This window comes from Bombyx mandarina, chromosome 03 (genome assembly GCF_030267445.1).
Source record: "Bombyx mandarina strain Sakado chromosome 03, ASM3026744v2".
Lineage (NCBI taxonomy): Eukaryota > Metazoa > Arthropoda > Insecta > Lepidoptera > Bombycidae > Bombyx > Bombyx mandarina.
The window spans coordinates 15,005,160-15,077,248 of NC_143210.1; the positions used below are offsets into that span (position 1 = coordinate 15,005,160).

General features: G+C 42.7%; 2 protein-coding genes across 2 annotated transcripts; one reads left to right on the plus strand and one right to left on the minus strand.

The window, feature by feature from the left end:
* The first annotated feature begins 30,498 nt into the window (after positions 1-30,498).
* Positions 30,499-32,093, plus strand: LOC114247013 (uncharacterized). The gene has a single exon (XM_028179799.2). The coding sequence runs from the start codon at positions 30,801-30,803 to the stop codon at positions 31,647-31,649; it is 849 nt and encodes a 282-aa protein (XP_028035600.2). The 5' UTR covers positions 30,499-30,800; the 3' UTR covers positions 31,650-32,093.
* Positions 32,094-58,026: 25,933 nt separating this feature from the next.
* Positions 58,027-60,665, minus strand: LOC114251940 (membrane-bound alkaline phosphatase). Its single transcript, XM_028186389.2, has 5 exons — positions 60,294-60,665; positions 59,571-59,763; positions 59,302-59,474; positions 58,575-59,226; positions 58,027-58,498 (listed from the first exon to the last, which is right to left on the minus strand). The coding sequence occupies exons 1-5, from the start codon at positions 60,657-60,659 to the stop codon at positions 58,230-58,232; spliced, it is 1,653 nt and encodes a 550-aa protein (XP_028042190.2). The 5' UTR covers positions 60,660-60,665; the 3' UTR covers positions 58,027-58,229.
* Between the last annotated feature and the right edge of the window lie 11,424 nt (positions 60,666-72,089).

Below are 72,089 nucleotides of genomic sequence, written 5' to 3' on the forward strand. Positions count from 1 at the left end.
TTTTCAATTTGTAATGATATAATTATACTATTAAATTAATAAATTGATGTTCAATACGAAAATTACAGAAATAGCTTTGTTTAACAAGAAGCTTGTGTTGTCCAAGGACACCTAACGCTATCTATCACCTAGTTTATACGACCCATTTAATCAGTGCATCCGGAATCCAGCCACCCCATTCTGGACATACTGTGGATTAATTGCAATATTGGCACAACGCTCCGATGTGTGTTGTGCTAGTGAGGCTTGAAAATATCTCAAATAAAGAAATATAAAGATTGGTCTTGGTGCACGGCAACCTTGCATTCTTATTGCACTCTAGCGACGATTAAATTTAAATCGATACCGGCTGTGATGTGGTTGGGAAGCTCGAGGGCTAGTAATATTTGTGTCATAATACCCGTCAGCTAAAATTGGCAGATTTCGCGGGCGCTATAATAATAACAAACAATACATAAAAAACCACATAGGTACATACAACTAAGATAAGATAAAGCTCAACTGTGCACCGCTTTTTATATTTATCTCACATTTTTAGGGATATGTCGGAACAATTAATGGATTTTCTTTAACGCTCTCAATTAAGATGAGCGAAACTACACGTAAAATCAATGTACTAGAATCCATTAAATCCTTTACTTATATTGCAGTCAAACATCCATATATAATAATATGTGTTTATATATTATTACTTTCCTTGTGACATTCATAATTAAATGTATCCAAATACTTGGCCAGTTGGTTAAAATACAAAATAAATTGTCAACTTCACATTTTTACAATAGACCTAAAAGGCAGTCGTGATGATGACCCATCATCTGATGGTAAGCGGTTAGCGTTGCTTTAGGACATCAGTAACAGCTTTTGCTACCGTAACGACATTTTTCAAAGCTTTATGTTTCAAAAGTATATTTTTACATTTTGAATGTGGCGACGTTCCCACTGTAATATCTCTGGACTTCGATAACCACTTTACACTCAGTGGACCACTTGTTCACCCTATGCAATACATAAATTTAAATAAATAAAATACAGTAAGTACGTAGTATGAAACCCCATCTAAGCTTCCTAAGTCTCATAAATTAATTAAGCTTTTCAATAAATGTAACAGCTATAATTTGACAGCGGGAAAACAATAATTAACTAATTAATCAAGAAAGTCAATATGAAAATCTTAACAAGAGAGAAATGTTTGGATTAATGAATCTTCGCGCTGATATAAATCTTTACTGAAATGGATTTAGGATGTAGACCCTCGAACCCAGCGCAGGGGAACCGCTCGACCGGGCGTCTTACTTGCGATGCCACTGGAGATGCTTTTAGTACAAATTAACGATGGGACAGGCTCTGGTCCATCAGAAAGAGATAAGGCTGGGGTTGACGCGACAAAATCTCTTACGCCTATCCTAATAATAAATAAATTAGTGTAACTGCACCTAGTTGTGGTTCACATCCCTCAAATTATCAGCGACTCGATCACCCGTGACTAGTAGATAAGACCTACCCTCGCTTTGAGGTAACATTACAATATAACACACTCTAAATATTCCTTATTTTTACAAACTTCTATTTAACTTGCGATATTGCTTTGTTTGTTGAGGTCAAGCCCTGGAAGCTAAATTAAAACCGTTTCCTCTTATCCTACAAAATTCGATTTTTACATATTGTTTCAGTTCTGATAACAGCGCAGTTCTCAACTATTAAAAATTTTGTATCTACATTGTTTTATTTGTTAATTTATTTATTTATTATTATATTTTATTATGACAGTTGGCTTAAGTTTTATCTTGACACGATTGCTTCACTTTAAGTTAGATCATGACTAGAGAACACCCCAATGGTTAGCAGGATATGTCTGTCCTGTCCTAATAATATTTTAAACGCGTTTAATTATGAAAATCGTAATAACTGCACCATGACGTGGTTACTCACTTCAAAATTGAATTCCAAGTGACGATAGAAGCGCTCAACGACCAACAGCGCGAGTATGAGGTGACATATATGCATCCAACAATGAGAGCCGGTCCATAGCTTCACATGACGGATAATATGCCCCGGATATACCGAATACTAGAAACGTAAAACATTCAAAGACGGCATGACCATAACAATATCAATTTATTGTTTACAAGTATCGTTGACAGGTAAATACCATATTCTATCTATGTGGATGCGGGCCGCGTGAGCGAACACCACACTCGCGTAAGTCAGGTCTTATGCAAGTTTTGTAAAGTGTCACCTTGTTCTGAAGGGACATTCTACTCCGCTTAAAATCATGGGGTGCAAAAAAGTTCGAGCCCCACGTAAATATAGTGCAGCTTCTAAAATTAAATAACACGAATAGTTTCAGGTGCGGCACAACCGTGTGATAGTGGCCCACCATCTTTTTTATAGGTCTAGAAAACAAAAAAAGAACATAATTTGACAACGAATGGATTTTCAGTTAAGTTAATTTATCTTGACCACTAAGCCAATGAGGCGACGCGCCACCCGTACTTAACCAAGTTAAGTAAGATTAGGCAACTTTAATTAAATCGGCCAACTTACAACCGCAACTTATATTAACTTAATAGTTTCGCTTTGACTTTAATCGCAGTTAACTAATCCTTTAGTAGACAATGTGAGACGAATTATAATGAGCGCGCTCACCACGAGTCTAAATCAGTGCAGGAGTCTGGAGTGCGAGTTAGCTGGTTCAATACTGGGCAGTTATTCTTTTCACTTCCCACACTAAAGGGGTCCATAGTACGATTCTAATTTATTTATTTTGAAACATTTTTGTTTCTAACCCTAACTTTCAGTGGTGTGTGTTGTTTACAATTAAAAAGCTGTGGAATTTTTCTCATTAGCAAGAGTAAATAGTTTGTGTGCTGTGTGCTTTGTGACCCGGGCTCTAAATAATGACTTTCATCAGAATCGGAACAAAGATGAAGATCTTTTATATTTTTACTATCAATATCTACCATCCTGTTTGTGTTATGAGCGACGGTGAACACTTGTGATCAAAGGAGCACCATCATCTCTTCGTCCCAAAAAAGACAAAAGCTAAATTGAACATACAAACAAAATTGCAATAAATACTCACTTTTCACTAGTTATAGGCGGTCAATAGCTAATTAACATAAATTATTGTGGTGAATAATTTGTACTTGTATAATCAATAATGTCGGTGAGTGTCCGAGGACCCCAATTACGGAACTCGCGGACATTTTCATATAAATCGAAAAAATATATTATAATGATATATTGCACTGACAATATGTCAAGCTACTTAAAGGTGTTTGTTATATTGTTGCTATCAAAATCAGCAAACTACAAAATATAACACATTAATATCAAATTTAAAATAATTGGAATATGACATAATGAATGCATCGCAGTGCTTTTATTTTATTTCCAGTTCAAAAGACTATTCACGTTAGACACAACCCGAAGTCTCAATGGGAAATAGAATAACCTATGAAAGTCATAATCGACCGTGTGAGTTGAAACGTTAAAAAAGTTATTACTCATACTTGTTCATTATTACTTATAATCTAAGAAATTACTCTGTATGCGCCCTGATTATAACTAATCCGATAAAATAAATTGAATACTATCGTACGACATGCGACATTGAATTGACATTTTAATCGTATCGAAATAATATTTTCATGAGCTTACTGCAGAAATTGACAAATTGGGTACAATGAATCACTCGGCCTTGGCATTCGTCGAAAGTATGTACTCTGTAGATCAGTAGATATTTTACAAAATATCCAAGTATCTCCACATAGCATTGTCGCGATATATCCCACAAACATCCTGGCGCGACTCGCCCACAAGATTTTCATTCGATTCCGATACAATATTGCTGGAGCTATCTTTATTGTTTCACGTCAATATAATTGGGCGAGCGTGGTGTGGCGTCGTGTCCTCCCTGTCTACCCCTAATTGATCGTTGCTTTGCTTTCTGTTTGGGTTTTCGGAACGCTTGTTATTGTTTGTGAATGCGATGGAAAAAAACATTTTTTTGGTTCCAAATTAAATTATAGAACAATACTGTTTCGTAACGGAGTTCGAGAATGATGTTGTCGGTGTTCTTTATTTGGGCTAAAGGATTGAGCGGGTTTTTTAATTGTAGAAATTGAAATCATTTGTTCACAGCGCTAAATACGGCTAAGCTCTGATTTCCTATGTGACCGCGGTTTCACTCTCTTTTCGACTTCATTCTCAATAAGGAATGCAACGCCCACGCGACCATTGATGGCTTCAGGAACCACTGAATAGTGTTAAATAATATTTTATTAAAGCATTGACCATAATTCGCAATTGTCTAGGATTTTGTTTTGATTTTTAATTGTTTTTTGAGTGACAGGTAAGATAGTTAATTTAACGAAATCAAGATGGATCTAATAAAGTTTGGTGATGTGGTCTATGAATAGGTAACTCGTCAGAACATAATTAAAGTGAAAGTCGACGAGAGCTGCTCCACAATCTGTTAGCATTCTATTCAGGTTGTCCATAGCACGGGCTAGTGTTGCGTTTAGCGCCAAACCCCGAAGTCTGTAAAGGAATGAATTAGGCCCTGGTAACTATTTAACGTCAGATGGGTAGAGGCTGTTTTGCTATTAGAACCAATAAACAAAATTGATAAAAACTATAAGTTTCCCGGCTAATACATTTAGCGATCCTATAAGTCTCGAAGTCTTCCTTCCTTAGAAGTGTGATTTGAACACAAAAAGCTCGTAAGGCGTGTTATTTATTCGATAATGTGCTTGCTACTCGACCTTCGGAGGCGAGGGCTTGTGTCCTACGTATAAATAATATCAAAGTGCGATGTTTACTGATGGTAGGACATCTTGTGAGTCCGTGCGGGTAGTTGCACCACCCTGCCTATTTCTGCCGTGAAGCAGTAATGCGTTTCGGTTTGAAGGGTGGGGCAGTCGCTGTAACTAAACTTGAGACGCTAGAACTTATATCTCAAGGTGGGTGGCGCATTTACGTTGTGGATATCCATGGGCTCCAGTAACCACCTAATTTCAGGTGGGCTGTGAACTTGTCCACCCATCTAAGCAATAAAAATAAAAATAAAATTAAAAAAAGTCTCTCAAAGACGGCCTGACTCACATAGTGGCATGAGTAATCAAAGTTAGTTGCTTGTAGCTCTGCTGTAGTCAAGACACGAAGATGCTCTAAGCGATGAGGTTGAGGCTGCTCAAAGAAATACTTATTTGTCTCGGGTCCACTAACGAACTTAATTAAAAGATAGCAGGAGCTAATACGGCCCTTAGTCATAAACAAAAAGAAAATTCGGTCGAGTAGAATCCAACTACAAAGCAAAGCGCGGACTGATAATGAATGTACACAGAACGACTCACCATACTATTTATATTACAAGAAAATATTTTAATATACGTTACTTAAATGAATTGAATTGAATTTGAATTGAATACAATAAATGAATTGGGGACCACTCACCTTCGAACATTTGTTCTTCTGCCTACAGTGGCACTAAAAAAACTAGTCACGGTCGTCTCTTACCAAACTACGATTCCATTTGCAAGACCAAATACTGATCGTTTCATACATATATCTTCCCCCCTCGTAGGCCCCTCAGGCCGACTCGCGGCGTTCGATGATGACGAGAAAGCAGAGCTGCTGGCCGATACATTGCAAACCCAGTGCACGCCCAGCACACAATCCTTGGACCCTGTTCATGTAGAATTAGTAGACAGTGAGGTAGAACGCAGAGCCTCCTTGCCACCCTCGGATGCGTTACCACCCGTCACCCCGATGGAAGTTAAAGACTTCATCAAAGACCTACGTCCTCGCAAGGCTCCCGGTTCCGACGGTATATCGAACCGCGTTATTAAACTACTACCCGTCCAACTCATCGTGATGTTGGCATCTATTTTCAATGCCGCTATGGCGAACTGTATATTTCCCGCGGTGTGGAAAGAAGCGGACGTTATCGGCATACATAAACCCGGTAAACCAAAAAATCATCCGACGAGCTACCGCCCGATTAGCCTCCTCATGCCTCTAGGCAAACTGTATGAGCGTCTGCTCTACAAACGCCTCAGAGACTTCGTCTCATCCAAGGGCATTCTCATCGATGAACAATTCGGATTCTGTACAAATCACTCATGCGTTCAACAGGTGCACCGCCTCACGGAGCACATCCTTGTGGGGCTTAATCGACCAAAACCGTTATACACGGGAGCTGTCTTCTTCGACGTCGCAAAAGCGTTCGACAAAGTCTGGCACAACGGTTTGATTTTCAAACTATTCAACATGGGCGTGCCGGATAGTCTCGTGCTCATCATACGGGACTTCTTGTCGAACCGCTCTTTTCGATATCGAGTCGAGGGAACCCGCTCCTCCCCGCGACCTCTCACAGCTGGAGTCCCGCAAAGCTCTGTCCTCTCACCCCTCCTATTTAGCTTATTCGTTAACGATATTCCCCGGTCGCCGCCGACCTAGTTAGCTTTATTCGTCGACGACACGACTGTTTACTATTCCAGTAGAAAAAAGTCCCTAATCGCGAAGAAGCTTCAGAGCGCACCCCTAGCCCTAAGACAGTGGTTCCGAAAATGGCGCATAGACATCAATCCAGCGAAAAGTACTGCGGTGCTATTTCAGAGGGGAAGCTCCACACGGATTTCCTCCCGGATTAGGAGGAGGAATCTCACACCCCCGATTACTCTCTTTAGACAACCCATACCCTGGGCCAGGAAGGTCAAGTACGTGGGCGTTACCCTGGATGCATCGATGATATTCCGCCCGCATATAAAATCAGTCCGTGACCGTGCCGCGTTTATTCTCGGTAGACTCTACCCCATGATCTGTAAGCGGAGTAAAATGTCCCTTCAGAACAAGGTGACGCTTTACAAAACTTGCATAAGGCCCGTCATGACTTACGCGAGTGTGGTGTTCGCTCACGCGGCCCGCACACACATAGACACCCTCCAATCTCTACAATCCCGCTTTTGCAGGTTAGCCATCGGAGCTCCGTGGTTCGTGAGGAACGTTGACCTACACGACGACCTGGGCCTCGAATCTATCCGGAAATACATGAAGTCAGCGTCGGAACGGTACTTCGATAAGGCTATGCGTCATGATAATCGCCTTATCGTTGCCGCCGCTGACTACTACCCGAATCCTGATCACGCAGGAGCCAGTCACCGTCGACGCCCTAAACACGTCCTTACGGATCCATCAGATCCAATAACCTTTGCATTAGACGCCTTCAGATCTAACACTAGGAGCAGGCTTAGGGACCTCGGTAACCGTACTCGTCGAACTCGACAAAGAGTTCACCGTGCAACCTAACCCATGAATCAGCTCGCTGAGTTTCTCGCCGGATCTTCTCAGCGGGTCGCGATTCCGATCCGGTAGTAGATTCATTCGCGAAGCAGCTACTCTTGAGTTGTTAGGTCTCCTTCGGAGGCGCTCGGGTAGTTGTTAGCAAATCCCTTCCCCCCTGGCTGAGCCTTTGCTCGCCCACCTGTCCTGGTGAAACTGGAAAGGCCTCCGGGCCACCAGTAATCCTTCAATCATAAAAAAAAAAACGTAACGTAAATGTTTGTCCAATGTGGTTGTCGAACCCACGATGCTTGGGCCAGCTACGCGGGGCACAACTTACTGTATCACCAAACGTCAACCAAACTTATTGTCACGTCCAACGTACATCATAGCATCGCTTATCTTCCGTTCCGTGAGACGTAGTTAACGTGCCAGATCGTTAGGTGAAGCTTGAAAACAAGCATCTCATCTCAGACGCGGCGGTATAACCGCAATAATGTGACGTCATTATGGTTTCTGTTGAAAAACAAAACAATTTACTCAGATAGGTGGAACAGTAAAATGTTTCTTTTATAACTTAAGGAGTTTTTGTTGAAGAAAAATACGAGCGTTACATCCGTTACGTTACGTCAATACCGTTACGACAGCAAGGACGCCAATATGCTCCCTTGAAGGATCCCCGAATCACAGAGTGCCTGCGAACAATCTCTAAACTACACGATGCTATTAAGTGGAAATCATATGACGTAGAGGTCACGGCAAGGTCATAACGACATTAGCATCGGCTGCCAGTTGGACTGCGGATTCACAGTGACAATCCATGAAGCCCTAAAGGCTTAATCGATGTAACTTGAAATGACAAATACATTCGAAACAATAACATTTCGCGGAAGAAAGTCAGTTTAAGTGACAATAATAGTTGTAAGTAGATGTCTGCTTCGTAATCCGCGGCATTCATTATTCATTGTGAACCTTCGAATGGCGCCAGGCGCCCGCGACACAGCGCGACAGAATCACAGTCATTCAATTTTTGTCATTTATAACATACTAGCGACTCGCCCTCGCTTCACACTATAATTTATTATTGATTTATCCACTATTTAATGGATATTATTATACATATATAAACCTTCCTCTTCAATTACTCTATCTACTAAAAAAGCCGCATCAAAATCCGTTGCGTAGTTTTAAAGGTTTAAGCATACATAGGGACAGACAGATATAGGGACAGAGAAAGCGACTTTGTTTTATACTATGTAGTGATAAACCATTACGTGCATCCTGATCATATTTTCCGCGCTGCGTGAAACTTGGAAATGAACTCGTTTCTTCAACACTATAACATGATCTTCATCTGCGTCTTCAATAACTTCTGCAACATCGTTGTTGGCAGGGACACTTGGTTGTTTGTTGGCCTCTGAGTAAAAAACAAATAACGCCTCCAATAGCAGCGTTACTGTTACAGTAATTTTTGAACTTGTTAACACTGAACATCAGTTGGATTCAAACAATAACCACTATAATTTAAATTTTCCTTTGAGTTTCTATTGTCAGCTTGATATACGAGTATAATTACGAGCTTAAGCTCAAGGAACAAACAGTGATATAATAAATCGTGATAAGCTTGGATACATTGTGAGTCCGCACGTGTAGGTACTATCACCCTGCCTACTTCAGAGACGAATCAGTCGTATATTCCAGTTTGAAACACAGGACAGTCGTGACACATTGCAACTGAGACTTCGGGCGAATGTGTCAAAGTAGGGGGACGACACCTCTTAAAATCTTGCGAGTCGTAAACTAATCAAAAAGCGCTATACAAAAAGGTTTAACATTCTGGAGGCACTGGTAATGCTGGTAACTATTAAATTGTGTTGCTAACGAATTCCGAGTATGCAAGAATTTAAGCTTCCAAATACAAAAAATATATTGAAATACTTTTAATTATGTAAAAAATTAAAATTCACCAAGTCGTCAAGAGAAATTACGTCTACTTTAAGATGTACACTCTGTGTCAAAGAGCATTAAGGATGAACAATAAACATTTTATTAATGCGTTTCGAGGCTACGAGTACAACTAAGCAGTTCCGTGACGCGTCGCGACGTTATTAATGAGATTTTACAAATTCGTTTGACTCGTGTATTGTACTCAAAATAAATTGTACTTGTTTGTTCTTTAAATTATTTGTGGCGTTGCAGCGAAGCAATTATATTTGGAGTAGCTACCAATTAATGTAATCAGTGCAAACACAAAGGAACCCGTTAGAATTCAATAACAGCACCAGAAATCAACCAACCAATCTATCCATTACGTGAATCTTCACATTCCATTTAAAGATAAAGGAATTTATATTTAGTTTAAGCCAAATAAGGTATTTTTTATTCGTGCGAAGGCGCGGGGAGGGCTTTACATTTAACTGAATGTCACAGTTGGCCCAAATTGAAAATAAACATATCCTGAGTTTTCCCTTTGAAGGGATTAAATAAATTCGGTAAAGTTTCTCGCGGAGGTCGGCGATGCTTCACTCGGTGAAACGATGACGGGAGTCCGTAGTACACTTTCATTCAGAAGCTTAAGAATTTCAAAATGTGAAAACGTTGACCTGCAGATAAATTAACGGGTCTGGTTGTCATCGTGATTCCGTTATTATATAATTACTACTACTTCCAACTACTGCTACTTACTTGAATTTGATTTAATCAATTGGTAAAAATATAAATTATATAATAAATACTAGAAATTAGTACAGCAACCGATGATTACATTGGAGAGTTCCTAAAAATTATATAACGGGATAATAAGTGACTAACTTGACAAAAGATGCACACGCTGGGATCAGGCCGCTTTAAGTGGTCAAATTAGAAATCATACAAAGAGAAAGTCTCTCAGCAGCAAAATACATACGTCCGTTCACTACGACGATACTGATGATGATGATACAAAATATTTGACTTCTCTTTGAGTGACTGCCTCGTCTCGACTGGTTTACAAGGCAAGGAGTTTGTGTGGAGTTAGGAGAGCGTTCGGTAACGAATACCTCAGAATGTACACAAGCCGAAATAATTCTGTTCCGGGCTACTGCACGTCCATAGTCTCCACCGGCCCTTCACCCTTCATTTAACGTTAACTTTTGTATTACACCGAAACATTTCACCTTTCAGTGGGTATTACCTTTTTCAATTTGATGTCACCGCAAATATTTTTTAATGATTCTGCTCTGCTAATTTTTTGTAAAATAATTAAAACTAAATTTTTTTGCCCTTGAAGACGTACGAACATACGGCCTACCTGATGGTGAGTATTTACTGTCGCCTGCCACGGGCAAAGCCAAGCCGCTGCCTACCAAAACCTACCAACACATACCTTTTATGGCGTGAGAGCAGAACTCACGCTGTCCCTACTTAGATATTTTCGATTGTGCACATCTTAGTGATTAACTGGTGATTAATATAAAAATTAAAATGTTAACATGAAATTTCACCCTAATAACAAAAAATAAGTAATAACAACCAGTAAGTTCTAGTAAAAAACACAAATACCTAGTCTAAATTTTAATGGTCGACTATCAAGGAAAATAATCACAATCATTAAGTCATAAACGTTTCTTCACTAACAGTAAAAATTTTTACTCAAGAATTCGACAGAGACTATTTGTCTTTAAGCTCAAGATAGTTAATGTTATATTTCTGACAGACGGAGCCTAAAAATTTTCTGACCCGAAAGGAGACCAATGAAGACCTGTGGGTTCCTTGTCATTAATAATCGATCATCAGATCAAGCGTGTGTGCCTTCAGAAAAGTTCCTAAAGCTTTGGGATGGACTCTACAAAGGTAGGGGAACCGTGGTTATCTCAAGCATAGCTGTGGGCGCTTGGTGGTAACAACTCTGAAGACGGCCAGGGCGAATCTACCCCAACTAGGGGCTAAATGACAGTAAATGAATAACGGGGGGAAATTCTAACACGGGTGAGATACGCTCAGGTGCCCGTCCTCAAATGTTCTCTGTTAGAGTGAACCAATAAAAATACATTCGAACACCTCTGTAATGGTAATTAACTAATTAATTAACTGTAGGTGCCTGTTTTTAATGAAAATTATTACTGTTCGCAAAAATGAAAAATTAAAACCGTCCATTACCCTCAGAGAAAAACATCACAACAAGTACTTGGCAAGTTGCAAAGGGTAGAATGGCTAAAGTATTTCTGCTTCCCACTGCGCGGGCCGGAAGTGGCACATAACTCAGCGGGCGCCGGGCTGCGTGTACTGAAGTTTGGCATTCGACTCCGGATTTGGATTATGGTTTTATAGTTGACTTATTTAAAATCTGTTTTGTAGCGAGAAAACGATAGTAGAAAACATGTTGCTAGAGTATGTTGGTTTCTATCAGAGCCCTGATTTTATTAATTACAAAATAAGAATTACTGGTGGCAGGACCTCTTGTGAGCCCACACGGGTAGGTACCACCACCCTGTCTATTTCTGCCGTGAAGCAGTAATGCGTTTCGGTTTGAAGGGCAGGGCAGCCGTTGTAACTATACTGAGACCTTAGAACTTATGTCTCAAGGTGGGTGGCGCATTTAAGTTGTAGATGTCTATGGGCTCCAGTAACCACTTAACTCCAGGTGGGCTGTGAGCTCGTCCACCCATCTAAGCAATAAAAAAAAAGAAATTAAAAGACATCGAAGTCCGATAATAAGCCCTGAGGCCTGTTTTGTCTGCAGTGGATTGATTGTATAATTACAGGGTGCCTCGCAGAAAACTCACCTTCGCCCATGGACACCAGCAATAATATCTGATATTGTAGTCTAATACGATAGTTAATAAGAAATAATTTTCAAAATTCTTGAAAAACTATTGTCCAAACTACAAATTATACACAACCTACACTCGGAGAGTCTCGTATATAATTTCAATTGTCAGGCTGGGATGCGGCGCGCTTGTCGATGCGGAAGAGACAGCGAACAACACAATAAAACTTAGCGCCGTCGAATTGAAAAGCTTTCGTACTTGTAAGCTCGTGTTGTGGTTTTCCAAGAGCATACAACAAAACTACTAGTATGCTTAAAGTTTTCTAGCAGCTGTAGACAATTGTAGGTTTTTCTTTAAGTTTTGATTGTCAACAGTTGTAGTCACATTTTACTGGGGTTGGTAGTAGAATGTACCTCGTTTGAGCCCTAGTTGATACGGATACCATATTGGCACCGCAAAACAAATAAACAAACAAACGTTCCACAATCAAGCCCTAAGCGAACTGTATAAGTACCTACACCCAGTCCCTTAAGACACTGGACCCTACCCGGTATTTGAACACGAACAAAATTGAAAAGACAATGCTGAAATGAAATATGTAAACAAATGAACTTATTTTGTACATTTGATTTTGAAATTCACAGCAACAGAGTCACCCGGCAGTAATGAATGGTAATCCGCTCCTTTATGAATACCTCCAAAAAACTCAATTGAAATCTCAGCGCGGGCGGCGGGCCGTAATCCACTTACCGGAATAGAAAACCAACTAGATAACAAGTCAATAATAATGATATCCTTTGAAATATTCATGCCGAGGGTACGAGTTGGCATTTGGATTACAATGCGCGAGATACGATTGAGTTTTTTGCCACCCTGACGAGGGTACGTACAGCAGAGGGCTGAGGACTGAGGGGCTAGATTGAAAAATTACAATGAATAGAGCCCGTGTGTTAAAAGTCGTTGCTAGATTAATGGGAGTAGGTATGTGGTTTGTTTGGAAGTGGAGGCGGAATCATTCAATGTGTCTACTTTTAAATTAAAAAAAAGTGTGTGTGTCCGCTCCGACGCACGACTGGAGTTTACTGGATATAAAAAATTAAACGAAACAATACGAGAAATAGTTCTATATTACGACAACACGATACACTACAGATTATTAACAAATTAACGAGACACAAAACAAACGACTAACAAATATATGAAAATACAATAATGAGAGAAACGCGCGATCAGTACGAGGCTTTGTGGCGGACTGCCGGCGCAGCAGCCCGGCGTCACCTGCGATAACGCGGCCGCGCGTTGGCTCCTGATTGGCGCGCGCACGCATCACGCAATCAGGAGCCAATCAGGCGCATAACGCATTTCGTGTGACATGCTAGTACGATTTTGATTGGCGCGCGCACGCATCACGCAATCAGGAGCCAATCAGGCGCATAACGCATTTCGTGTGACATGCTAGTACGATTTTGATTGGCGCGCGCACGCATCACGCAATCAGGAGCCAATCAGGCGCATAACGCATTTCGTGTGACATGCTAGTACGATTTTGATTGGCGCGCGCACGCATCACGCAATCAGGAGCCAATCAGGCGCATAACGCATTTCGTGTGACATGCTAGTACGATTTTGGTCCCCATAATTTTCATACCCCGGGCCTATATATGTAAATCGATTCTAAAGGAGTAAACTCCAAAAAGTTTGAGTTCAATTTGAATACAGGGGTTGCTCAGAAGCGACACATGCGTCTTTGGATCCACGGCACACTGCTTATGCACAAAGAACCCTAGTAATTTTTAAATGTGAAAATATTATTCACCAGTATTTCTTGTCACGTTTTACTCGAACGAAATAAACGGGATCTTATTACAAAAGAGTTTTTTTAAATTATATTTAAAAGGTACTTCAATCGAAATTTTATGCTATGAGTTGATATAAAATAGAAAATAATATTTTTCAGAGCTTCAAACCCTTATCATAGATTTAAAACATTTTAATTATTGTTCTCTTTGTTCTATTTTTAAATATGGTTGTTTCTAGAAAAAATAGCGGGATACCTATTAATAAGTTGAGTATTGTTTTATGTCTCGAGCCACAATCCCTTATTACATTTCCACTGGAATCAAAACACAGCAGGATTTCGATTTCACGGCGACGCGTTCCGGTCCCATGGGAGAGCGTTATGCAAAAACTGTCGGCCTCCGTCACGCGACGTGACTTGCAATGGAGACCTGCCACGTAAAAATGACCAGTCGGATGGATTTGATGCTTGGTTGAATCCTGCGTCAAACATTTATTAGGAACATAAATTCTGTATAACCCAATTATCTTGTTGATACATTACTTCTTTTATTCGTTGTTGTATATTGGTAATTGATCGGTAATATCGTCTGTCGACTGACGTTAACAAATCGAAACAATTTCAAAATACGTATCATCGCTGAACAAATTGATTCAACAGCTAAGGGACAAAGAATATTCGGAAGATTCAGTGTAATAGTGACTTTAAGCGTTGACCAAATGACCGTGGGCGGCGTGAGCGCGGCGGGTGTCAGGCGACCTGTGCTCTCGGAGCGGTCGGCTCATTTGAATAAACACTTTGTCGGCTTAACTTTAATGTACGTCCAACGAATAACGCGCCAGAGAAAAATACATTTGTGAGATATAAATAACATTTAGCTTCTATTACAGCTAACTATTCCTTAGAAAAAGGACTAAAACTTTCTTTGTGCCAGTAAATAGAATCTGACTTCTTTTTTTCACGAATTGAAATCAACGTGGCCCAAAGGACACTTATATTCGTATTCGACTGTGCTGTTGTTCGAATCCCGCAGACATATACCAAATACCGGATAAAAATGCGGGTAATTAAAATGAAACCCGCAAAAAAGCTATTTCCGTAATTACTGGTAGCAGGACACATAGGACATTGAAACAAGAGGTTGAAAACTCATTTGAAATGTGCAGTGACTGTCCCATTAAAACAAACCGTCATGTGATCACAGCACAAGGCGTGAAGATAACGAGCTAGAAATAAACTTCAAAGTGTCATTTGAAACTCTTGAAATGATTGATAATGATAAGTAAAATTATTATATTACAAATTTGTAAGCGTAGTAGCTGTTGAAGAGCCTCGTATGCCACAAGTTACTCGTTAAGCATCGGCACAATAAATAGCAATAATAAAAAGTGTGTGTGTCCGCTCCGACGCACGACTGGAGTTTACTGGATATAAAAAATTAAACGAAACAATACGAGAAATAGTTCTATATTACGACAACACGATACACTACAGATTATTAACAAATTAACGAGACACAAAACAAACGACTAACAAATATATGAAAATACAATAATGAGAGAAACGCGCGATCAGTACGAGGCTTTGTGGCGGACTGCCGGCGCAGCAGCCCGGCGTCACCTGCGATAACGCGGCCGCGCGTTGGCTCCTGATTGGCGCGCGCACGCATCACGCAATCAGGAGCCAATCAGGCGCATAACGCATTTCGTGTGACATGCTAGTACGATTTTGATTGGCGCGCGCACGCATCACGCAATCAGGAGCCAATCAGGCGCATAACGCATTTCGTGTGACATGCTAGTACGATTTTGATTGGCGCGCGCACGCATCACGCAATCAGGAGCCAATCAGGCACATAACGCATTTCGTGTGACATGCTAGTACGATTTTGGTCCCCATAATTTTCATACCCCGGGCCTATATATGTAAATCGATTCTAAAGGAGTAAACTCCAATAATAATAAAAAGTGTGTGTGTCCGCTCCGTCGCACGACTGGAGTTTACTGGATATAAAAAATTAAACGAAACAATACGAGAAATAGTTCTATATTACGACAACACGATACACTACAGATTATTAACAAATTAACGAGACACAAAACAAACGACTAACAAATATATGAAAATACAATAATGAGAGAAACGCGCGATCAGTACGAGGCTTTGTGGCGGACTGCCGGCGCAGCAGCCCGGCGTCACCTGCGATAACGCGGCCGCGCGTTGGCTCCTGATTGGCGCGCGCACGCATCACGCAATCAGGAGCCAATCAGGCGCATAACGCATTTCGTGTGACATGCTAGTACGATTTTGATTGGCGCGCGCACGCATCACGCAATCAGGAGCCAATCAGGCGCATAACGCATTTCGTGTGACATGCTAGTACGATTTTGATTGGCGCGCGCACGCATCACGCAATCAGGAGCCAATCAGGCGCATAACGCATTTCGTGTGACATGCTAGTACGATTTTGATTGGCGCGCGCACGCATCACGCAATCAGGAGCCAATCAGGCGCATAACGCATTTCGTGTGACATGCTAGTACGATTTTGGTCCCCATAATTTTCATACCCCGGGCCTATATATGTAAATCGATTCTAAAGGAGTAAACTCCAATAATAGCAATAGGATAGAGATAATCTTGGTAAATAGTATTTAAAATCAATACTGTGTGTACGTGTAATTGTCAGTCCTATCAGAGCAGACGTGTATCGCTCAAAAATATGTGTGGTTTCGTGGGACACCGGATAGGAACGTAGTTCCTTATTATAAAAATATTAATTATTATTGGAGTTTACTCCTTTAGAATCGATTTACATATATAGGCCCGGGGTATGAAAATTATGGGGACCAAAATCGTACTAGCATGTCACACGAAATGCGTTATGCGCCTGATTGGCTCCTGATTGCGTGATGCGTGCGCGCGCCAATCAAAATCGTACTAGCATGTCACACGAAATGCGTTATGCGCCTGATTGGCTCCTGATTGCGTGATGCGTGCGCGCGCCAATCAAAATCGTACTAGCATGTCACACGAAATGCGTTATGCGCCTGATTGGCTCCTGATTGCGTGATGCGTGCGCGCGCCAATCAGGAGCCAACGCGCGGCCGCGTTATCGCAGGTGACGCCGGGCTGCTGCGCCGGCAGTCCGCCACAAAGCCTCGTACTGATCGCGCGTTTCTCTCATTATTGTATTTTCATATATTTGTTAGTCGTTTGTTTTGTGTCTCGTTAATTTGTTAATAATCTGTAGTGTATCGTGTTGTCGTAATATAGAACTATTTCTCGTATTGTTTCGTTTAATTTTTTATATCCAGTAAACTCCAGTCGTGCGTCGGAGCGGACACACACACTTTTTTATTATTTTAAGTTCTATTCGAGGTATAAAGAAAATAATTATTCGGGTATACATTTTTTATTATGATTTTTTGGAGTTTACTCCTTTAGAATCGATTTACATATATAGGCCCGGGGTATGAAAATTATGGGGACCAAAATCGTACTAGCATGTCACACGAAATGCGTTATGCGCCTGATTGGCTCCTGATTGCGTGATGCGTGCGCGCGCCAATCAAAATCGTACTAGCATGTCACACGAAATGCGTTATGCGCCTGATTGGCTCCTGATTGCGTGATGCGTGCGCGCGCCAATCAGGAGCCAACGCGCGGCCGCGTTATCGCAGGTGACGCCGGGCTGCTGCGCCGGCAGTCCGCCACAAAGCCTCGTACTGATCGCGCGTTTCTCTCATTATTGTATTTTCATATATTTGTTAGTCGTTTGTTTTGTGTCTCGTTAATTTGTTAATAATCTGTAGTGTATCGTGTTGTCGTAATATAGAACTATTTCTCGTATTGTTTCGTTTAATTTTTTATATCCAGTAAACTCCAGTCGTGCGTCGGAGCGGACACACACACTTTTTCGTTTAATTTTTGGAGTTTACTCCTTTAGAATCGATTTACATATATAGGCCCGGGGTATGAAAATTATGGGGACCAAAATCGTACTAGCATGTCACACGAAATGCGTTATGCGCCTGATTGGCTCCTGATTGCGTGATGCGTGCGCGCGCCAATCAAAATCGTACTAGCATGTCACACGAAATGCGTTATGCGCCTGATTGGCTCCTGATTGCGTGATGCGTGCGCGCGCCAATCAAAATCGTACTAGCATGTCACACGAAATGCGTTATGCGCCTGATTGGCTCCTGATTGCGTGATGCGTGCGCGCGCCAATCAAAATCGTACTAGCATGTCACACGAAATGCGTTATGCGCCTGATTGGCTCCTGATTGCGTGATGCGTGCGCGCGCCAATCAGGAGCCAACGCGCGGCCGCGTTATCGCAGGTGACGCCGGGCTGCTGCGCCGGCAGTCCGCCACAAAGCCTCGTACTGATCGCGCGTTTCTCTCATTATTGTATTTTCATATATTTGTTAGTCGTTTGTTTTGTGTCTCGTTAATTTGTTAATAATCTGTAGTGTATCGTGTTGTCGTAATATAGAACTATTTCTCGTATTGTTTCGTTTAATTTTTTATATCCAGTAAACTCCAGTCGTGCGTCGGAGCGGACACACACACTTTTTCGTTTAATTTTTGGAGTTTACTCCTTTAGAATCGATTTACATATATAGGCCCGGGGTATGAAAATTATGGGGACCAAAATCGTACTAGCATGTCACACGAAATGCGTTATGCGCCTGATTGGCTCCTGATTGCGTGATGCGTGCGCGCGCCAATCAAAATCGTACTAGCATGTCACACGAAATGCGTTATGCGCCTGATTGGCTCCTGATTGCGTGATGCGTGCGCGCGCCAATCAAAATCGTACTAGCATGTCACACGAAATGCGTTATGCGCCTGATTGGCTCCTGATTGCGTGATGCGTGCGCGCGCCAATCAAAATCGTACTAGCATGTCACACGAAATGCGTTATGCGCCTGATTGGCTCCTGATTGCGTGATGCGTGCGCGCGCCAATCAGGAGCCAACGCGCGGCCGCGTTATCGCAGGTGACGCCGGGCTGCTGCGCCGGCAGTCCGCCACAAAGCCTCGTACTGATCGCGCGTTTCTCTCATTATTGTATTTTCATATATTTGTTAGTCGTTTGTTTTGTGTCTCGTTAATTTGTTAATAATCTGTAGTGTATCGTGTTGTCGTAATATAGAACTATTTCTCGTATTGTTTCGTTTAATTTTTTATATCCAGTAAACTCCAGTCGTGCGTCGGAGCGGACACACACACTTTTTTTATATCCAGTAAACTCCAGTCGTGCGTCGGAGCGGACACACACACTTTTTTTTATTGAAAAAAAAGCTACTTTACAAAGTTATCAACGTTATTTTATACACAATGATTTATAAAAATATATAATTAAAAAATATGTTAGTTTTTGTACGTTATTACAAAGTTAAGTTGTACACTGTGTGCATTACTAATAAAAATCTTACGTTACGGACGTTTTTCCCGGTTAGCATAGTCCCATAAGGAACTTCGTTCCAAAAGCCATGTTTCATTAATTAAAATTCCTGTACACAGATTAAATGAAGGTGTAAAATAGACCAGATCTTTTAGTCTCGTTGCATCGCTAAGAAATAGTGTTGTGCGATGTACCGGGTCTTCACGTGAGGACTGCAATGCCGCAAATGTTCGCCACCCACCCCTCCCTAAGGGCACTTTTATATTAGCGGGTGATATGTTTGTATTTGATAAGAGGTTGTCACCGTAAAGGAATACAATATTTTTCAGCCGAAACCACTGTGGAATCTTCACACAACAATTTCTGGATCATTTTTACCTTTATTTCAAAAGGGATTGCATAAGTACCAAGGAGCGAACTCGATTCTTCAGTAGTTCCTCCTCATGGTGTCTGAACAAGGCTTAAAGTAAGTTTTAAGAGCTTGGCAGCTTCTCGTTGGATCAGCTGTCGCCTTATTCTTAGTGATATCTTTACGCCACGATAGACGATAGATTTTTCGTCTTCAATACGTGCGTATAGAAATGTATTTTTACGAAAATGTACCCCAGCCCTAAGTATGGGTTTATCACGTTCAGGACGCAGATGGAATATGAAATTTCAGTTTTATCTTCAGTTTATCCCGAGCCGCTCGGGAACCAATCCAAACGCTGATTGACACAACGTAAACGTGCTTCCCACCATTATACACATTTTGTGTTTCTGTTCATATAAAAACTGTGTTTGTGAAGAGAATTATTCAGGATTTAGTTTTGAAAGCTGATTCAGTGATCAAAGAAAATGAATTAAATAACGACGTGGCATCGGAAAAGTGGTCACACAGCTCGGCATATGAGTTTTGTCTTTCTCTCGATCAGACAACGTGCTTTTAAAGTTGAAGTCTAATCACAGTGAGCCAGCGACAAAATGTTGGCGACGAGCCACTCTAACGATCTACTCAGGCGACTTGCTCTGAATCTGATCAGCACTACTGATGCAGTGTGGAGCTATTCACAGAAAACTACCGTAAAGAAATATATTGTTAGATTATACTTTTATGTTTCATCAACCGCACCCCCGGGACTATAATCTAATACCCTGGGACCTAAAATGTAACATAGTCCAGCGCCGATGAGCACCCACGTTCCACAAAAAGGCTAGCTTAGTATTGGGTCCAATGATTTCCATTTTGCATTTATTTGCTTTCCTTCTTATAATTTTATATTTCCTTATTATATTATATTATATCACTCGATTACATCAACGCAAAGAGTATTTGATTATTGATTACAGTTAACAACAGCGTTGAGACCGATAACCTGCCCAACGGAGCTTACATGCAATTAGGCCTAATAGGTAATAACTAAGACTAACCGATACAACTGATCGTGACATAAAGACTGTTCAAAGTGGAGGTTGGCATCTACCAATATCATGTCAAATGCTTTGATTGTGCTCTGCAGGCCCTAATTTAATCTGGACACAAAGCCCGCGTTCATGTAGAGCCGCATGTTATGTGAGACATCTTGGATGTCCGAGTGGTGACAAGCCAATCGTCTAATATTGCACACTCAATTAGTCGTTGCAATATTCATGATAATCTTCACATGAAATTCACATAGATAATTCACCACACGGTATTATGAATTAGGTATGCCATGTTTTGCCAAGCCTACAAGGATATAAGAAATCACGACCTGGTATGGTGCCACTACGGGAGCTCATTGACATGGCCATGTACGTACCGCTGTCCAATTCGAAATGTGAGGACGATGTATAAATTGCATTAAATGCGGTTATTCGAACCGAATTCGCAGAACGTTTTTTTTATTGCTTGGATGGGTGGACGAGCTCACAGCCCACCTGGTGTTAAGTAGTTACTGAAGCCCATAGCGACATCTATAACGAAAATGCGCCACCCACCTTGAGATATAAGTTCTAATAAGGTCTCAGTTTAGTTACACCGGCTGCCCCACCCTTCAAACCGAAACGCACTACTGCTTCACGGTAGAAATAGGCAGGGCGGTGATACCTACCCGTGCAGACTCACAAGAGGTCCTACCAGCAGTAATTACGCAAATTATAGATTTACAGGTTTGATTTTTTATTACACGATGTTATTCCTTCACCGTGGAAGTCAATCGTGAACATTTGCTGAATACGCATTTTAGTAGAAAAATTGGTACCCGCCTGAGATTCGAACACTAGTGCATCGCTCAACACGAATGCACTGGACGTCTAATCCTTTAGGCCACGACATAATGCTACTATGTAAAGAAAAAAAGGAGAAGATACGTCAATAGTATAATACGTCGATAAAGCTTTATAAATTAATTCAGACAGATTAACAAAACCAATATTTCTCGTTTAAACTTAGCAAGCACCGTGTGACTTCTTCAAAGATTCGGAAGAGCTATAGTCTGTGCGAGATAGCTATCGGGATATAATTAGTGCCGACGAACGCTCTGTCCTTTGTACAAGACTTACGTGACTCGGCTTGCATTTACGTATATACACGCTACTAGTATTATGAAGAATAACTTCATTATGTTTCAGGGTATATCGGCGTGAAACAATTGTAAAAGCTACAGTATTAGATCATATATCCTGTCATTAGTCAAAAGAAACGTGATTCTGACTTAGGTATTGGAGATATTTCCAGTATTTCTTCAGAATTTTCCTGCATTCTCGCTTCCTAGCTTGACTACATAATAGCGGCTAGACGTACCATGATTACATTCATATTTTTATAAGTCAATGGTCTCGGCACATTACAGCGGCCTTTACCCTGTGCGTGGGGTCGGTCGGCGGTCGGGGCGGATTGTTTACGCGCACAATGCCCGCTAATGTAACTAACCTGCCGCATTCATATTTAACTGTACAACAACCCGCTGGGAACGTAACCTGATTACAAACAACTTTATGCAGATGGTGCAGGATTTAATGAGAATTCTGCCTGATATGCTCGTGATGCGCAAATGTTATACGAGCCGTAGCTCACTGGCATTTCCCATATGAGTGCTGCTCTATATTTATTCTAATATCTATTCTAAAAAGATTTTCCCTAAAATTTAAATGACTTGACTCTAAATTGTTAATGCTGTTCGAAACATTTAAAATAAATATGTTTTTGGCAGCAAATTTTTGAAAGTTTTGGTAATAATTTCGGCTATAATTTTATGTTTCAAGACACGCGCAGTATACTTTTTTTTACGGTCAGTGGCCCAATATATACCTATTATTAGATTTCTGAGTGTAATGGGCACAGGGTCTAACAGTGAGTGAGTGCAACTGCAACTAGATGTATTGTAGCTTAACTGAATCACAGAAAAAACATTGGACTCAACAAGTAACCCTTCTTTAGAATTGATTCTGTAATTTGGAGTGAAGTTGCGGACCCTCGCGGCTCGGCTCCGAGTAAACGACGGTATAATGTCGACGGAGATTTAATAACAATGCCGCTTTACAACTAAATGCCCGGGTTTTTGTTCATGCATTATGCGGCTGCTGAAGAATGCGTTGCAACTTGCGTTCAAACATGAGCTCTTTAATGCATTTCAATTATAGATCTGGGGAGCATCTAGTGTGCCTCTTCGTTTGTGAACACTAGAGCAAAGTGCACAAATTTACACTGGTGGAATGGGAGGGATAGTGGTTCAAACTACAATTTCCTAGCCTAGCATATAAATGCAATAATACAATGTAATTGCTTGTCAATCTAGATATAGAAAAAAATAAAACCAGAATTTCCTTACCTTTTAATATTATCTTAATAACTGTGTACAGTGAAATCGATCAAAGAATACTAATTAGGAACAGAAAGTATTCTCAATTGAGAACGTTATAGTATTCTCAATTGAGTGGTCTACTACATAAATTATCGGAGGTGCAGTTCAGATCCATTTCCTTCAGTTTTATCAAAAGATTGCACTACATTTTTCTTTGAGTTTCAAACTTTAATGAGAACGGGATTTAATCATTTCTCCTGGTTTTTATAATTTTCATTTTATAGAGGGAAAAAGAATTGAACAACGTTTTTTTTTGGATTGTGTTAGTGGAAAGAGATACCAGATCATATTATTTGATACAAAAAATGTATGATGTCTTATGTTAATTTTCTCTTGATTTTTATTTAAATTGACACAATAGGTAGTCGAGGATATTTGATGGTAACTGGCCATCCGTCTGTACAATAGAGGAAACCATTTTTTAACACTTATTATTCGTATTTTATATGTCCATTTATATTAGATATTGTACACATTGAGTAACTCAGCGGAAAAAAATGATTAAATTGGCTATCCTCTTAACTTTTTTGTTTTCAATAAATTGATGGATATGAGACGGTTACTGATATTAGGACCAAGCCACCAACGGCTGTGCATAAAGCGTAACTTTAAGAACAAAAATCTGAAAACATTTACAGTCGTTCCCTGCCCGAGCTAGGTACGGAACACCATCGCCCGATCACTCTCCTTGATTACACCCTGAGCTGCGAAGATCATGTACCTAAAAGTCACCCTCGATAAAGGGATGACATACCGACACCACATAAAATCAGTCCGTGACCGAGTCGCTTTCATATTCGGTAGACTCTATCCTGTGTAGAAGCGAAGTAAATTGTCCCTTCGTAATGAGGTGACACTCTACAAAACTTGCATACATACAATATTGTATTATGCAACTGTACCTAGTGTTCGATCACGCGGCTCGCACCCACATTAACGTCTTCCAAGTAATACAGTCCCGCTTTTGCATGATAGTCATAGAAGCATCGTGATATGTGAGGAATGTAGAGTTAGACGGGGCAATGAACAACCGCCATCGCCTAGATTTGTACTTTAAATCCTTTCGATGGATTATCGGTATTTTTTGGGACTTCAAGCACCGATCAATGGTCTCGTCGACGAGTTGGACGTGTCACTTAATCCACAGAAACAGCCCACTGAGTTTCTCGTCGAATCTTCTCAGTGGGTCGCAATTGAACCCGTGGGAGATTCAGTGAAGCACTGCTCTTGCTCTCTTAGGCAGAAAAAAGACCTATGCGTTTTGGCAGCTCGACCTCCAGAGGGCTGTGAGAAGCTGTACTCAGTTGTATTAATCAGTTCATCCAGTTACAAGGCAAGATAAACAACAGACAAATAAATCCCAAGAAACATAATTACCGCACATTCGTCCATCCAGAGTACCCGGTGCTTAGCACGCAGTAAGTACACAGTAGTGGAGATGAGTCGACGAAATTGGCGGTGCCCAAACCCTCGCTGAATATATATTTAATGCGAGCCATCAAGCAGGGACCCGTGTCTATTACCTCATACACAGTATATTAGCGCATGCAGTCACACTACATACACCTATCTGTTGCAATACTTTTGCAGTTTATTTCAAATAAAACTTATTTATTAAATAATGAAAGACTATGAAGAAATTAAAGTAAAATATTTTCTTCAACAATGGTTCAGCAATTGATATATATATGTTTACATTAATCTGAAATTGTAACGAAAATAAAAACGAAGGATATTTAAAGTATAGCGCTTAAAAAGATATCGAATATAGAACCTTCTCATTGTGGACAGAACGATTTGAACAGACTGTTTCATTCATTTTAGACTGTAACACAGTAATGTTCATTACAGAGCTACAAAATATGTATTTTTCATGCGACCGTCGCGCCGGAAGCCTGAGATTCCGACGATTTTTGACAACACCCTAATTGCACTGATTCATCGTTGCGAAATAAAATATGGATGCTTTTTTTATTTGAGCTTCTATTAATTAGCTTCTATTATTACCAAAATATAGTATTTTAGAGGTTATTTAGACTTTTATTCATGGGAACGTATACAATTACTTCCACAAATAAAATTGTGATCTTAGCGCGGTTTTTTTTTTCCTACCTTATCTGTTAGCCTTGAGAGGCTATATCAGTGGAACCTTAACTAGTAGGTGAGCTAACGGGGCTCAAACCTGACGACGTTGCTAACACGAACCCTAGCAAGAGCCGTGCTTCGCAGAATCTACTACCGATCGGAAACGCGACCCACTGAGAAGATCCGGCGAGAAACTCAGTGGGCTGTATCTGAGGATTAATTTACTTGTCGAGCCCTTCATCGTCGATGGGTTCGACGAGAACGATGACCGGGGTAGCGTGGACTAAGGTCAGCACAACTTCTTGTAGGAGTATCTAACGTAGTACAAGTCTCCTTTTTATCTCGTTCGGGGCTCGAACGTGTGGGGTAGACAATTCAACACGTAGACCAAAATTTCGCAAATTTTCTTGACCCAAAAAAGTGAACACGTATGTAAACATTGTAGGAAGCAGCATTCCAGCGCTCGTCGCGGTAAGGTACCGAGCCAGTCGGCGTCCGCGCAACGTTCGCCGCCTACACTTGTGATGGCAGTCAGACATCAACTATCGCGATTCAAATTTTCGCAAGATTTCTTCTAAAATAATGCGGAGCCGTTACTGATTTAGAGACAGGATGTTTTGTGGCGGAGATGTTCTCTGGATACGAAAAGTGGTGTTAGTGTCGGTCGAGGGGCGTGTGATGAGCTCTGTTCTTCTGTCGAGTGCTGTGATGGTAAACATAAGTAACTTCAATTCACCATAGGACAAATCACTGCAAATAATATTCCAGGTTTTTCTGCTGATTTATTACAGAATATTTGCACTAATAATGAACTTAATGGGATATTTTAAATTTATCAGTAAATACAGGGGGTATTTACGTTTCAAGGAACAATGAATTTAATACTACGCTCATGTGACTATCGTACAAACTTATGCGTGATTATGAAATCACGTCTTGCAGACGTCCTTAATAATAAAATAATGCTAAATACAGAACGATTGCAGCGCCATCTGTTTCTTATAATCGTAAAGGCTATTTTGTGACATAATTAATTTGTTTTTGATGGGGCGAGCGTTGGTGTCAGGTTAGTGAATAGAGCACAAAACTTACTAATCACTTTGTTTCCGAGCTTTGAACAGTAGAGCACCTTGTAAATAAAGTATATGACAGTTTCATTGAAGGTTGCTTGATTCACTCTGGATCTTGTGACTGTGTTTTGGCATCCAGCTGTAAATCAATCCGCAATCGTCAAACAAAAATTAAAACATCAAAAACTCTTTGCTTAAATAAAAGTCGTGCACTCAATATAACCGAGTCTTTATTCTTGGGCCATTAAACCTATCGCCGAGAGAGTAAAGCCTCCAAACGACAGACATAACAGTCTCCGTTAATACGGTTGGCTATATTAATAAGAACGCGTATTATCCAGAGTCCGCTTAATAAGACGACGCAATAACTCGGTTATTAAGTTGCGGGCCGCTTGTGACGATTGCGGACAGCTTTGTGTATTAATTACTAACCGGATTTAGTTTCATTTATGACGTACATGTGTTTGATTTGTAATATTGTTGAGTATCCTGTGTGCGGGCCGCGCTCGTGTGCTGCTGATGGGTCCACGGTCTACCGCAACACGGTTACTGGGGTTGTTGGAATCAATCACAACGTTAATGACATCACCCCTTATGAATTTCACTGTGTAACCGCTATGTTTCGAATCAAGTCGGAACCCGTGACTGCTTCATCGCAGAAATCTGTAAAATAGTAGTACCCTTAAGGGCTGGCTTGCAATACGCGCTACCAGTAATAAATTCACTGTTAAAGGCTGTCAACTAACCTAACATTTCTAATGACAAATTATTTTTGATGTGAAACATCTATAGCCGCACGTAAAACCGATTTCTGGCGTGGCGACGCATGCCGTGGCGACGCATCGCCACGATGATGATGGTATATATATACAGTTTATATGCAGTAGTGTGTACGGTGTGGCGACGCGCCGCCATGCGCAATCGACTGTGCGATTCTCTCCCACTCGATCCGGCGTTAAGCCATCTCTCTCGCTACACTGAGCTCGGATACCTATAGTGTATACTCCGTAGTGTATACAGTGTTGTTTACTACAGTACACATAACCTGTGCTTTACTTGAAAACAAATAATTTTTTCGTAATATTTTATTTTATCATTATGACATATTTAGTTCCTATCACAATCTGTTCTTTTCTGCATATTACTTTTACAAAATAATGTCGATGTTTCACATCTGCCAGGCGTCCCATGACGGCTCACATTTTTTTTTCCTACCTAAGCTTGAATGACTATGCCAACGTAAACGAGCCAGTAGGTGAACTCACGGGGCTCTAATCTGAGGAAGTCGCTAACAATAGCTCTACCAAGAGTAGTGCTTCGCAGAATCCACCACCGGATCGGAAACGCGACCCGCTGAAAAGATCCAGCGAGACACTCAGTGGGCTGTCTCTGTGGGTTAATTTACTTGCCGAACCCTTCGTCGCAAGCAACGGGTTCGACGAGGATGGGGACCGGTGCTTGAGGTAACTAAAAGCACCGTTAGTGGACCAAGAGGATCCGAAATGATGTGCTTCGGGCGACGTTGACTGCTTAATAAAGATACTGATAACTGAAAACATACATATCGACGCTTGAAAGGCAAACGAGACTAAGCGACAATAACTGCCTTGTACATATAAATGATAGGCAATAACCATATTCGATGCGGAAAAAATATATATTTCTAGTTCTATTAAAATCATTTCAATCCTACAGCTAGATTCGTTAAAACAGATTTTTTTTCAGGTATTTCAACTTAAAATTACCTAGTCTACTGTAAAGTTCACGCATTGCCGCTTAGTCACGTTTGCCTTTCAAGCGTCTAAATGTAGTTTGGTACATGACTTGTTGTTGGACACGAGCACGTTGCTTGCTAAGGAAACACAGAATAGCAACTAGATTAAACTTATCTTTAGCTACTGATGTTGTTAATGAACATTGACAGAAGAACATGCCGGGCGGAGGGCGGTGTGCAGTTGCTCTGTAGACGCGCCACTGTCGCCAAGACTCGCCGCAGATTGTTCAGCCGGCTATTCTAAGAACCTTACGTATTCTTGGAACTTACAGTTCGGAAACGAGAATACTTAAATAGTACACTTTATTTAATTGACGGTGTTGTATTATTTCCACGTTTGCTAGAATTTCCGGTGGGTTTTATTAATTACGTAGAGTAAAATAATATAAACAAATAAAAGCCTTATCGCTATCAACCGTCCGATGGATAGTGTGCTAAATACCAACTTTTTTTTTTTTTTTTTACAACTTATATGGGTGGACCCCGGACCGTTGGTTACCGGAGCCCATAGACATCTACAACGTAAATGCTACCATCCAGTTTGAGTCATGAGTTGTAAGGTCTCACTTTTAACAGTAAAACGGCCGCCCCACCCTTCAAACCGAAACGCATTACTGTTCCACGGCGGAAATATGCAGGGCGGTGGTACCTACCCGCTCGAACTCACAAGAGTAATTCACCTATCACCAGTAATTATGCAAATTATAATTTTACAGGTTTGAATTTTATTAAACGACGTTATTCCTTCACCGTGGAAGTCAATCGTGAACATTTCTTGAGTACGTATTGCATTAGAAAAATTGGTATCCGCCTGCGGGATTCGAACACCGATGCATCGCTAGATACGAATGCACCGGTCTTATCCTTTAGGTCCGATGACCGTAAGCTCGTTTCAATTTCTAAGTCTTACGACAAGCTTTCTCCAAACGAGGCCTTGCGATTATGTTTCATGGGACTTAGACTGACAGCTAAGACTTAGGCTATGCAGCTCATGGCTTATCATGAGAATAGTTGATATTATCAGCTTTCTGTTTCAATAAGATCATTGGCCGGCATTACAGACTTAAGAACAAAAAATCCTTTCAGTTATAAACATTGTTTTGAAAATTAGATTGTACGTTATATGGGTGTAGCCACACGCACACACACGCACACACACACAGACAGGTCACGTGTACGTACGTCACGCACACGTTACAAGTTAACCTTAACGCTCCATTTACGAAACACATCTCATAAATATCATTTACGATTCCAATTGATTCTGAATCAACCCTCCGCCGCTATCCGGGTACTTTGGACCGAGACGCCCGTGAGACCTTGCTAAATAATTCTCTGTGTCGCTTTTGTACAACGACTTCATATACAATATGGGAGCGATTTCGATTCTTATTATTTATTTTAATTTCAACTACGGTTTTTGTATCAATATACGTCACAGATTACCTGTCATCGGAAAAATTACAATATTTCATCTTATATTGAGGTTTTGAAAAAAAAAACTTGTATCAAAACAAAATGATTAGTTTAAAAAAAAAATAACCTTAAGGGCATAAACAAAAACCAGACAACTTTACAGACAGTTTAACTTTGTTGTGTCGATGGAAAGCGATTTTAGGTATCGACGATATTTTTGGCAATTTCAATGGGTCCACGTGTAATAACGAACACTACGAGTCACGTACCATGCTCACTGAATAAGCATCTACCTCACGCATACTCACAAATGCACTACACGAAAAGCATACATTCTATTTATTTTAAAATCTCATTTAGGTATTCATCTCATCTCTATCTTGTGAGTCCGCGCGGGTAGTTGCCCACTACCTTGCCTATTTCTGCCGTGAAGCAGTAATGCGTTTCGGTTTGAAGGGTGGGGCAGCCGTTGTAACTATACTGAGACCATAGAACTCATATCTTATGGTGCGTGGCGGCATTTACTTTGTAGATGTCTATCGGCTGCGGTAACCACTTAACACCAGGTGGGCTGTGAGCTCATTCACCCATTTATGCAATAAAAATAAGAATCATAAACACGAGCAGTCTCAGATGAAAACTACTATGACGGTTCAATGTCGCGTTTGTATTGTCATCATAATATCAGTATCGCCGCGTCACACACTGTATGTACGTACGGTTGTCATGTCCCTGAGGACAGTCGGAGTGTCGTCTGCAGTCACCTACTGAGTTTCTCGTCGGATCTTCTCAGCGCGTTGCGTTTCCGATCCGGTGGTAGATTCTGCGAAGCACTGTTCTTGGTAGGGCTAGTGTTAGCGACGTTGTCAGGTTTGAGCCCCGTGAGCTCACCTACTCATCCAGAGAATTTAGTATAATCTATCGAAGTTACTAGGTTACTAGAATAGGTAGGAAAAAAATCCATACTCTTAACTGTATCTGCAAATCGCACTAACACTAAACAATACTATAGTGGTACATACTAGTATGTAGTATATAGTATGTAGCATTAATAGTAGCTATTGAGTAAATTAAGCCTGTGGCGGCACATCACTAGTCGTGTGTACGGCCACCACTAGCACAAAACCCGTCCAGGCGACAGCGATGTGCGGGGACGAGAGCGGGTAACGCGCAGAGGAACCTGCTCCCAATCGGCCGCTGAGAGCGCAGTGCGCTACGAAACTACTCCAAGATTGAACCTACGCAGCTCTGCTCGCACGCGCATACCAATATTATATTTCTCGTCTCACCGAATAAAACGCATTAAAGTCAGTTAAGTTCTCATTGCTACGACGCCTTCCCGCTCACACAAGTAGGTACCATAGTGGTGACACCGACGTGATACAATGGCACAAGGAAGTAAGGATAACGCCGCCGCGGCCGCCGCTGAAACTTTATTAAACGTCGAATCGGATCCGGTCGTAAGCCATGTAGCTGTGCGCTTACCGCCATTTTGGCCAGAAGACCCCGAAGTTTGGTTCGTGCAGGCGGAGGCACAATTCCAAATATCCGGTATCAAGGAAGATACTACAAAGTTTTACCACATTATCTCGCAGCTGGAACAGAGGTACATCCGCGAAATTAAAGATATCATAAAAAATCCACCCGCTACCGGCAAATACGAAAAATTAAAACAAGAACTTATTAAGCGTTTGTCAATTTCACGAGAGCACCAAATCACCCAGTTGCTTTCCCATGAAGAACTGGGTGATAGGAAGCCGTCGCAATTTTTACGGCATTTAAAAACTCTCGCCGCCAACGAAGTTTCAGACGAATTTTTACGTAGTATGTGGTCGAGCCGCTTGCCACCTCACGTACAAGCTATAATGGTTTCGCATACTATCGGCACCTTGGAAGATGTTGCGGAGCTAGCAGACAAGATATACGAGGTCGTGACGCCGGCGCCGTTACAACAAGTTGCGAGTGCGGCCGCCGGTTCCAGTAGCTTCGATGGCTTAGTGAAGCGCCTCGACGAGATGATTGCGTCACGAGTTAAGACAGAGTTGCAACAGCAGATCGCTCAAATAAACTTGAATCGTCGCAGCCGTTCTGTATCGCGTGACGGCTACCGCGCGAGGAGAAGGAGCCGAAGCCGGACGCCAGGCGTGTGCTGGTACCACAACACTTTCGGAGACAAGGCCAGGAAGTGCACAACTCCCTGCAACTATAAGGGAAACTTACAAGGCAGTTCGTAGAAGCGACGGACGACTGCCAGAGTGTTACTAGTTGCGTTTTTGTCACTGACAGGAAGACAAAGGTGCAGTACTTAATCGACACCGGCTCGGATCTTTGCGTACTGCCACGTCGGTTTCTGCGTCAGTCACGGGAACCCGCGGACTACAAGCTCACCGCTGCTAATGGAAGCGTTATCAACACCTACGGAACCTTATCTATACATTTGGACCTAGGGTTGCGACGCGACTTCACCTGGAATTTTGTAGTTGCCAACGTGAACGGACCAATCATCGGAGCTGATTTTATTTCACATTATGGTTTACTCGTAGATTGCAAGAACGGACGGTTGCTTGACAACGTGACTACCCTTTCAACAACCGGCATCGTTCGTGGGTGTGAACAACATAGCATCAAGGCGATATCAGGTACTACAGAATTTCATAAACTTTTATCTAAATACCCTGACTTAACTAAGCCTTCTGGAATATTCCGAGAGATCAAGCACTCGACTATAATACACTACATACATACAACACCTGGCCCTCCAGTATTTTGCAGACCGCGACGCCTGGCTCCTGACCGTCTCAAGATTGCGAAAGAGCAGTTCGACGATATGATTCGGGATGGTACAGCGCGACCTTCAGACTCACCTTGGGCATCGGCGTTACACCTGGCACCTAAGAAGAATGGATGAAGACCCTGTGGGGATTATCGCGCACTCAACGCACGCACAATACCTGACAGGTACCCCATCAGGCACATAGAGGACTATGCACACAGGCTGGCGGGTAGCTCAATATTTACAAAAATTGACCTCGTTCGGGCCTATGATCAAATTCCCGTGGCTCCCGAAGACATCGCGAAGACCGCTATCACAACCCCATTCGGATTGATAGAATTCCCATTTATGTCTTTTGGAGTTAGGAACGCAGCTCAAACTTTCCAGAGGTTCCTTGAAGAAGTTTTAAGAGGCCTGGACTGCTGTTTCTCGTATATTGACGACATTTTAGTCTTTTCTAGAAGCAGATCCGAACACCTGGAACACCTGGAAAAAGTTTTCAAGCGCCTGCAAGACTATGTCCTCGTTATCAACGAAGGAAAGTGCAAGTTCGGCCAAAGCGAGATGGATTTTCGCGGATTCCACATTTTCGCAGACGGTACACGCCCATTGGAAGACAAGGTAGCCATTATAAAGGAATTTTCTCCTCCAAAAACCGTTAGCAGTTTACGTAGATTCCTTGAAATGTTAAACTTCTATCGGCGTTTCATTCCAAACACTGCTGCGGATCAAGCACCTCTCCATGGCATGCTGTCGGGATCAAAGGTCAAAGGATCACACCCATTTACTGGACGCCGGAATTTCTCGAAGCTTTCAACACCTGTAAAGCAAGTATAGCTAGAAGTACTCTCCTCGCTCACCCAGCCATGAACGCGCCGCTCGCTCTCGTGACAGATGTCTCAAATTCTGCCTTGGGCGCGGTGCTATAGCAGTCAGTGGAAGGACAATGGCAACCACTCGCCTTCTTCTCGAAGAAACTTAAAAAAGCTCAGCAGCTGTACAGCGCCTATGACCGAGAGTGGCTCGCTATATACGAGAGCGTTAAACATTTCCGTTTTATGGTTGAGGGCAGACACTTCGTCATTTATACGGATCATAAACCTATCACATACGCCTTTAATCAGGATAGCCAGAAGTGCTCGCCCAGACAGTTTAACCACCTCGATTTCGTGTCTCAATCACCACAGACATAAGGTTTATATCGGGGAAAGATAATATACCTGCGGACACTTTGACGCGCATTGAAGCCGTATCATCGCCACCGGACTTACAACAGCTCGCTCGTTCACAGGAGAATGACGACGAACTCCAGGAACTCCTCTCAAAGCGCTCATCTTCTTCGTTAAAGATGGAACAGATACCTATACCTGGAACGAACGTTACTTTATACTGTGACGTCACTCTGTCGAGGCCTCGTCCTTTTGGAACAAAGGAGTTGCGTCGGCAGGTCTTCAACTCAATTCATACCATGAGTCACCCTGGTACGAAAGCGACAACCAAGATGGTAACGAGTAGGTTTATTTGGCCTTCAGCTCGACGAGATTGTCGCACTTGGACTCAGGCCTGCGAAGCCTGTCAGAAATCGAAGATCCACAGGCATATTTCATCTCCGTTGGGTGATTTCCAGTTACCGCAATCACGTTTCAGCCACGTACACATTGATTTGATTGGACCGCTACCATCTTCGAATGACTACAAGTACTGTCTTACAGCAGTAGACAGGTTCACAAGATGGCCAGAGGTAATGCCACTATATGATATCACGACTGAAACGGTAGCAAAAGCTTTTTATGATATGTGGATCTCACGATTCGGTTCTCTGGAAAGAGTAACCACGGATTTGGGTCGCCAGTACACATCCCATTTGTTCAAAGCTCTCACAAACCTATGCGGGATGCAGCTATGCCACACAACCGCATATCACCCATCTGCGAATGGAATGGTGGAGAGATTCCATCGTACCCTAAAGACCGCGATCATGGCACATGGCGAGCGGAGATGGACGAGCATTTTACCTGTTGTTTTGCTTGGAATAAGAACGGCTGGGAAGGAAGATCTTCGTTGCTCCGTTGCTGAATTGGTTTACGGCGAGCCTCTGCGGATACCTGGCGAGTTTCTACACACACCCAAAGCTGATCAGTTGACACCATCATACTTCGTCTCACAACTCAGGAAGCACATGGCATTACTGAGACCTCAGGCAGCATCGCGACACTCTTCAACATCTATATTCGTACACGATGATCTAAAGACGTGCAAGAACGTTTTCATAAGAAAAGACGCTTTACGAGCTTCGCTAGATCCGCCGTACACTGGCCCATATCGTGTGCTTGCCAGGTCCGATAAGACCCTCACTGTTTTAATTAGATTTAGATTAGAGAATTAAATAGAGGACCAATGAAGGTCTCTATTGATCGCGTAAAGCCTGCCTACATCACAACGGACTCAACCAGCACCATGGTAATAGCACCGGAGCCGGCGATTAAAAACCCTGATGGTCAACGCCCTGTTAGAACAACAAGGTCAGGGCGCATAATCAAATTCCAAAGTTTTCCAGGTCTTCCAGACTCCAAGGAGGGTCGTGTGGCGGCACATCATTAGTCGTGTGTGCGGCCACCACTAGCACAAAACCCGTCCAGGCGACAGCGGTTTGCGGGGACGAGAGCGGGTAACGCGCAGAGGAACCTGCTCCCAGTCGGCCGCTGAGAGCGCAGTGCGCTACGAAACTACTCCAAGATTGAACCTACGCAGCTCTGCTCGCACGCGCATACAAATATTATATTTCTCGTCTCACCGAATAAAACGCATTAAAGTCAGTTAAGTTCTCATTGCTACGACGCCTTCCCGCTCACACAAGTACCATAAGCCTATAGTAGAAAGTATTAATATACATGCAAATCGACTACGCATTAATATTTACACATAAATGTGCTCCTATAATCGAACAAATTGTACGTCCATGCTACGCCGCCCCCCACTGCCTCGTCCCCCCCTCGCCCAAGGCGATCGTCCTGCGAAGAGCCGCCGCCGCGCCGCAACCCAGCCTCGTGTAATTGCGCTAACTACAGACGGATTGAACAAGACTGAGGATAACCCGCCAGAACAAAGATATAAATACAAAACTCGAGGGCTCGTTTTATCTGAAACCTGAAATGATTCGTTAATTTAAAGTTTATTTGGCGAGAACGGAGAGGGATAAGTTTGGAGACAGCATCCGTTAACATTATTTTACAGATAAGCTTGCTTTCCATAACAAAATTTGACTTAAGGGTATTTTTGAGGTTAAATTTTTGGGTACCAGCTATAGCCACGGAAAATTTTAATATATTTTAATTAAACGATAGTCTTAAAGTTGATGATCTCATATTGATAACAGTGTCTGAGCTATCGTCACGGCACAGTAACTTATAGTCATATTCCCTTGATTCATTTGTAGTAGCTGTCCGTTCTCCTCAGTTCCCTCAGTCACCGTCCTCGCCGAACTCGTCTGGACTGGACGAGTAAATTAACCTATAAACATAGCCCACTGATTTTCTCGCCGGATCTTCTCAGAGGGTCGCGTTTACGATCAGGTGGTAGATTCTGCGAAGCACTGCTTTTGCTAGGGCCAGTGTTAGAACACTCCCGGTTTGAGCCTCATGAGCTCACCTATAAGTCAAGGCGAAGTTGAAATAGCCTCTCAAGGCTATCAGCATAGGTACGAAAAAAAAAACAGTTTACGTGAACAGCCCGCGCGTTCACCTCGAACTACGAATCTGCTTGTTCCTCGAAGTATTTCTGAAATAATGAGATCGAGTTTTAATTTTAAGAGAGAGATTCTTAAGTTAGAGGTCTCACCCGCACTGCGATGCCTACGTAGAACCAGCTGAACGGTGAAACCGCCCGTCCATCTATTTCAAAAAAAATATACATTCTCTTTGATAAAAATAAGACCATTATTTTGAATTTAGTTTGTATGAGCTAGAGCTTCGATTTAGAGTGTTCGGATTAAAGGCGCTTAGTACTACGTACATTATTTAGCTCAGAACATCACGAGTGAGATACGCGAATCTCAAGAATTGGCTAACAGCTCGTAATAATGTACGACCGCGCGGATTGACGTACATCCGATGCTCCACGCGGATTTAGATCTTAAATCAATATGTTTAAGATCGTTAATTCCTTGGTTTAATTTATATGTGAATTTATCATTTACAAAGATATCTTGGGCAGCTTTCTACGATTGTTGAAATGTATTTCGACTGTGTGGAGTTTATTCGTAAATGATGTGTATCACGCGGTATCTTTCTCGAATTAGTAATAGATAATAGTAACAGTTGTAGTATATAAGGTACTATAACGTTACTTATTTACGAAGAAACTTGCAGAAAATATATCTCATGAAGTTTAATTTCTGACTTATTTTCTACCAATCAATGCAGTTGCAGCACCGTACGAATGCAAACTACAAATGTAATAAACCATTTGAAGTGATGTTATTTGTTCATGGATTTGGCGAAGGCGTCAACATTATAGGTCACTAAAGAATTAAAACAGATAAAAATCTATAACGGGCAAGGGCAGACGAAAGTAAAGTATCGCTGTGTTTAGCTAAAGACGATACATGCCACTCCCCTCCACGAAATTTCCTGAACGCTATGATATGACTTTCTTCGAACGAGGTTTGCAATAATTCCTAAGTAAACCGGAACGAACTAGGTATATTCTTGGCATTGATAATGCCAATACCCGTCTGTCTTCAAACAAATAAAAGTACAATATTTATCAATATTATCAAAAGTCCTTCAGACAATCATTAAAATAATTAACAAACAAGAACTCCACTCAATCAATGACAAAATTACTAATTTAAAACGGTTTTTCAATTAAAAACTCCGAGAAAGTTATTTGTAGAAGACGCGGCGACATCACAAGGAGGACGCCGGCTCTTTGAACTTTGATAATTTAATCAAGTTAAGTGTGTCATTTGAATCACATCGAAGGAGATACCTCACCACCTGACTACTTCTTGGTAGCCTTGTCGCATTGACGTTGTAGTGCCAAACAGGAATGCGCATCTTTCTAACCCCTTAATATATAAAATAGCGATATATTTTCTAATAAATTGATAGACTACTTAAAGGCGTAGATTCGAGGTACAATCTCATTTTATTTTATTTATTGGGTACCAACATGTTATACATCATCACAGAACATTGCAGGTAACATATACATTGATCTCACACTAAATGCTAACACAATTACAGGCACCGACTGCATACATTGAAAAAAAGCGGTTCCGTTGTATAAAAAAACAAAAAAAACAATATATTATAACATTACATGAAGACCTTACATTATTACACATTTACCTCCAAATACTTACTTAATTTAAAAAACTCATTGAGCAAGACTGTAGACTTCTCGTCTAAAACTGTCAACAGTGCCAGCAAAAACGTCCAGAGAATACTTGTTATGCAAATTATTTAATTCCCCAACCAGTCTGCTGAGAGGCGCGTTCTTACCAAGGCTGGTGTAGTATCTGGGAACCCTGAACACCATCAACTTCGAAGCCCTTGTCGACGTCAGCGGCACATTAAAGTTCAGAAGAGATAAGAGATCAGGGGCATCGTATTCTCCGTTAACAAGTTTATGCAGGAACAATAGATCGAGAGTGCGTCTCCGCTCCGAAAGAGAGCTCATGTGGAAATACTTCAATCTCGCCGGATAACTCTGAATGGTTTTAGCAACATTGCAGGAGAAAGCAAGGGGCCACAGAAAACGCTTTTGGAAAACTTCTTTTTGTACACGTCGTAAAAAGGGTTCCAAGTGACACGCAGTATTCCAGGGTGTTACGAACGTAAGAGTTGTAAAGTATTTTTTTTGTTTCCGGTCTGCTAAAGTCCTTGCTGTTCCGCAAACAAAGCCGAGGGACTTGAAAGCCTTCGAGCAGATCTTCTCAATATGGACGTGAAATCTTAATTCTCTGTCGACTTCTACACCGAGATCCCTAATACTATCGACCTCTTTTATGATGCTATGGTTTATAGTGTAGTTGTAGTAGGTTTTAGTTTTTCTTCTGGAAAAATTAATTGAATAGCATTTGGCCGGATTGAGGTCCATATTGTTGCGTGAACACCATGAAACCAGGCGGTCAATGTCGTTCTGCAGGAATATCATATCCGACGCACAATTTACAACCCTGAAAATCTTCAAATCATCCGCAAACTGATAATGTCTGCAGTGGTGAAAGCAATCACCAATGTCATTTATGAATATATTAAAAAATAGAGGACCGAGATGGGATCCCTGTGGCACGCCAGAGGGTGTCGAGAAAGGGTCAAAAAAAAACCCGACGCTACGACCATTGATTGCCGGGCCGAAAGATACGATGCACACCAGCTCAGCAATGGCTCAGCGATGCCGTTATCAGAGAGCTTCTGCAAAAGGATTCTGTGATTCACGCGATCAAACGCTTTGCTAAAATCGGTGTACACAGCATCAACAGCCGAGCGCCCGTCGACCTCAACAGCAATTTCGTTAATGAAAGATGTCAAGTTTGTTGACGTAGATCTAGACTTCGTGAAACCATGTTGATGAGGGCTAATTAGATTTTTGAAACGCCAAGCCAAAATCGGGTGGAGAAATTGCTCAAAAACTTCGCAAATACAACAAGAATTTAATTAGGTTGGTAGTTCCTGATAAGATCCTTCGGGCCGCCCTTATGCAAAGGAACAATCAACGCCAGCTTGCAATCGCTTGGGAAAACACCGGTTATTAACGATTTGTTGTATATAAGACGCAACGGGCAAGCAAGTACTGTAGTGCATCTAGAAACAAATACTGCAGGAAGGCCATCCGAACCAGCTCCCTTATTCAGATCAAGTTTTTTTAAAGCTTTAAGTACATGTGCGTCATCAAATTGGATAACCGACAAGTAATTATTTAATAATTTTGCAGCGTGAAGGGCCGAGGAGGGCAAAGAACTACTATTGTATACGGAAGAGAAGCTATGGGCAAAGAGATTGCAAATATCCTTGCCGTTCGAGGCACTCCTGTCCTCCAGAGTCATCCGTGCAGGGAAGAGGCTTCCGCTTCTTCTTTTGTTTTTGATAAAAGACTTAAACAGTTTGGGGCTGTATCGTAAGCTTGATTCGAGAGGAGCAATGTAGTCTTTGTAGCATGTAACCAAAGGCGTTGGGCTTGCTTTTTGGCCAACTCGAAAGATAATTTATCCAAAGGGTTTTTATTTAATTTCTTAGCTCGTCAGTTTTTCCTTAAGAAGTTTAATTAAGTCGCAAGAAAACCACGGAGGGTACTTCTTACTTCTTGGTGAACGCTTCGGCACATGTTTCTTGATAAACATGCGAATCCAACACAGTATTGGCCGGATTGAGTTGTCCTTTTTCTTAACGATCTGACATCTCACTTTCTTATTTAACTTATGTTTAAAGTGATGTACTGAAATAATTACAAATACGGAAGCATGCCGCCCATTATTGCCGTGAAACAATTATGCGTATCGCCATTCCGTACTCTGTACATTGTATACAAACTTCAACTGTGAGAAACATCACATTACATATTACAGTCGCTATCACTACTCGAACTGGAAATTATAGATGAAGTAAAACTGAACTGGAGGCTCAGCCGCACACAATAATAGGTTGAACCTATGACGTTGCAACTTCAAGTAAAACAAACCGTCATTCGATTGGTTGGTCGTCTTTGTGTGTCATTACTGTTGTTGATTGTCACATTTGCACTCGTCATTTTGCAAAATACTCAATAAATACATTCCTTACCTCAAATGAGCTTAGCGGATTTTTTTCTCAGATTTATAATGTTTTATCTCCAAAGAGGACTGACGAACCTACGGCGAACCTATTTTGAAGTGGTTACGACTGTCCACGGACAACACTAGGACCAAGGCCACCGAATAAAGCCGAGGTTATTTGGCGCGTCTTATAATAAATTAATCTTCGATCCTTCTGTTAAGCAGATTGTATTATATTTACATCATATCTGATAATTATTTGCGTTATATGTTACTAATATCCTAAAAATTGTACAATTTTCCATCTTTTTTTCTTCAGCGTCCTCTTGTCATTGACGTAACCGTAAAGCTGGTACTTCAGTAATTGTTTAATTGTAGTACAAATTGGTAAGGACGCGTCAAGTAGCGAGGACTCCAGACACTGTCGCTCACTTCACTTCCAATTAGAGGACACTAATGAGTCGTGATAGCCGTTCTAGTTAAAAATAGTTAGTTACAATTCTTTTATAGTTAACTTTGTTCGGTTCTTCTATTTGTAGCTGCGTTGCTGTTTATTTCTTGAGCCTTAACTGCGTCAGAGGCTCGTAACGTCAACAGTCTGTCTGGCTACCGATATCATGATACAAGGACATGTACATATGCGATCCGGACCTTCTCAACTACGAATACCCGTAATTAGTTCGTCTTTCTGCTTTCCTTAGATTTCGTCTTATTTATAATCCCTTATTTCCCACTTTAAGTTCGGGCTGAATTTTTTTACAGGCAGGAGCAATTTTCCATTAACCCAGCTCTGCTCTGGTATTTCTGCCGCGTACAACTGCATTCCTGCCTGTGGAGTACGGATAATTTTAAAGAGTCCCAGCCTTATTTTTTTATTGCTTACACTGGTGAACGAGACCTCGGCCCATCTGGTGTTAAGTGATTACAAAAGCCCATAAACATCAACAATCTAAGTGCCACCTACCTTGACAGTTCTAAGGTCTACAGTTCTAAGGTTTTACAGTACAACGGCTGCCCCGCCCTTCAAACTGAAACGCATTACTGCTTCACGGCAGAAATAGGCAGGGCGGTGGTACCTACCCGTGCGGAATCACAAGACGTCCCACTACCAATAATTACGCATTATATTCCGCATACGATATTATTCTTTCACCGTGGAAGTCATTCGTGAATATTTGTGAAATGCGTATTTCCTTTGGCATTAGGACACCGGCACAGCGACACTGCTCGATAGGAATTCAACTGGCATCTTATACTTTAGGCCACGACGACTTCTTGTGTGAAAATTGTCGGAGGCAACCACTTTGTAGTAGTGGTAGTAGTAGTAGTAGTAGTAGTAGTAGTAGTCGATGGGCTCTAGTGGTTCTTAATATCACGTGTCCTTAGAACTCGTCTGCATATCTACCGTACATAACCAGTCTCGAACCGACAGCCAACCGCCCTACATGCACACATAACCTCATCCGGTTCTTCCGTTTCACGGCTCTGGACTCTGCTAAGTAGTGGTGGATGGTCTTGGCTCTTGATGGTCATTCAACGCCCATGAACTACTTAGAGAGAAGTTAGACTAAATAAACGAAAAGCGTCACGCCTTCTGACTTGTAGTTAAGTTGCTCTACACTCACACAAACGTTATCAAAAGAACCCTAAATGCACTGAGGCGATATTGTGAACATGCGAACTGGCCACAGCATTACTAAGCAGAGAAAGCTTAATTTGAATTAGTGCAAAGTGCACGAGCGACTCATTAAATTGAACCGCCCTGTCTATTTCTGCTGTGAAGCAGTAATGCGTTTCGGTTTAAAGTGTGGGGCAGCCGTTGCACTGTTAAAAGTGAGACCTTACAACTCATGTCTCGAGGTGGGTGGCGGCATTTATGTGATGGCTCCAGTAACGACTTAACATCAGGTGGGCCGTGAGATCATTCACTTATGAAAGCAATAAAAAATCGGTTGTCTGTAAAGTCGGTTTACTGACGATAGTTGAACGTGACAACGTCATAAGAAAATACAGATGGAATGGTTTCATTTTTCAATTATCGCAATTATCGTTGCTATAAACAATTAACACCACATTAACTTTTCACTGAACTTCATACTTGACGAAAACATGTAAATGTATTATTGTATAGCAGCTGTCCACGCGGATGCATCGCTCACTCAAGTAGGAGAGAGACAGATGTCGAACGCTGCCGAACGCTGAGGCTGATTATACCTCTTTGTCGCTCGTTGCGCGCTCTCGCTTGCACTGCAAGCCTTAAATGGAACGCCTCAGAGCGAGGTAACGCCGCATGAGTCATGTTTTTTCGTGCGTGCAGCCGGCTCCATCGGATTATAAGACGTTGTCACGTCAAAAAAAATCAACACTTCGTTGTGAGTCCAAGATGCTTTCTTTAATTAATAGATGCACCGCCAACATAAGTAATTGCATTTGCTATAACTGACCGTTAATTGTATATTTATATATGCTTTTGGTGGCTAGACCGTACGGCTATGTTCAACCTGTATCTCTGTTTACTTGTAATAAGCAAAGAAAAATAGTGTTTCTTTAATAAATTCTACCTAAATTACTCAAACCAATATTTATGAAATCCTTCTGAGTACGTCGTGCTGTGTCACGGTAATCGTATACCGAAAATTTTTAACAACCCTCTCTCCGGGAGCAACTCGTGAGAGGTTCATTAGTGAGCCCCCGCACCGGCCGACGCATCGCGTACGTTTGTGCAATTACTCCCACGGAAATGTACGGAAATGAGGGTAGATCGTTTTATGCGCACGGAGCTATTGTGGTGCTCGCGGCTGGATGTATTGTCTGCCGGTGCGCTGAGGTGTGCACGCGTGTACTGGGGTGTGTTCATTTTTATCGAAGCCTCCTGGGATCTTCGCTCCACCTTCTAATTTTTTAAAGCCGGCCCAAGTCTACTAAGCGATATTTTGAAACCCATTTATCTAATTTGAATGATCTTTATACATATGTACTATATTTTATGTACTATATGTACTTCACATTCCATCTATATAATAACAAATTCTCATTAAAATACTATTTGACCCACGTGACAGATGGAATTGTCACTGAATTGCCACTGCCTACTGGTGGTAGGACCTCCTGTGAGTCCGCGCGGGTGGGTACCACCACCCTGCCTATTTTTGCAGTGAAGCAGTAATGCGTTTCGGTTTCAAGGGTGGGGCAGCCGTTGTAATTATATTTGAGACCTTAGAACTTATGTCTCAAGGTGGGTGGCGCATTTTCGTTGTGGATGTCTATGGGCTCCAGTAACCACTTAACACCAGGTGAGCTGTGAGCTCGTCCACCCACCTAAGCAATAAAAAATAGCTCATGTAAAAACATGTTTGAAATATTTCGGTCTAAAGAGACACGATACATAATCTATATATACATAATCTACCTGAACACATTATCTGTGCATCTAACGCGTACAGCTTTCTCTTAAGCTTATGTGTTATTAAATAGAATCCAAACAATACAAACTTTTGAAAAGTTCTATTAGAGCCTAACTCAATACCTGGGTCATGTGTGTACCAGACTAGAGTGTAAAGCTGGACCGACAGTGTGCGTCGCCGGCTCGCGACCCATTGGTTTTTAGGTCATCTAGCAAACGAACTTTATGAGACGAATGCGCTTTGACATTTTTATGTTAATGCATTTTAACTAAATACATATGTAATGGCAAAATGCCAAGACACTCATTTATCGTGTATTTCTAGTCTAGACTTCGACACTCTCTTCTCTCGGCGCTCGACGCTATGGACACTTCATCATCCTTAGTTCACATTTTCAAAAAGCTGTTCATGAGTGCTACGGCTCGATTGAACAGTTCCTACTCCTGCCGGGGCTCACGTTTTGGACACAATCAATTAAAACAAAACTGCAAGCCTCTGTCGAGCTAGAGCTCCAGTCTATTCAAGCGCATCCCATTTCATATTCCATACGCGTATCGCTTTGACATGCTAATATCGAAGCTACGAAATATATTTTTTTCTCGTCGTCATGTTTGTTCAGCCGGTTTATTGCTTGAGGTGGCGGGCGCGGGGCGAGGAGGCGGAGCGTCAAAGCGGAAACCTAAAGTATTTTGAATTTAACGAGGACTCGTGCATAAATCGAAAAGCGCTACAAATGCTCCTCGATACCAACAATTAGTTTTGCTTAGACCCCGCGTGTGTGCGTCGCGCACCTGCGTGTTGAGCCGTGGACACCTACGTACGTAGCTCGTCCTGTCACTGCGAGATCATCATTTAAAACCAGTTACTGGTATGTCGCTATCCACTGCGCGGAGAACAGGAATGAATGGAGGAACATAGTCTTAACAAAAGTCCTCCGTAAAGGTCACCACCCTCAGCACTTAGAAATACGGTATGCACGGAGGAAGATTGGTATAGAAGACAAGGCTTACAAATGAAATGACCGACTGAACTGAAACTGAAATAAAGTCTGAACGTCCGTAGACCACGTCACTGTCTTTGCCATACTCGCGTCCCACCAGAGATGTACAGTGCGTGTCGTCTGGGAGCACACAACAAAGCAATTCGCGTTACGCACTCAATATCCATTGCATAAAGTAAGACAAGAGCACCCACACCTCAGATAATTGTCAATAGCGATTTAAATAATTTGTGTAATTGTGGGTCGACTAGTGTAGCTCGACAGAAATAAAGCTTTGTTTGTTAAAATTACATAATCTGATTTAAAAGAGCTGGTTTACCCGCATTCGGTACACTAATAGCGGGGATATTGTTCGCGAGCCGCGTCTGTCTAGTACACCTACATATATGGTATCATTGGTAAAGTAAGTTCCTACAACCAAATCAATCCTGTTAAACATAAACATGCCGAGGAGTAACCTTCTCATGTCTAGTTTCGTTATATAATATTGTCTAAAAGTCTATTTCAGGCTACTTAGAACAAAAGCAGTAGTAATTGTTGAGATGCAGGTCAGGTTTTAAACGGGCTCACTTGTTTATTATATTCAGCAAAGAAAGTATTCTAGCTGTGTACAACTAATGAACTATTATCTTATCAAATAAGATATAGTTTACCTAAATGACAAATGAATTCACATAACAAATATGTACATACATTTTAAAAGCTTTTAAAAAAATACATACGTGAACATCAAAAATATTGTAATAATTATTTGATACGTATTATCCAGTAGGTATCCCAATTAATTATGTGATTTTCGTGTTACAGATGTCTTGTACATTTTCATATGAAAGTGTATATATGTCTGCCAGGCATTCACAAGCCTGACTACCATCTAACATCAAGCAAGTAACAATTTAAATACAACAAAAACGTAAAGCTAATGGAAAGTTCGTATAGCAACTTTCAACTTAATGTTTTATATAGTTAATATAAAGTATTTTATAAAATTTTCCGGAAGACACCGTTTTGTTTTGCTTAAAACAAAGGTTATTAGTTTAGGGGTTCATTGTTAGAGAGAGCGATAAATGATCGTCGATAGGTCGACGCGCCGCCAGTGCGATGGGAGCCGTCGCCGGGATAATGGACCCCACCACTCCGAGTCGCTACAACGATCCGCCTTACGTGGAAGAGGACAACCAATATCATGACATTTATCTTGGTGTGTTCTATGCAATTTGTTCAAAAACATATTGTGGTTAGGTGTTCCCGGATCGATCGCTCGCTGCGTACTGCAACCGCGGTCTGCTGTGTCGATAGCTACACTTGCTACGGTGTAGCAAGCATTAGTACTGTCAGGGTCTATCTCAATGATCATATAAATCAAATGGTAGATCCCACCATCTTCTTAAAGCTTTTGCTTAATGCCACTCTTGAAGTTTTCTTATTCAATTCTGATGTTAAGCACATTACTGGGATATCAGTTTCAAAGCTTCAAGTGGCTGTGGACGAGCCTCTGTTCCTTTTGCCTTCCTTCATTGGTAATCTCCGTCGAGCTATACGATCTTTATATCCACACATTGTAAGTCCAAAGTACATTTACTCTGTACAATGATCGCGACTCTTATCTTCGATAATAAAGTGGTATACTTGTACAATACTGATTTTGAAGTGAATTAACCAGTCCACTAGGAAGGAGCGTATGATATCGGTGTGCGTTTTGTACACAATGTACACAATAACAATGGACACAGAGCATCCAGTAGGTCGGCACGTCTGTACGCCGACGTCGGACGCCGGTATAAAATAAAGCCCTAATTTCGCAGCGGACGGACACGCTATTTCTTTCACAACACTTTCGCCGATTTATTGCTCAACTTGACTATATTGTTACATGTAATGTTCGTTGGGTAATAGAAAATAAAATTCGTTAAATTCTGCGCGTTTCGTGCTTTATTCTTGTTTATGTTGCCTACTGTTTGAAGCTGGAGATGTGTTTTTGGAGGCTGTAATACTTGGATTAACATTGCCTGCGAGAGTTCTCTGTTCTATTATTCTTAATTTTGATATTAGTATCCTATAAATAATAATTAGTCCCTGTCTAGCCATTTGATAATTACAGTATGACACATAACTTCATTTACTTATTTCTCATTGTTTTAGATCGTTAGATTAGTTACAAGATCTCAGAGAGGACCGAACGTCGAGGCTGCCCTTCGCTCTGGGACATTACGTCACAAGGGCTTCAACCTTCAGACCTACTACATGAGAGAATGTGATGTGATGTGATATGTGACCGATCATGCAGCTAAAAATACTGCGTCTGTTAAGTAACGCAAGACATACCGTAACGGGTTTGTGGCGCTGGCGATCGTTCAATTCGTACGTTCCTTTTTTTTCCTTTTTTGTTTGATCGAGGTGCTGAACTATATACGAGGTTTCCGCGCTTAGGGGGAGTGGGTTTGTGGGTCTTGACGGTCTTCAGATGTAGAGAGTAGAACGCAGCATCAAGGATATTTTTAGAGTCCTACTCACCAAACGACTCCCCTTGCACTTTACTACCAATAGAAGTTCGATCTTCACTCGAGGTTAGAACCCAAGAAAAGTGGTTCCCGTGGTCAGCAGTACAACCAGACTGGCGGCGCCACCCCGAGGACACCTGACCGACGTATCGTCGAAGCTATCTAAGACGACCAACGACGTGGGTTTTGCCGTTATGACAGCCCGTCAGACCGCCGGGGCAATGTCGTTGTTATCCTAAGATACCCCGCTTGGTTACAACTAGCCTGCGGAGTCCGACACCATGCACCGCCGACCGCGTTGCTTCTACAGCGACGACAGCGCGGACCGCAGCCGTCGTCGTGTCGACCCATCCTCCGTCACCATTACCGCGAGGAGACTACTTCCCCACAGAGACCGAAGCTGGACGAACGCTCTCAACAATGAAGTTGTTTGGCCCCCAAGATGCTGTTTAGATAGGACACTGCTCCAGTGTGCGACCGGTAAGCACATGGCTCGTTCCGTGTAGGAGGCGACACGCTCTACCAGCTGCGAGGAGTTGGGGTTCCCTCGAGCACAATGCAATCGTAAATGTTTGAGACGATAACTCAACACTAATGTGCGGTATTTGTTCATTGTAATTAATTACAGAGCACAATCGTCATACTAATATGTATGCATTGGTTGGGAATGTTAGCATTCCGGCCGTGTGTTGTGTACGTTACATGATTGTGGCGCTAACAATTGCTACCGAGATTATGTGGAGTATTCGCAATATTATATAATAATATAATATAATACGTTGTCAGTATTGTTGCGATTGATATTAAAGAAGGATAGTATTGTAGTTTGTAAATGAAGCCGCGAATTTGTAAATGTGCTTGTTCAGAGCGACGGGGCGCGTCGTGCCCTCGCATGTTCTGCCACGAAACTCTCACCCGGTCGGGTTTGAAGAACAGAACAGGACAATCGTTTTATTACTACAATTGAAACGACGCAACACAACGCAACGCAACGCACGGATGTGTCATAATGAGGTAGTATTCATTCCTACTCCACACTAACCTCCTTCAACTTTCTTGCGGACCGACGTGTTGCTTGTGCAGCATCGCTCTAACTCACAATTTAAAAGCATAAATATACAAAAACTAATTATTGAATATTTTAACTAGATATAATTATAGACTAACCTAAATTCGAAACATCCAAGATATGAACCGTGAGCTCGTCTATCAGATTGCATTTTCACAGAGTATAAATAGATGGTGTACATAACATTCGAGCCGTGGATGAGTTTGTGAAAATGTCAAAGGAATTGTTTGAGATGAATCTATCATCTCTTTTTTACTATTGCACCGCCCGCCATCGGAGTAAAATTCATCCATACTACCTGGAGCCACTGGACTGCGTTCATGCACAGTGCGTTTCCAGAGATCTTTTTTGCCACGTACCATCCGGCTTTGGAATGAGCTCCCCTCCACGGTGTTTCCCGAGCGCTATGACATGTCCTTCTTCAAACGAGGCTTGTGGAGAGTATTCAACGGTAGGCAGCGCTTTGGCTCTGCCCCTGGCATTGCTGAAGTCCATGGGCGACGGTAACCACTCACCATCAGGTGGGCCGTATGGTCGTCTGCCTATAAGGGCAATATAAAATAAAAACAAAAGTTTAAGAACAAAACACCAGAACTGCTGCCCGCTTGTCATGGTGATTATAAAAAACAGTCCCGGCCGAATTGTAAAACTTAATCATTTTTATTTATTTGGAAGTTCGAAAGTGGAGTAAGTGCCGTTCTGCGTCCAAGCTGAGGGCTGAGTCCAGGTCGCCAGTGCCCTCACCGCGGATGTGTTCACAAACTTGTACTGCTCGTCAAGGCAATGCTGTTTTCACATATGTACCTACAGCACCACTGTTTATAGGGACTTTATTTATGTATTTTAAGGATAGCTATTATTTCCCTGGACTCCAAGCCTCTGAAAGCAGCTCGATCTTCCGTCTTCGCATCAAAGTAGTCCGTGACCTTCGGAGCGCTACTTGCATACAATGATGTATAAACACGATACTGCACTTATCGCGACCGGCACGAGCCACGCCCTGGTTCGGATCGAAACAAAGCCTGATACTGATAGTAATTATTTTTATTTAAAAAGAACTTGAAAACATTATTAACCTTAGGGTGTTATTATACAGTTAACGATTTTTTAAATGATAAATCATATGTTAATTTTAAATTCGCTTCTTTCTGATTTTTGCTTTCGTTTTATGACATAAATAACTAATTCTTATTCAATTTATTTATTTTATTGCTTGATATTTTAATTAATTCATATATTTACTGACTGCATTTAATGTAAATAATTTTGAATAATATTTGCACGCCGACCTGGTAGAAACACGCTGATCTATAAAATAACTATCAATAACTTTGTAAGCCGTGTTTTAGCTAATAAGGTTTGATTTGATTTAAGCCATATTACAAGCCCACACAGGGTGACACCACTTACATATCTGCCTGTTTCTGGCACGAAGTAATCATCCGTACAAGTTTTAAGGTTGGAACAGACGTATGAGATGTATGAGACCTCATATGTCAAGATGAGAAAATAAAAAAACTATATTGCAAATTGCCTGACATGATAAAATATTAATGCAGTCTATCCTGCAGTATTGCTAAGCCAAAGATATGTAGTTGGGTGGTTTCAGATCTGAATATTTCAGTAAGTTTGAAAAGCTGAAACATGACATAGAAACATTGCCGATACCGAACATTCAACCAGAGTTAGTTAGAGAATTATTGATCTAAATAAAAAATTGGCAGAAAAACTGTGCATAATCCATACATTTATTTATTTATTGGATACCAACGTGCAACCAAACAACATACAGTATGATGCATTACAAGTAACACATCACTAAACTCAGACCAAACGTTAACACAATCGCAGGTACCGGCCGCACGTAATGGCGTAGTTCGATCGAACACGGAGCGAGAGATAATATACTGGTGCTCAGTAATACATTAAATATGTTCGCTTCCACTACGAGTACACAATGAAACGTGTAAGTGATAAGTATTGGTATGTGCGATACGATCGACCGACGCGCGCCCCGCAGAGATGCTAATTAATTGGGAAACAATGTGTTTCCGCGCCGCGACAGGCGCAGCGTCGCAGCGTCGTGCTGCCGATCGTCATATGACTCGATGATAACGTGGAGTGCGGGATTATTCTAATCGCTCATTGTTATTTAGTAGATCCGAGGCTAATTCCGAATAGGTTTTGTGTTACAAATTTTGCCTTTAGTTTTATACTTTAATTAGTTTTAGATAAGATAATCTGGGCGTAAGAGCTCAATGTGCTGATTTTAAATATTTACTGTAATTCAAAAATAATACGACGTGAATCAATAGAACGGAACTTCCGATAGTGGCTGTCAGAGATGTAGCGCGATTGAAACATGCAAATTATCAGTACATGAGCGACAGTCACTAACAATCAGATGGGCCGTGTGACCATCTGACCAAAGACAAAAAATAACTTTCTGTAGAAACTAGCGAGCTTAAAGCGACAATAATCATGACGGAGAAAAGAGTACTCAGGAGTATGCAGCTGCTTGGCTCTGCCCCTGGGCGACGGTAACCACGCACCATCAGGCGCACCTTACGCTGGTTAGCAAACGAGGGTAATAATAATAATAAAGATTTGTGGTGTCGTGGGACACCGGATAGGAACGCAGTTCCTTATTATAAAAATATTAATTTTAAGTTCTATTCGAAGTGTAGAGAAAGTTCGGGTATACCTACATTTCTTATTATGATTTTTTATTGATAAAAAAAAACTACTTTACAAAGTTATCAACTTTAGTTTATTCATAATGATTTATAAAAAATATATAATAATATACAAAGAAAGCTATTTATATGAATAATAATAATAACCGTCATCACGTAGACTATACATTAGACACACTGTATAGCCATCATACTAAGACTATACAAATATAATCAAAATCTTACGTTACGGACGTTTTTTCCCGGTTAGGGTACCCCTCCGCATTGTCCTTAAGGAACTTTGTTCCAAAAAAGCGATTACTGTCCGATCTGAATTCCGATGTTAATTGTATTTTGTTTTTTCTTCGCAATTTTATGTTTTATGCATGTGACTAGGAGATGTATGGAAATGGTAGCAAGGTAGAGGGGGAAGAGGTCGACCGAAGAAGACATGGATGGAGTGTGTGAATGACGATATGAGAGAGAGAGGAGTGAGTGTTGAGATGACGGCTGATAGAAGAGAATGGAAGAGAAAAATTATCTGTGCCGACCCCACCTAGTGGGATAAGGTGGAGAAAAAGAAGAAGAATTTTATGTTCAAAATTGTGCATGTTTTATTATCAATTGTTTTAATATAAAATAGCTTCTTACTTATCTATCTTCTGTAATCTCCATATGTATTTATATCCGTGTTGAAGTGAGTGATACTCGTACTGATATGGTGAACATACTTTAAGATATAAAATAGTGACAACAACAACTCACCATCAAGTTGGTCGTGCACTTGTCTGCCTACAGACGGAGTAGCTGGAGCTGTGATGAGTACCAGGGAACAGATTGATTTTAACTGCGATGCTCTTCCATAAACTGCCTCAGACCATTATATCATCCACTAGTTCTTATCTTTGGCGTTTCCAGCAACTATATCGCTGTAACACAGAAGAGAATCGTAGCAAGAGTCCGATGAATATGTTTCACTTGCTAGAGAGTTACGTTCTTCATTATTTCAGAAAACTACTAAGGCTAACAAATAGTGAGAATTTGTCTAATTTCATTATCCGACAATGACGTCATAAATTCAAACAACTTAAACAGCCATCAATCCAAATATGAAAAATTCCTTCCGGTACTTCGAGATGAATGGACGCCGGTGACTAATGGCTGAAATAATTGTACCTGTCAGTTGAAACAAAGAGGTTTTATCTGGTTTTTGAATGAATAGGGGGTTGAGAACGAAGAGGAACATGACGTACCAGGACTGGTGAGACCCTCTCCTCGAGCTGCTGTTGCCGCTTCCTTATATCACCTTTCCGTACTAAGACCATATTTTTCTATGTTGTGAACTTCCTATCGCTAGAATTATGAAAGCCCAAGCTTCCTAATATACTACTGATATAATAAAAAAAGACGTGTGGCACTCGGAGACTGCTGCGGTAAAGCTATTGCAAAGTATTTTTTATCAACTTATGCAATTACAATTAGACAATAATAATTTAATATTAAAACAATAATAAAAATAAGACCACGCTATATTTATAAACATTAACAAAAGCAAAACAATAACTGTCCCCTTCACACTCATAAGCTAGACCGCGTGAGAGAGAGATGGGCAGACTTTTCATGATGCTCATGCAGTGCGACGTCACGCCGCGCGCTTATTCACAAACACTACACCAGCGCAACGTGTGAATGTGTTGAACGCGAGCTACATAGTAGGCGTAGTGGAGGTGTCAGGTTCTTTTCGTTACGGAATTTCTTGATTCAGTCGCCGCGCTCAAGGCCCGCGATAGAAGTTATGCAATAGCTTAAAAAGCTTTTTTTCTTCACGTAGGCCTTTACCGACGTCCTCAAACGATCATAGCTTTACGACGGTGTGGCATATCGCTTTTCCGTGCATTTTCTGTGAAGATGTCAGGTGTTCCAGTTTGAACAGATGAATGAGGCAGCACTGGGACAGCTGTCACGTAGCTATTATCATCAAGTAAGAGAGCCTCTGAAATAAACCAAATATATTCGTGCGGTAACTTATCACACTAAATTACATTCTGTAACAAATTAATTATCCACACATACATATGTATGTCTGTTCTGCGTGTGTGTTTTTGTGATAATATGTAGGTACAGTGGAACAGTGGAACTACGTACTGTAGCGTGCGGAACATTCTCGAACATAATCCGTTTTCTTAGAAGCGTCAAGTAATTATTTTCTCTAGGATTAATCTCGTTAGGAGTCTTAAATGTTTTCCGAAATTACTTCAGCTAGATTAACTGGGAGTTGTTATAATTAATAAAGTGAGTGAATGACAGTAAAATGTATTTGAATAGTAATTGTCGTAGAGTAGTCCGTGCATTGTCATTACCGTCTATGTCCAATTTTAATATACTAAACTCATGATCCTCGACCAAGACTCACCACAATGTCCAGTCCTGCACTGCCTTAATTGAGCCGATTTCCACGACCTGCAACCGTAAGCGAGCACGTCTCAGTAGCACGTGCCACCAATCAACTGACAACACACCGACTAAAGACTTCCATCTTGAGACACCGCGGTGTTTAGGATGAGAAGATTGCCGATCGCTCCCCATCCTAGATTCGACGATCGATCTCTTCTTTGAAATTGAACCTACCTAGCTGGACAGTTTGCCCCAGGTCAACGTACTCGTCATGCCTTGGGGCTGTGACCACCTCCACCCATGACTTTCGTCTCGACAATACTGTGCACTAGAGGCGCTAAAGTCAAAACAGCGCACACTTTAATTATTATGTTATATCATAATAATAATATAAAAGACAATTAATAGACCTTAACAAATCAGCGAGACTATTTATTACCTGTTTTTTTTTAATCGAGTCAAATTTGTCGAGAGGTGCTCTTCTAAAGTTCTACACTTTTAGAAAGACAGTTAAATATTTGTTTATCAAGTAAACATTCTGAAATTGTTGAAGATTAGGTATAGAACATAAATTTATTCAAAATATAACCAGTTTATGACAAAAATACGGTAGGAGATAGTTTTTGAAATGTGGAATATTTCTATCACAGGATATTTAAAAAAAGCTATAATTTTATGGAATTAAATATATACTTTTAATTTTAAACAATAACTATTATAAACAAGGGATCTTTTGCGATACTTCGTCCAATATATAGGGTGTCTCAACGTCCTCGTCAACGACGAGTTTTGGGACACCCTGTATACTTGCCAAGCTTAATATGTACATTAGATTATAAATTTAATCGTAGGAACAAATGAAGGTAATATAATCCAGTTCACTCTATTCCACAACCTCTTCGTGTGCTAATCAACTCTGAGCTTCTAAAACACAACATTATATCTGAATGCCAATAAGGCTTTAGCAAAGACGACAAAAAAGTCAATCGCGAACACAACTGAAGGAGAATTAAAAGTTCGTACGGTGAGCTTTTTGAAGATAAAAGCTTTAGAATTCCCTAACGTTAATCGTGGAGGGCGGGGGCAGGGTATCAGAGGAGAGGGTAGGCAAGGAGCGGTTCAGATCAAAGGCTTTGTTTGAGGATTAACAAAGACTACATACAAATAATTTTGGTCGGCTCCAGTCTTCTCTTACATCTACAGCCGAAATAACTTTACAGTTTTAAATTCGGGAATTTATTGTAGTTATTTTGAGCAGTGCTTCTGCTTCCAAGCAATCATAGTTTCCCAGGTCAAGGGTAACACATATGCACATTACCTGATTGGGTCTCAATGAAATGGTCCATCCATCACACAGCCGAATCCACTCTATAGTGACAGTATTCGTGTGGCTGACTAGGTAGTACTAGGTGTTACTGCGACAACGCCCAGGCACCACGTCTCGGATCATGTAGTCTACACTCACTATTGTTGTCACAACCCCGATACTCGAATTATTGTTTATGTATTGAATCTTGCCTGTTTGTCTGACCAGTGTGTCTTTCAAACGCATGAGTAAATTAGCTTGATTTCTGGTGGAATGCTCATTATAATATATTAATCAACTGATAAACTGAACAATCTAACATTTTATGAAAGCGTTAAGTATTCGTGAAGTAGCAGGTGGTGACCGTGGACCTCTAGTAGCCGCGCGCACCCGATCATTAGCGAACTATCGATATTCGATCGGGTGAATTGTTATTGATTGTGCTAGTAAATATTCGGTATATTTAAATATCGACGATTTTTTTTAAATCTACCAACCACTAATAAAAGTCTTCTTATATTTTATTGTTCTCACGGCATTACGGATGAGCAGCACTGGTATTAAGTAATGCGGTTATGCCAGTTCTCCAATTTTGTAAATTATTACCAAATTACCAAAGGAAGTACGCACTTAACACGAGTTCATGAAGGAATAATATAATGCTTAAATAAAAATCAAACAGGCAAAATTAATAAATTAGCAAATTACTTGGCATGACAATAATACTATACTATATAATAATAATATTGTACGCCCGCACGGGTGAGTTCCTGCCATACCCGGTCCACTTCTGCCCCGAAGCACACGTTCATTTCAGTTGGAAGGGTGGTGGAAGAGCTGCTCTACTATGGAAATAATTAGAGTATAGTTAATCACCCGTAATCACGAAAACTGTAACGGTTTCGACAAGACGGGATTGAAAGAGTTCGTGAACCATGACTGTGTCTACGGAGGTAATGTATCCCATACAGACAAACACTTTACTGATGCGCCCTTCAAATCAGAACTCACGTTAAAATCTGTGCATTGCTACATTTTGTCTATATCCAAGGAATATTAAATAAATGATAATTGAGCACATACATACATGGTAAAAGTGAGCTCAGTATGTCGGATCGTGTAATGGACTGGTGAACTAATGCAGAGCGGAGGGCGACATCTCTCTGGGTCTAATATTTACATTTCCCCGAGTGTGCAGATTAGCCCTTTCCCCGTCCGCGGCTAACAACTTCCCGAACTTGAAGTTGTTTAGTGCCGCCCTGGATAAAGTAAATCAACAGAGAAATCCTTTCTCTTTTTGCTATTCATTTATTTGAGAAGTTTCGGCCGATGTCAAACGTCTCCCGGGAGCGCGCTCTAATGGAAATGAACGCAGATTTCTTTGAGATTAGCTCAACTTTGAAATTTTGTCAAAGATCAATTAACTGCCCTGCTCATTTTTATTCATTATACAATTTTGTTTACCTACTAGATTTTTCAGTATTTTTTAACTTCGAATGACAAAAGAAAAATCAAAGTCAATATTTTGTAAAAATAATTTAATAACTCGATACAAATAAAGTAGAATAGAAATAAATCGCATCCAAAAACGTAGTCGTTTCACAAATCTGAGACAACAGACAGAACAGGACGAAGCAAATGAATTTAATATAATTTAACGTTGCATAAGGCTTGCATTTAAAACAATCACGTACAATAATATACAAACGTTCAGTATGAGCACCACTACATACTTAAATTCAGACACAATCAAGGAACACAGACTACAAAACCCAAAGTAGCTCTCATCTGGTGTCTCGTTCTTCAGAAGACTTTATCCAGTTGTTTCATATTACTGCCTTAGCCTCATACACTTCAAATTACATCAGACCACTTAAAAATATTTTCAAAATCTAGTAATCTCAGTAATAAACAGATCAACAGACACAAACAGAACGTCGTGGTGATCATTAGCATACATCGGGGTTGACACATGGGAGCTCGCAGGGTCCCCCAACACCAATTACTGATGCTGTTGTTACGATGCCTTCTATCAGATGGGACGGACGACCTGAATTTATTATCTTGAAAGTGGAATATGCAAATGACATTTGAACGCGACCAAAAATAAGTAGTCGGCTATATTTAGTGACATTATGTGTAGCGTGTGTGGGTCGATGTTGACGGTGATCGTGACGTGGATACCCTCGCTGCCGTAGCTATGTACCGGCTGACGTTGATAAAGTTTACGCAGTACCGCGGGCGGCAAACGGTAACAACAGCCCCTTAGGGTAAGTAAATTATTTCTTATTTCAGATGTTTTGAATACGTATTTCGACGGTGGTCACGGACGATGAAAATAAGAATGAATTCCATATCCATTTGTCAAGAGTTTCCTTAAGATGTATAATTGAAGGAGAGTATAAATCCACACTAGTAGACAATGGACCCGACCCATACGTGAACGCATGGAAGGCCTCGTCTCTTGTCTCATGTTGGCTGGCAGTGCCTACAGTTTGTATTATAAATATTTAGTATTTTAGGGTGTGTATAATACCTACATATTGTACCACACGGGTACACATCACATATTCAACTCACCCCCGATCACCTTTTTTGGCTAACTTATTTCCTGGGCCAGGAAGGTCAAGTACCTGGGAGTCACTCTGCATGCATCTATGACATTCCGCCCGCATATTAAAAACAGTCCGCGATCGTGCCGCGTTTATTCTCGGAAGACTTTACCTCATGATTTGTAAAGGGAGTAAAATGTTCGGAACAAGGTGACACTTTACAGAACTTGCATAAGGCCCGTCATGACTTACGCGAGTGTGGTGTTCGCTCACGCGGCCCGCACACAGGCACCCTCCAATCCCTACAGTCCCGCTTTTGTAGGCTAGCCGTCGGGGCTCCGTGGTTCGGGCAGCTGTTAGCATATCCCACCCCTCCTGGCTGAGTCTTTGCTCGCCCACCTATCCCGGTGAAACTGGAAAGGCCTCCGGGCCACTAGTAATACTTCAATCATAAAAAAAAAACATATGCAATTGCTCTCTCTGTTCACTATAAAATTATTTAAGAATAACTGTTGACTGAATTAAGTAGGCTTAAGATTGTAGATCAACTCAGATACAGACATCTAATCGATAGCCGATAGCGATGTTCGTATCCGCACAACTAATGAGATAATACTCGTAGGTTCAAGAAACGTCTTCAAGTAAGCCTTATGTAAAATATTTTTATACGCTCTCCAACTCCATCGCAGTTTCTCGGTAGACTGAGACGAATGTCAATAAGATGCGATAACTCTTAGGACTATTATTTATTCTTGACTAGCTGACCCGGCAGACTTCGTACTGCCTCAATCGATAAATAAAATACCGAAACTTTTGTATAAAATAAACTTAAAACAAACAAAAGGAATCCGTCCGATGGGGAACACACCAAGGAAAAACAAAATTGTTATTTTTATTTTTAATTCCGAGCATTTTCATATTTACCTACCTTTTAAACCTTCTCTGGACCTCCACAAATAATTCAAGACCAAAATTAATCATATCGGTCCAGCCGTTCTCGAGTTTTAGCGAGACTAACGAACAGCAATTCATTTACATATATATAGATAGATAGATAGATCGAAGTAGATTAAAAGAAATCTAATTGTGTTAATTATATCATTTATTACATTAATTGTCAATTTACATTAGAATAATCTATCTTTTATTTGGGAAATATACATATCCCAAATTTCGGGAAACCTTAAATTATCAGGTAATATAATATAATATTTAAGTACTATCACTACTATCAGTCACACGTCTGCGTTCCTCTGTAGCCGTTCGTCTCACGCGACCATTGCTTCCCGCCGAGCACGCAAACGGCATACACGTTACAGATAATTTATGTTTAGATTAATTAATTACCCTGATGCCTGATGATAAATGATCGCACTACCTACGATTAGAGAAAGCATTGATGCCGCAAGGTAACGAAGGCGGCGAGCACGACAGAAAGTAGCGCTGCAGTGGGCGCAGTGGCAGCCGAGACGCAGACGTGGCGACCCGGGCCCATACAAGCTGCCCACGCCATGCGGTGTGGCACGTGCGTCTGCTCGTACAGACCAGAGAACATCCAGTGGTGCACGCCCCATGCGAACACCGTGACGTCATCTCCGCCGTGCGTCTCCGAGTTCAGCGGGACCTCCGTGTGCGTCCTCCAGCGCAGCGCACCTGCAGACGCCACACGATCAGTATTATCCAATGGTAGTAGACCTCATCTGCTCGCACAGCGACCTGCAATACTTACCGAAGTTGGCGTCAGTCGTCACGTCGGGTCGAACGCCATTCTGCTGGATCCTTGCTCCGGGTCCGTTGGTATACGAGAGCACCATGAAAGGAACCCTGCTTCTGTCCAACATTTGCACCGCCCCGAGCACGTCCATTCCTCGCGGTGAGTACCCGTTGAACGACATGACGTGGGTGTGGTCAGCGGTCACTACCACCAAGGACTCGTCCTCCTTGAGTGTGTCTGTGGCCACTTTCACGGCCCGATCCATCTCAATGGTCTCATCGAGCGCGAGGTGCGCGTAGTTGTCGTGATGCGCGTGGTCAATGCGCCCTCCCTCCACGAACAAGAAGAAACCGCGCTCGTTGCGACTCAGCACGCGGATGGCAACGTCTGTTAGCTCGGCGAGGGTTGGCTCCGTGCTCTCATCTCCCTCGAGATGGTACTGCAAGTGACTGCCCTCGAACAGTCCGAGCAGGTAGTCGGGCGGAGACGAACCCAGTTCCAAAAGTTCCTGTCGATTCCACAGATACTTGTAGCTAACATTCTGCGAATCCTTATCGTTCTGCCATTCTTCGATCAGATTGCGGCCGTCTATTCTTAGACCTCGGGTGCCCTCTTCATCGACTTGGGTTGTCGGTAAAAATTCTCGTCTTCCTCCGCCAAAGATCACCTTAAAACAAAACAGCAAATGAAGTGAGAGCCTTACTCAGATATATATATCAACGCTGAAACATAAAGTAAATACTTTAAATTTGTTTCCTGGCGCCATCTTGATCAGCTGGTGAGCGATGTCCGGACAGCGGTTGACGTCGTGGCCTTCTTGTTTCACGTCGTTATCATTCTCCCAGTTCCTGTTGGCGACCTTGGCGAAAGTGCCCGCCGGAGAGGCATGCGTGACGCGAGTGGTTGTCACTATACCTGTGGTGCGACATTCACCATCCTAATTAATATCTACAATAGAACATTTTTACGTTTTTTACATTATCCTCAATATTAGAATGAATAAGAACCGACCAACATCTCTCCCGTCAGCCAGCGCCCACTCGGCGATGGACTGCACCCGCTTGGTGACGTCGTTGGAAGCCTCGCAGTCACGCCGAGAAACGGCGGCCGTCACTCCGAGAGTGCCATGATTGGCCTTCACGCCGCACAGGTATGCCGTCGCCGTGCACGACGAGTCCGGGACTTGAGCGTCCACGCAGTAGGTCTGCACAACAACAACTACGGTTCACTGCACTGCTGCATCGGTAATCCATCTGTTGACGGCTTTGCCGATTTGGTCCAATACGTCTAGCAATTTACTTGAAAACTAGTATGAACAGTAGGTATTTGGATGAAATTTGTATAGCATCTATATCTACACAATAGTAACACAAAATTACAATAACAAGTAGACGAGGCATTTTCTTTTTAAATCTGAAGTATGAAAATTAGTAGAAACAAACTATAAAATGTAAAATATCTAAAGATCGCTCCATACAAAAGACTTGAAAATTTTCATGTCGCTAAACTCAAAAGTAATTTCTCATGTATATAAACGTCTTTAGTAGTAAAAAAAAAAAAAAAAAAGTGTACACTTCATTAATCCTACAAAACCAGCACAGTCTTTTGTTAGGCTCCATCCTGACTCAGCAATCCTCACTTGCCCGGTTCTTTTATTTACCTCAAGATTTAATAAACCTCCAACCTTCTGTTAAAGTACTTAAGAAATATAAATAAATATAATATATTAGACACCTTCGCCAGACCGAGAGTGGGGAATTGTTCAAAGTGCAAGCTAGCCTCTTCTCCCGTCTGTCCGCGTCGCTGTCCGAGCAGCGTGCGCGCGGCGGCCAGCGTGGGCACGGACATGCCGTCTCCGAGGAACATGACCACGTTCTTGGCATGGCCGGCTGCTTGCCTCGCGCCCGCCCCCTCTCGCTCGCGTCTCTCGATGGCTTCCTGCGCCTCCCGCACCCAGAAGCTCGCCTCGGACTCGGCGGCCCTCCTCGTGGCTGCGCCGGCCTCTTGAGCTGCGAGCCACTCCGGGTGGTAGCGGTCCTCGGCCGTCACCAGCACCGCCGCCGCCGCCACCACCGCCACAACTAACCACCATGTAGACATCGCTGTCTCTCACAGGAAGGAACTGAGCCCTGAGCTCTAACGCTACCTATTTATTGTTTTCGTATCTAATCTTTAATTTTTAATCTGAATTGATTGAATCAATACTTATTAAAATTTTATATGATAATTAATCGGACCGCGGGTTTTGATCTCGTCTACGAACCATACATCTATACTAATATTATAAAGCTGAAGAGTTTGTTTGTTTGTTTGTTTGTTTGAACGCGCTAATCTCAGGAACTTTTTCTTTATTGCCCTTGCAGGCAGACCAGCATACGGCTCACCTGATGGTGAGTGGCTACCGTCGCCCATGGACTTCAGCAATGCCAGGTGCAGAGCCAAACCGCTGCCATGGAAGCACCGTGGAGGGGAGCTCATTCCATAGCCGGATGTTACGTGGCAAAAAAGGCCTCTAGAAACGCACTGTCGATGAACGCAGCGGTTCCAGATGATATGGATGAACTCTGCTCCGATGGCGGGAGGTGCGATGATAAAAAGGAGATGAGGGGATCATCTCAAACAATTCCTCAGAGTACTCCCCATGGAACATACGGTACAAAATACAGAGGGAACCGAAGTCCCTCCGCAGACCCAAAGGTTCCAAACGATCCGTGAGAATGGGATTATCGACGATTCGAACGGCCCTCCTCTGTATGGAGTCAAATGGAAGAAGCTGGTATTTGGGAGCCCCGGCCCAGAGTTGGGAGCAGTACTACTCCACGCGAGACCGGACTTGTGCTTTATAAAGCAAAAGTCTTTGTCCAGGCGTGAAATACCGCTTCGCTCTGTTGAGGACTCCCAGTATTTTGGACGCCAACTTGGCTTTGCCTTCCAAATGACTCCGAAATTGGACATCACTCGAACTGTCGACCCCAAGTATCCCGATACTCGCGGAAGGTTGCAGGGATACCTTGGAATTGCGGCGCCATGACAAAGGGGTCCTTCTTCGCAGTGAACGCGCAAACTTGTGTCTTCAACGGGTTGAATTGAACTAAGTTCGATTCACCCCACTCGGAGACTCGCCCCAGAGAGTTCTCCACTTCAGACACAAGCTTAGATCGTCAACTACTAGTAAGATTTGAAAAATTCTTTCAGTGTTAGATAGCCAATTTATTGAGGAAGGCTATAACTAGTACAGGATCCCTGGTACACATCATTTATTACTAACAAGCTGATTTTTCGTGAGTAGCTTCCTTTTGACTAGATGCCCAACTTTTTCCTTACAGTAACGTTGGTAAATGGTAGCTTATTAGGGGTAACAAGGATAAAATATGTTGATTTCCCGAATTTAAAAAATTTATTACTAACCGCCAGCGCTATCAACGCCGATTTCAGCTCATTCAGATATGAAGGAGCAGAAGTTCTGGAACGAACCTTTCTCTTCAGTTCATCCCACACGTGCTCAATAGGATTCCAGCCAGGGCTGAGCCCAGACCAGTCTAATGTGGCGATACCGACTTTTTCGGGGTATTTAGTTGTTACATGGGTAGTGTGACAACGAACGTTATCGTGCATAAGGAGGAAGTCATCACCGATATATCCCGCATAGGGAACGACATGTTCCAGCAGAATATCGGAAATGAACAGGTCCGAAGTTAGACCGCCTCCGCGTCCCCCGCCAGACACGAAAACAAGCTCGGTTTTATCGTCGAAGGAAATGCCAGCCAGCCCACATCATACAAGAGCTGTCCAAATAAGCCACTGTTTCAGCGAAACAGCACTGCACAAATCGCTCCCCAGGCCGCCTGTAGACCCGACCTCTTCGGTCGCTACCGTGCAAACACATCCTGCTCTCGTCGGAGAACAGGACTTGCCTCCATTGCTCAACCTCCCAATTAAGATGGGTGCGAGCAAATTGAAGGCGTGCTTGTCCGTCTAACTTTAACCGTTTCTACAGCGCACGCAGCCGAAGACCTCAAAAGGGAAAAAAAAGCGATTTTGAAACTTTCTTTATTGATGCTCCGCTTGTATTGGTCTTAGCGTGTTGTTATATAGCCATTTTTCATACCGGACCAGTAGTTCCTGAGATAAACGCGTTCAAACAAACAAACTCTTCAGTTTTGTAATGTTTTGCTTTTGCCCGCGATTTTGTCCGCGTGGAATAGTTACTTTGGCATAACGCTTAGTTTTACCCGCCTCTTCATTTACGTAGAAAGTGAAAATATTTTTGAATAATAGAATGTTAAGGAGTTGTTTAAGGTACCAAAATCACGCCTTTTAACAACTTCAATAAAAGAGGAAGTTATCAATTCGACCCTCATTTTTATCTATGTAAGCTCATCGAATTCTCGAGAATGCTTGAACCGATTCTGATAATTCTTTTTTTTTTGTTCGAAAGAGTAGACTTCCCGAATAGTCCTGTTTGCATCAATATCTGATGATGGCATTTTGGAGAAACCCAGAAAAATCTATAATTGTCAAAACCTATCTTGAAGTGATTTGGGTGTTGCAATGTTGTAGTGAATAACGTATTTATTTGGATAGGGATTAATATCATCTTTATAAAAACACCTTCACAAATAATGCTTTATTATAGAACAAATTTGGTTAGCATAAAAAACGTTATAGTGAGCCAACCTTTAAATATAGACATATGCAGTCGCGGATTTTTTTAAAACTTTTAAAGGGGAACAATTTTGTCATGCATTATTTTAGAGTAACTTTAACCGTTTCCGCAGCGGACGCAGCGGAACGTCTCAAAAGGGAAAAATACCCCGATTTTGAAACATTCTTTATTAGTGCTCCGATTGCACTGGTCTTAGCGTGATGTGATATAGCCTATAGTCTTCCTCGATAAATGGACTATCTAACACTGAAAGATTTTTTTAAATTGAAACATTAGTTCCTGAGATTAGCGCGTTTAAACAAACAAACTCTTCAGCTTTATAATATTAGTATAGATAAGTAGGTACCTACTTATATATATTTTTTTTTTTTTTTTATTGCTTAGATGGATGGACGAGCTCACAGCCCACCTGGTGTTAAGTGGTTAATGGAGCCCATAGACATCTACAACGTAAATGCGCCACCCACCTCGAGATATAAGCTCTAAGGTCTCAGTTTTGTATACAACGGCTACCCCACCCTCCGAACCGAAACGCATTACTGCTTCACGGCGGAAATAGGCGGAGTGGTGGTACCTACCCGTGCGGACTTACAAGAGGTCCTACCACCAATGATTACGCAAATTATAATTTTGCGGGTTTGGTTTTTATTACACGATATTATTCCTTCACCGTGGAAGTCAATCGTGAACATTTGTTGAGTACGTATTTCATTAGAAAAATTGGTACACGCCTGCGGGATTCGAACATCGGTGCATCGCTACATACGATTGCACCGGACGTCTTATCCTTTAGGCCACGACGACGATAGATTATTTATTTATATTGTTATGCCCTTATTATGTCGGAAGGTGAACGCGATCGTATAGAAATCGTATGGCACAAGGACAATCGCGGTCGAAGAAAAAAACTTAGGAGTTAAACATCTATTATAGTCTAGTTTTATTATTTACGCCAGTGACGACAGCGACTCTTCGTTATGTCAACGATGAGGAGCCAACTCCTTCCACCAGCTCAGGTGCTACCATAAATTAAATCCAAGGGGTAGCACTATTAGAAAATGATAGTGACGACGGCGACACATAATCATCATATCTTCGAGGGCGCCAGCAATCGGTCCGCATTGATGAGTCTTCGTCTTCATGGCGTGATCTAGATACTGGTGTCCCTCAAGGCGGAATTCTCTCCCCTTTGCTTTTCTCTCTCTTTATCAATCTCATAACTCAGTCCCTTCAGTGTTCGTATCACCTGTACGCTGACGACCTACAGCTGTACTCGCAGGCTACTGTGGACTGTATGTCTGAAGCGGTTCGCAGAGTGAATGGGGATCTAGAGGCTATATGCGATTGGTCTGGTAGGTTTGGTTTGACGGTCAATCCAACCAAATGTCAGGCGATTATTATTGGTAGTCCCCGTTTGTTGGGACGATTAGATTTTAGCTCACTCCCACCCGTAACTTATAATGGAGCAATTATACCTTTGAGCCCATCAGTCAAAAACCTTGGACTGTATATGGATTCTAGACTTGATTGGAAGTTGAATGTGAAGGTGTTGAATGTTAGTCGGAAGGTTACTGGATCTCTGCGCGCCCTTTATCGCTTCAAGAACTTTCTCCCTTTCAAGATAAAGTTGATGCTTGTTCAAGCTTTAATCCTGCCCATAATTGACTATGGAGATGTATGCTATCTTGACCTGAATGCAGACCTTTTGAACAAACTCGACCGCCTTCTCAACAACTGCATTCGTTTCATTTTTAATCTTCGCAAGTATGACCACGTGTCTACTTACCGTTCCGAAATAAATTTTCTTCCTATACGCGAGCGCCGCAATCTACATGCTCTTACTGCGCTTCATTCTATACTAACATGCCCAACTCCTCCCTCCTATCTGACTCAGTACTTTAAATATTTACATTCTTCGCACGATAAGGACTTGCGTTCCTCTAATAATTTACTCCTTCACTGTCCCACGCACAACTCTAGTTTGGTCCGTTCGTCTTTCGTAGTTCAATCTGTTCAACTTTGGAATTCACTTCCTCTTAATGTTAGGATGATCACTGATCGCCTAACTTTCAAAATAAAGGTACGCCAACTTTTTCTGGAGAAACTTAAAAACTTAACAATTTGACTTGCAATGTGTGTTCTGTGCAATATACTATTTTCTTGTACTATATATATATATATATATATGTATATGTGGTTCTATTTCTTTGTTATATTTTAAGTTGTGTCTAAGTGTGTATATGAATATGTATGTGAATATGTGAGAGAGATTATATATAGATATATGTGTAAATTTTATATTATTATCATGATATAAAATTGTGTACGTTGTTTGTGTGCTTATATATATATATATATATATATATATATATACCGTGTATGTGTTTGTATATTGTATAATGTAGTTTGGTTGTTTCACATTAAGTTATGCACCTACCACAGGATTCTCTACACCACCCTTGGTTGACTGGTAGAGAATGCCTCAGGCATTAAGTCCGCCATTGTACTTATGTGCATTAAGTTGAATAAATAAATAAATAAATAATTTTTAATATTAAGCATATTTTTTTTAAATAAACTTCTTATCTTTTAATTGTATTTTATTTATAACACCTAATACACTTCACGAATTCCTCTCTTTTCTTTAACTTTCTTCTAAACACACAGGCTTAAAAACAAATTATGGCAAATAAAAAATTAAATAAAATAAAATTAAATTATATGCGGGCAATAAAAGTAACAATTTTTTGTTGCAATGTGCACTATGCGCGACATTACCCCCACTACACCAAAACCTTGCCAACTTACGTGCCGCTTATTTTTATTATTTTTTTCCTACCTATGCTGATAGCCTTGAGAGGCTATTTCAGCTTCGCCCTAACGTTAGTAGATGAGCTCGCGGGGCTCAACCGGAGAGTTGCTAACACTGACCCTAGCAAGAGCAGTGTTTCGCAGAATCTACCACCGGATCGGAAACTCGACCCACTGAGAAGATCCGGCGAGAAACTCAGTGGGCTGTGTCTATGGGTTAGTTCGCTCGTCGAGCCCTTCGTCGCAAGCGACGGGTTCGACGAGGACGGTGACCGGTGCTTGTGGTGCCTAAAAGCACCGTTAATGGATCAGGAGGATCCGTAATGACGTGCTTTGGGCGACGTCGACGGTTTACCATTCGGTCTACTGGGTCGGGTATGTAATTTCCAGCGGCTACGATGAGAGGGTTCTCATGTCGTGCCGCCTTCTCAAAATGGCGCAGCGATGCCGACTGTAGATACTTACTAAAAGAGTCGAGCTCCAGGTCGTCGTGGAGATCCACATTCCTAAGGAACCAAGGCGCTCCGACGGCTATCCTGCAGAATCGTGATTGAATAACCTGAAGGGATTTCAAGTGGGTGCGGGCTGAGTGAGCGAGCACTACGCTTGCATACGTCATGACGGGGCGTATACAAGTTTTGTAGAGAGTTACCTTATTACGGAGGGACAGTTTGCTTCGACTACAAAGCATTGGATAGAGTCGTCCTAGAATAAACGCGGCGCGGTCGCGTACCGTTTTTATATGGGGACGGAATGTCATCCCTCTGTCGAGGGTGACGCCTAGATATTTGACCTTCGAGACCCACTGTATGGGCTGGCCAAAGGGAGTGATGGGACTAACGGCGGAGGTGTTTGCGCGCCTACTACGGAGTGGGATGCTCGAAGTGATGTTCGGACGGCGACCCCTTTTGAAGAGCACCGCTGCGCTTTTCGTGGGGTTGATGTCAATTCGCCACTTCCGGAACCACTGTCCCATGGTGGCTACTGCGATCTGGAGTCGCCGATGAAGCAGCGACATCTTCCTACACGAGTAGTAGATAGCCGTGTCATCGGCGAAGAGCGCTAGATGGGTCTCCGGAGACCGGGGTATATCATTGATATACAAACTAAATAATAACGGGGAGAGCGCGGAGCCTTGCGGGACTCCGGCAGTCAGTTGACGGGGGCGAGAACGATTTCCCTCTACTCGATATCGAAACGAACGGTTCGACAAGAAGTCTCGTATGATGAGCACGAGTCTGTCTGGCACTCCCATGTTGTACAGTTTGTAAATTAAACCGTTGTGCCAGACTTTGTCGAACGCCTTCGCGATGTCGAAGAAGAGGGCGCCGGTCGGGATTTGTTTACGCCTATTTAGTCCTATCAGAATGTGCTCCGTGAGGCGGTGCACTTGTTGTACGCACGAGTGTTTAGAGCGGAATCCGAACTGTTCGTCTATGAGAATTTTGTTCGCGGTAACAAAATCCCAGAGGCGTTTCCTAAGGAGCCGTTCGTAAATTTTTCCTATCGTCGGGAGGAGACTAATCGGACGGTAACTAGAAGTTTCGTTTGTCGGTTTGCCCGGCTTATGTATACCGATAACGTCCGCTTCTTTCCACACCGCAGGAAAGATGCAGTGCGTCATAGCGGCATTTAAAATTGTAGCCAACATTGCTATCAGTTGGACTGGCAAGAGTTTTAGCGCGCGGTTGCGGATGCCGTCGGAGCCGGGTGCCTTCCTAGGTTGGAAGTTGTGGATAGCGTCTCTAACTTCGTCAGTGGTAATGGGGGGTAACGCGTCCGAGGGCGGCAGGGAAGCTCTGCGCTCGACCTCCCGGTCGACTAACTCGGTGTGTTCGGGGTCCGCGTGTTGAGTGCTGGTGGTGCACTGCTCTTGCAGTGCATCGGCCAGCAGCTCAGCCTTGTCATCGTCATCGAATGCCGGTGGTTGGCCTGAAGGGCGTACGAGGGGAGGCATAGTAGCGGTAGTTTCGGATTTGAGAGTCCTAGCTAGTCGCCAGTATGCTTGGTGGGAGGGCGCGAGTTGTTCTAAATAACTATGCCAATTATCGTTACGCGCGTCGCTTAAGCGGGAGTGGACTTCGCGTTGTAGACGACGCATCCGAATCCGGTTTGAATGCGTGGGAAGACGATCGTAGGCCCGGATTGCCGCGTTCCTAACTCTTAAGAGATTCCTAAGATCGGGGGACAGTCTGATGCGGTGGAAGCTGTCCTCCACATCGACTTCTTTTGAAGATCTAATGATCGCGGAAGAGATGTGTTCGGTAATGATGTTTATGGATTCGACGGTGTCCTCGGGGGATGGATTCGAATCCGGGCCGTAAGGGAGGATTGGCGGAGCGGCGTCGGCTAGGCACGTGCCCAGCTTATTCCAATCCACCATGGTCCTCGTAACAGTGACTGGGTTGTGAGGGCGACCGAGCTGCATAACGACAGGTCGGTGGTCTGAGTCGAGCTCTGACATTGCTTCGATGGAACGCAAGCGCAGAGTTACGTTCCTAAGCAATGCCAGGTCTATAGTGCTCGGACGGAGCGCGATGTTATACGGATAACATGTTGGAGTTGGGGGACCGACTATTTCAAAGGTGAGGTCGTCTATAAACGCGTCGAGACGCCTACCGTTAACGTTTGTACGATGGCAGTTCCACCTAGTGTGGTGGCAATTTAAATCGCCTGCCAGGATGACGGAGTCTCCCATGCCGAACAGTGACTCGATGTCACTGCTCAGGAGGGGCTTGTCCGGGGGGAGATAAACGGATGCGATGACGATCGGCTGGTGTCCCGTCAGCGAGATACGGCACACTGACGCCTCGATATGTAAGAGCGAGGGAGTATCGAGAGGGACAACGTGCAGGGCCCGTCTATAGTAAATGGCAGTCCCGCCTTTGGAGGCGGTGAGTCTGTCATTCCTAACCATGACGTAGTTCGCGACTTTCGGGTCGCGACGCGAGGGCTTCAGACAGGTCTCCTGCACTAACAAGATATCTATAAGATTGTCGCGGAGGAATTCGAAAATTTGATCGCGTTGCCGCGCGAGTCCGTTAGCATTGTAGAATGCTAACGTAAGGGAATACGGTTTTTCTCTACCTTTTTGCGCCATTGATTACCGGTAAAGATTTTATAACGTACGCGACACGGACTCGTAAACGTCCATGTGACCGAAAGCGGCCGCGAGCCGCTGTTCGGGGGTTACCGACCTACGGATAGCGTCAGCGAACGATCGCAGACGGTCGAAGTTCACCGCGGTGACGAAGTCGCGCACGAGCGCGAAGTCGTTGGCGGCAGAGGGTTGCGGGGGACGGAACGCGGGCGCGGGGCGAGGTGCGAGCAGGGGCTGGGGCGCGGGGCGTGTCGCGAGCGGGGGCGGGGGTTCGGTTTGCGTTCCCGCCTTCGTATACGGCAGCGGCTTTTTCCACGCTGAAACCGTGGGAACTGCAGCCGGCACGAAGGCAGGTTTCGGCACTGAGGGTGCCGAAGTCTTTGGGCCGACGGTTCGCGGAGCTGGGAGGGTTGAACGCTTGCGCGGAGCCCTAGGACATCCACGGTAGTTCGCGGGGTGCCCTTGCTTAAGGCATAGGACACAACTTGGGGGTTCGGTCGCGGTTTCCCTATCTCTAACGCAATCTAACGTAGCGTGATCGCCGAGGCACTTCACGCAGCGGGGACGCGCGTGGCAATTACGCGCGTCGCTTAAGCGGGAGTGGACTTCGCGTTGTAGACGACGCATCCGAATCCGGTTTGAATGCGTGGGAAGACGATCGTAGGCCCGGATTGCCGCGTTCCTAACTCTTAAGAGATTCCTAAGATCGGGGGACAGTCTGATGCGGTGGAAGCTGTCCTCCACATCGACTTCTTTTGAAGATCTAATGATCGCGGAAGAGATGTGTTCGGTAATGATGTTTATGGATTCGACGGTGTCCTCGGGGGATGGATTCGAATCCGGGCCGTAAGGGAGGATTGGCGGAGCGGCGTCGGCTAGGCACGTGCCCAGCTTATTCCAATCCACCATGGTCCTCGTAACAGTGACTGGGTTGTGAGGGCGACCGAGCTGCATAACGACAGGTCGGTGGTCTGAGTCGAGCTCTGACATTGCTTCGATGGAACGCAAGCGCAGAGTTACGTTCCTAAGCAATGCCAGGTCTATAGTGCTCGGACGGAGCGCGATGTTATACGGATAACATGTTGGAGTTGGGGGACCGACTATTTCAAAGGTGAGGTCGTCTATAAACGCGTCGAGACGCCTACCGTTAACGTTTGTACGATGGCAGTTCCACCTAGTGTGGTGGCAATTTAAATCGCCTGCCAGGATGACGGAGTCTCCCATGCCGAACAGTGACTCGATGTCACTGCTCAGGAGGGGCTTGTCCGGGGGGAGATAAACGGATGCGATGACGATCGGCTGGTGTCCCGTCAGCGAGATACGGCACACTGACGCCTCGATATGTAAGAGCGAGGGAGTATCGAGAGGGACAACGTGCAGGGCCCGTCTATAGTAAATGGCAGTCCCGCCTTTGGAGGCGGTGAGTCTGTCATTCCTAACCATGACGTAGTTCGCGACTTTCGGGTCGCGACGCGAGGGCTTCAGACAGGTCTCCTGCACTAACAAGATATCTATAAGATTGTCGCGGAGGAATTCGAAAATTTGATCGCGTTGCCGCGCGAGTCCGTTAGCATTGTAGAATGCTAACGTAAGGGAATACGGTTTTTCTCTACCTTTTTGCGCCATTGATTACCGGTAAAGATTTTATAACGTACGCGACACGGACTCGTAAACGTCCATGTGACCGAAAGCGGCCGCGAGCCGCTGTTCGGGGGTTACCGACCTACGGATAGCGTCAGCGAACGATCGCAGACGGTCGAAGTTCACCGCGGTGACGAAGTCGCGCACGAGCGCGAAGTCGTTGGCGGCAGAGGGTTGCGGGGGACGGAACGCGGGCGCGGGGCGAGGTGCGAGCAGGGGCTGGGGCGCGGGGCGTGTCGCGAGCGGGGGCGGGGGTTCGGTTTGCGTTCCCGCCTTCGTATACGGCAGCGGCTTTTTCCACGCTGAAACCGTGGGAACTGCAGCCGGCACGAAGGCAGGTTTCGGCACTGAGGGTGCCGAAGTCTTTGGGCCGACGGTTCGCGGAGCTGGGAGGGTTGAACGCTTGCGCGGAGCCCTAGGACATCCACGGTAGTTCGCGGGGTGCCCTTGCTTAAGGCATAGGACACAACTTGGGGGTTCGGTCGCGGTTTCCCTATCTCTAACGCAATCTAACGTAGCGTGATCGCCGAGGCACTTCACGCAGCGGGGACGCGCGTGGCAATTACGCGCCGAGTGGCCATATAGCTGGCATCTGTAGCACTGCCGGGAGTGCCACGTTTATGGGGGTCTTCGATGGAGACCCCGGATAAGCCGCAAACTTTCGAGAGGCATGAGATTTTCTTTTTGGCCTCCGGGGTTGGCTCCAACGCGACGAGTATCATGTTGTAGGGCTGCTTGCCCCGCCCACTGTGCATCCGATGCACACTAACTATAGGGAGTGACTGAGCGATCAGGTCCTCCTTAACGTAGTCTATGTCCAACTCCTTGGGGACTCCGCGTATTACTACGCGGAGCTCGCGGTCCTCCTGAAGAGCATAGGTGTGGAAACCTATGTTCTCCTTTCAGAGGTATGAAGAGAGGGCCCTATGGTCTCCCGGCGTTGCGACCTTTATCTGAATCCCATGCGCGACGTTACGCGCATGGGTGTAGTTAATTTTGTTTGCCTGAAGGGCCTGGGATACTCGATTCCACGCTGTCTTCTCTTGAAGTATCAGCGGGGGCGGGGCAGCTACTTTAGGAGCGGGCGCGGGCTTGGGACGCGGCGGCGGGGTTACGCGGCGAGCGGAGTCCGACTCCGGTGTCACGACTACCTGCGGGCGGGAGGCGGTCGCGGATTTTGTCTGCTTCGTCGTGGAGCTCCGGGACTCCACGGCGCGAGTACGCTTTTTACCGCGCGTTACGGTTTGGAACCCATCCGAAGTTCCAGGCTGAGGGCTTGACGCGGATTCTAAATCCATCTCCGATTCGGTAT

Excerpts from the sequence above, each read along its gene's own strand:
- LOC114247013 (XM_028179799.2), top strand. The coding sequence starts at position 30,801 with ATGGCACAAGGAAGTAAGGATAACGCCGCCGCGGCCGCCGCTGAAACT.
- LOC114251940 (XM_028186389.2), bottom strand. The coding sequence starts at position 60,659 with ATGTCTACATGGTGGTTAGTTGTGGCGGTGGTGGCGGCGGCGGCGGTG. Across the intron at positions 59,227-59,301 it reads CGCCAGGAAACAAATTTAAA|GTGATCTTTGGCGGAGGAAG; the intron begins GTATTTACTTTA and ends TTTTGTTTTAAG. Across the intron at positions 58,499-58,574 it reads GACGACTGACGCCAACTTCG|GTGCGCTGCGCTGGAGGACG; the intron begins GTAAGTATTGCA and ends TGGCGTCTGCAG.